Genomic DNA, 72,089 nt, shown 5'->3' with positions numbered 1-72,089 from the left:
CAGTGTTAACTCAATAAGCTTACCATTATCACATCTGGTTGAATCTGCTACACATTTCATACAGGTGATGGTATGGCAGACCTTACATCCCATTACTAGCGGCTGATTCTCATGTTTTGTACATATATCTGGCAGATGGGGGCTTTCTTTTGATAAATACTGAGCCATAGGAATTGTATGATGGTCTTCTAAGGCACCATCGTGTAGCTGAAATAAAGCCAAACATGGTATGGCTAAATACCAGGCTATAGACACTGGCGTGATAGTCATCAATTAACCAATCGAGTTGCTAGAATAAAGAAATATGTGGTTGCCATAGAATTCCTATCATTGTAAATTGTCAGGCAAATAAAAATATTCAATATATCGGTGACAGGCCTTTATCAATATAAATTAACATCTGAGGGAATTGAAGGATAATTTTGGATTCTCTGGGAAAAGTAGAGAAACAGTTGCGACTCAGATAAGACAATGTGATATCTATTTGTAAACTATAATAAAGCATATTCACTATTCATAGCTTTGATATCTACATGTATAATATCCACTTTTGTATCAATGAATAACGGGAGGTTGTTGAGCACGTATATACACAAACAATTGTGCATAATTTGTATTGCAGCTAAACTTACACAAGATTACAAACATAATATTATCACCTCTAGTATACCAACTGCTTATTATAATCATGTTTAAATGGAATGGCAGAACAAGCGCTAACTAGTGATTTATTTTGCTCTGCTATCAGGATAACCATTAGGAGTAACTTTGATTCATATAATAACAACAAGTAAAAATGCTCTTTCATAGTAAACCTCTAGCGATTAACTATATAACTTAGTTGAAACTGCATAGCCTAAGTGCAAAGTTTCTCCTACTAAATAATAAGCGTATAGCAGGACACCCCCTTATAATCTAATGCTGTATATGAGCTGATGGCTAGAGTAAATATTTACAGAGAGAGATATTGCAGCTGGTTAGTACAAGTAAACAACTGGACCATTCCATTTCTATCTAATGAATAACAAAGCTAACAACAGCAATTATGCTGCCATGTAAAATGACCTTCATGTGACCAGCTGAAATCTGAAGGTATGAATGGTAATGACAAATAACCTAATATACTACAAGTGCATATGTTACATACCTCAAGGTGCTTCGGGCAAAACTTTCTGGAGCAATCTGTGCAATATGACACAGCCTGACGCTTGTTTTGACCCTTCTTGACACAACTGTCACAGAATAGCACGTCATCAAAATCTGGGAGCATTTCAGGGGACATCTTATACACTTTGCTAAAAATCAGAGATGTCATAAGACAGAACATTCAAAAAATAATGTAATAAAATAACATTATTAACACTGTTACAACAATATATTATGTTATCCTATAAGTTTATTAGGTACTTGCTCCAATAGACATGCTATCATAATAAAACTATAATGGGGAGCTAATTTCTTTTAAATTTAGATCAATTTGCTAATGAAATACTCTCAATTATCTATAATATTATTAACCATCTTTCATCCATCTGTTGACTATTACTGTCACAAATCAATATTTATTCCTTGATTGGTACTATTATTTAAGGATTTGGTAGGCAGTTGATTAGCTCAGTTGGTTAGAGTGTCAGCCTGATAATCAGCATTTCAGGTACTCAAGATCCATGTTGACCAACATTTTAGTCATCTCATAACTTGTGTGTACATAATTTCGAGATTGACTAAAAGTTGGCATATTCAAAGCTGCTGCAAAACAAAATAAAAAACAAATTTCTAAAAGAGCTGATTTCAGATTGAAGTTACAATGGAAATTGTAGTCTGTCCAGAAAGATTATTGAAAAAAACTCATTTTGACAAATCTAATTTGCATAAATTTCTCAATTGTCCAATAATAAACTAATACGAAACTAAATACTGGCGAAATATAAGTGTCCTAGGGTATTTAAAACTGCTGCAAAACAAAAAAAAAAACAAATTTCTAAAAGAGCCAATTTCAGATTAAAGTTACAATGGAAATTGTAGTATGTCCAGAAAAATTATCAAAAAAAAAACTCAATTTGACAAATCAAATTTTTTATAAATCCTTCTCATTTGTCCAATAAAAAGGTGTACAAATGAAAAGCATGATAGCTATCTTTGGCTTGCGTTTATTAATTGTCAACTCATCACGTTTGTCTCTATTGTCAGTTGTTCAGGCCTATTCAAACCAAGTAAATGCTGATTCACCAAAACAATGTAAAGTAGCAGTCAACCTGTTCTACCAATCAATGTCCCTGAAGAGTACAATGATGAGAGGCAAAACTTCAACAACAATCACTATTTGAAGTGTTAACTGGACCAACAGATGAATATTTATCTTTTACAGTTCACTCTAACATGTTAAATATTTTTAATGTTAAGTTGGCAGTATTGTTGAATATTACTTACCCGCAAAGTTGCAGACCACACCAGAAAATGTCATTCTCTTTGTAGTGTGACGTAAGGCATGGCATGCAGTTTATGTGCCCACATGGCAGCTTCTTCGGATCAACTATTTTATCATTTCTTAGACCGCAAAACTCGCATTCGATGTCCTCTGATGCAGAAGCCATTGCTACAATGAAATACCAAGAATACAATATAATTTAAAAGTTCAAATATTTATAATTTCTACTTCTTAAAATTATATCTTCAGCGTTGTATTATAAAATTGCTATGCACACAAATGAGAGCATTGTATTTAGGCAGAAAACTGGCACACATCAATGCTATAGTCTAAATGCATTAGAAAGCTTTTGCTTATTGTGATGGAAAACTATCAAAAGTTCTACTGAAAAATGCCAGAATTGAAACAGTTCATACCAGTTTTCTGATGATTAAATAATAGTATTTTAATATTATTTGTATTTACAATAACAATAAAAACTTTTCATTTTTATCAATAAAATCAGATGTTTTAAAATTGAAAATACAGCTTTGAAGACTAGTGAGGGAACCTCGCACCTTTGACAATAGAAGGCAACTCCCAAGGTGAAACAAAGATGTATAAATTACCAATAAGAATGTCGTAGACTGGGTAACATCTAAATGCGAGACAAATTTGTGATGTTTGTTACTTGTAATACATTAAAAATTTATATTAAAACCTCAGAAAATGCACAAAGTCATAAAGATTCACAGTAAAAATAGGATTGCTACTAGTAGTACAAACTGTGCCAGTCTCGACTAGTCAGTCTATAGTTAGGATGTTGGTGATTGATTCACCAAAGGAGTGATTGACATTTATTGACCTCAGTTTTATGCAATGGCATGACATGAAGACACAACTTGCTCAAAAAGTACAGAACTTCTGGAAAAGCTTGTGTCATCTAGAATATTCTATAAAAAAAGTTGCACTCATGTCTTTAGAACGATGTTGATGAACAACTCCAAATTTACTGTTCACGCTCTCTTATGTACTGCGCTAATATACGCCTAGGCAGCGTCAGTGGTTTGTCAGTAAAGCCAAACTTTGTTCCTTAACGTGAATTAGCTAGCGGTGCATTTATTTTAACACATCAACAAGGCTGCAACAAAACATTCAGTTCTTTCAATATTACAATGCATTCTTGGCAACTGGCAATGCTATCCGCATGGTCTGTGAGCAAAATCGATACACGCACTTTACAAATTTTCGGCCATCTGTCAAAATAGACCAACATCACGTGAAGATGTAAGGAGATAAGCTGAGAAACTATGATCTATTGTGGCAACGACCTAGATTGACTAATTATATTTAACTTATGTGACATAACAACGTAATCAAATGTAATACTCACTGATACAACCTTTAACTCGAGATAATTGCAACGAAAACGTAACTGCACTTGAACGAGGAAGTCACCGGTAGGCGTATCCCTTTGTGGGCGCATTCCAATCCGCACTAGCAAATTGCGACCATTTATTTCAACAATGCTTCATAAGGGAAAGGAAGAGTGACAAATACGTAACTAGTAGTTTCGATAGTTACGCCAGTACGTATTCCGATGTTCTATAGCTATTGGGTAGGAGCAAACAACTACAACATTTATAGGCTTTCCGTTTCTATACATCGCGTGTGCAGACTGGAGATTATATAAGATCGTTAGGTAGCATTAATTATTTCACTGAATGGAGAGTGTAAGGATTTCAGTGAGGCGTGAATTTTCACGTCATGTTAGCGTTGTCATGTTAGTGCCATCTTAAATGTTAACATTCAACAGAATTCACATTGCAGCTATTTGGTATCACAAGATTAACCATGTCTTACCCTGCTGTGTTGTAAGTTCATAATACGTGAAAATGTGATTACAAGCTCTTAAAAGCTCAAAAACGAACATTTAATCACAGACATCACAAAAATGTCGTAGTTTGGAATTTCTTGATTTCGATGATGTTATCACACAATGTAGTTGTTGTTTTGACATGAGAGGTTATCAGATGAAATTTTAGGCTAATAAAAGGCTCAATATAAAACATCTTGTAGCACTAGTTTATGAAAAACACTTCGGGTTCTACCGGAAAGCCCTATCACATATAGATGCAGTTTACAGTTTCATTTCAGCCTGATCTGACGGTCTATTCGTAATCTGATCATGTGACCCCTGCATTCTGCCATATAGCGCGAACCATTTTTTTACTATAACAGATGCCCAGCAGGCTGCTCACGTTTATCAGAAAATGATATACACTCCTTCAAGCTAAGGTTAAAAAGTTGAATTAACTTTTACAGTAGGTTTTGATATATTTGTGCTCAAAGTGACAGCATTGCAATGATGATGAAGAAGAGGCATTTGGACAATAGACATTGCTCTATTGAATGCGTGAAGTATATTTGTAAAACTATTTCGACAAATGAGGTGGCATGAAAGCGTAAACAGAAACCATTGTGTTCCGCTAGGCCCCATTTGAGCAGCTTTGGAAGGGATTTCCAATATACAGCGTTTTCGCGATGGCTGCAATTAACTGTTTGTTTTTGAGCTTTTAAGACCTTGTAGGGACACTCCCACATATGTTGCACCTACAACATAGCAAAGTAAGACATAGTGATTATGTTGATGCCAAATGACTGTAATGTGAATTTTGTTGAAAATCAACCTGTAAATGAGTCCCGTTTCTTGCCGTTTAGTAAAAACCTACCTGAATTTATTCTTGCCACCCTCAGGGCTGTATTCCCTGGTTGCAAGTTGGGGCGGCAAGTGTTGGACGACTATGTTATAAACATCTGGGGGATTGGCGGCGGTGTTAGCCTCAACGAGGTTCGGTGCAGCACCACCAAGCTCTGGACATTTCAAGCATCAACAACTCTCAAAGTATACATAAATGCAATTCATTGTAAGCATCAAAATCTACATTAATATATTGTTTATGGTTCATGGAAAGCAAAACCTTTTCTTTATTCAACGAACGATAATAAAATTATTACATAAAACTCATGCCCCTACAGATTTTTGCAAGGGAAATTGACAGCACAGGAGATATTAATTTTTTGTTGGAATAGCTCATGTTCTGTCAATGTGTCCATGGGGGAAATCTTTCACAACTGATTCTGTATCTATTTCAACATCTTTATATATGTGAAATATTAGAAAATTATTTATACGAGCCTCCCCTAGTGCTCCTCATCGATATTTTGATTTGGTTATGTTATAATAAGGAAAATGCAAGTTTGGGGGTCTTCTTAACACCCCCCCACCATAAACAATAAAGTTCAGTTTCCACGTCTTAACAGAGTCTCACAAGATCACTCATTTGGCGAGATCACCACAGAGACAATATATACCGCTAGTTGCTCATAAATTAATTGTGGGGAATTCCAGGTGAGTAAGCTTAGACTTCAATTTTTAGTACTTAACCAGCAAAAATCACTAGATGGTTAGGGCGGCTCAGCCAACAAGCCACCCTAGGGAATATGGCCCTGGTCACTCTTTCCAGTATAATTTTTTAACAATTTTTAAGGTAATTAGCAGTATGGCTGGCATACCAAACAATTAGTAGCAACTTAAAAATGTTGGTAATAGTAATTTTTCGTTCTGGTTTTATTATTTTTTAATTATATTTCAAAACTTCTGTTACGATTTTGCGCATTAAGACCTGCAGTAGTGATAAATTAGACATTTGGAGATTTTGTTTGCAGATTTGGAAAAAAGGCTTGTGAAGTTATAATGTCACTTAGTGAAATATTCATCATATATATTTAGGCATTTTTTTAGGTTTTTTTAATGAGAAAAAGACAATAATGCAACATGAATTAGATAAGAAAAACAATTTCCTAAATTGTTTTAACCAATAGCGTTTGTCTGTGTTAATTTTTATTTGTATGTAAAACTAAACATATACTCTAAAATTCTATTTCTAGGGTTTAGATGAGGTTTAGGTTTATAGATACTGTTGAGAAAAAATAACTGGTACTTTTATGTAAAAAAAACTCACAAGGAGAGTTAAAGTTGTGTATATCTTATTCTTAGATAGAGCAAAAAATTATGAAAGCTGGCAATTAATTTGAGTTTGTGTTATATGACAACAATCAAAGAAATGCTATTGAATTTTAATCAAAAAATAAATAATAAAATAGTTGTATTTTACCAGTTCTGTTTTTTGTGTGCGGTAGGACTTTGAACCGAGTCTCCCATAAAACAAATAAATGTTTTGAACTCTCCAAGTGGCTTCTTTTACCAAGCGAAAAAATATTTTTCCAGGTTGTAATACTGTTAATTTATTCCAAGCATTTGTGTAAGTAAGATCCATTAAATATCTCTAATTTTGACAAAAGTTGTCTTCTCCTGTTTATATGAACACTCAACTCTCAGTTTAGTAGTTGTCTTGCCTCGCTTCGTCACTAAGGTTCGTTTTTCAATAGTATGAAGAGAAGTTTCCGTTTTGCCATGCCTAGTTCCTAGCCTTTCTTGGACATCAATGACGACAGTTGTGTGCAATCTTGAATATTGTTGTTATACTGTCAATTTATTTTAGGAATTTCTGTGAGATCCAGTAAAAATCTTGCACACTAGTTCCGACACTAGTTGTCTTCTCTTGTTTATATGAACGCTCAACTCTCAGTTTAGTAGCTGTCTTGCCTCGCTTGGTCACTGAAGTTCGCTCTTCAGAAGTATGAGGAGAAGTTTGCCTTTTTTCATGCCTAGTTCCTAGCCTTTCTTGAACATCAATGATGACTTTTGTGTGCAATCTTGAATATGTTTGTTGTATCAACAGCAGATTGGCCTACTTCAAGCTTCGTTATAATGGATATTCAACTGTAATAATTATAATAATCCTTAATTGTGAACCAAATTATTTAAAAAAATGGTCCAAACAGTTTGTAGCATATAATGAGCATCTTAATAATATGATCGCAATTAGAAATGCTTCAAAAATATATTAAAATTAGTGTAGTATTTATACTCGACCACTTGGACTGTTTGGTCTGCTCTCTCCTCATTTCATCTCAATTATTCACTTTAAGATGTTCATTTTATTCAAGCTATTTTGGAATAATTTGTTGAAGAATAATCTACTTCAATTGACTTTTTGTCAGCATTGTGCAAGCTATTTACAAATGCTGACCAAGCATACTGCAGCCCTTTTGCTGCGGTTGAGCACATTACCTTTTTTAGGGAAGACCATGATGTTTTGAAAACAGTCATTTTACCGAGTGTATAAATTATATAAATGGCTCTATTTCTTTTGTTGTTAGTGTTTAAGATCTAGAAAAAATTTCTAGAGTATATATTTTACTCAATACTTTCTGCTTCATGAAGGTCATACCTAAAAAAAATTAAACAGGGAAAAATTGGTAATACTTATTTTTCCGAGGCTTCGCTTACTTCTAGAAGCCAGCAATTTGAGAACATCCGTGTCTAAATGAAATGTCATGGAAACTTAGTTAACAGGTCTGGTTATGTGTGCTTTATCGTTTATGAGGACCACCTTTACATGGCTAGTTCAAAATACTAATGTAATGTGCTTAAAATGCAAAACTTAAATTTCACCCAAAGTGGAAAGACAAAAATTATCATAAGATACAAATGCTAAAATTTAAGCTCAAGCAATGCAAATCTTATTTGTATGATGTTTGTCATGCGAATAAGATTTGCCATGCTCTAACACAGATGCTAGAGCAGCAGTCTCCTAAACCAAACTTTGCAAGTTCAAATCCCCTGCAAGGTAGTTATTTTAACATCAGTATCAGAAAATATTGCAACTGTCAAGTTTTCCAACAGTGCGTCAGAGGTGCATCTATTTACAATAATGTGAGCCAACAGCTTTTCGTAACGTTTTGCTATGAACCGTGTTGTACGCAATGTCGTTGGGTATTTGCTGTCGTATAATGACTTATATCAGCAAGCTAGCAACTCAATCTTGCTGGCCTAATGGGTATGGGGTTGGACTAGTGAACCACGGGTCCTAGATTGAATCTTTTTTGGTATGGAATCTTTATGCCGAGATTTTAAGATCTATAGCCGGAACGACAGATATTCGACATACTCTAAGAAATATATATAGATGTAAGTATTTTAGTGAGATACAGTGATCTGTAGTTTTCCTGCTCAGTACACACCTCAAATCAGTTGGTTGGTCTGATGTAAACAATGTGATGTTTCAAAGATGAATAGGTAATTAAATTTCCTTTACGCAGGCGTTGTCTTCATAGGCCATGGTAGTTTATGGTTTCCATGCCAAAATATGCTTTGTTTTTTCAGAACTGACATCTGACGTGTGTCTCAAAGGTTGATGTGTGCTTCTATTATTCTTCAGCTTTGTGATGGGCTCTGCCTTTTGTCCTCTACTGATCACCATGTTATACACAGACCCGCCAGTGATGACTTAGTTAGCTGACTAATTGTTACTGAGCCTTGCTGACCTTTTGCTGTTCTTTTTGGCAGCCTTCCATTACAATATTGCATATAAAAATGCATCCACACCAGCTGATTTGCCAACATAAGTTTTGGTGTCAATACCTGAACAATTTTATGGAAGTTATCGGTCCATTTTTTCCGTTCAAACTGAGGCGAGTTTGGACCCATGGACAACTTTACCATTTTCTTGCAGGATCGGATAACTTAAACTAATACATTTTTAGTGAGTCAAGATTTCCATTTTGTCATAATAACATCGACATAATATCTGAAGCTGATGCTATAACCACTGGTTATAAATAACCCATCGAAAATATGGTTATGATAACCCATCGAAAACAGAACTGACAGGTAATAGTCAAAAGCTGACTAGGGTCAGAATCAAGTGTGGCATCTATCAAAGTGTCACCCTATCCTTGCTCTTCTGCATATACTTAAACCCTTTAAGTAATATGCTGGTGGAGACCCAATATGGCTGCCAGTTTAAAGATAAACTTACACACAATTTTAGTATATTTTAACAAAAAATATCAGTATTTTTCTACCATTTAAGATTATTTTTGATGTTTGAAGTGACCTGACGTCAACGATGCTTCAAAATTAAGATTGACAAAACTTGCTTGCAGTTAAAATGTTCAGATACTTTGAAAGTGTCAGTATAATGTCTATAGTAGTAAATAGATCAACAACATAGAAACATGTAGTACCACAACTTCAATGCAAAAGCCGATATCAACTGTGTCAACAATAGCAATTAGTGATGTCATTTAGAATGTATTTATCTTCTGATTATTTTAACTGCGATCAAGATTTTTCGATATTAATTTTGAAACATTTTTGAAGTCAGGGTTCTTCAAGAGTAAAATATTATCGCAAATGAGAAAAAATACAGAAAGTTTACAATAAAACCTAGTAAAATTTAATGGAAGTTCACCTTTGAGAGCATCGTTGACCTAATCTACTTGACTGGACATGCATGAGCCGAATGACAAGGAAACTTCTAATACTGAAGACATACCTAGTTGCAGAGAGTAATTTAGGTTAAGTTAACCATTGTGTTACCAGTAGTGGCCTTTTATGACATCACAATCTGTAGTTCAAAGGTCAGGCCTTTTAGACCATGGCTGCTATCTATTGGAACGTACCTGCATAATTTGGTGATTTAGCCTGTGATTGTATGTTCACATTTAGGCTTGCTAAACTAGGACTATATAAAGAGTATTAACTATAGTTTTAGCTATTGAAACCACAAATGTTGCAACAAGATAACATAAAATATAGCACTGTATGCAAAATATAGGTCTGTATGTTTTATTGCTACAATAGACACTAACCTTTCCTTACTGCCAACCAAACTACCTGTTACCATCATCAACTGACATTCATAACAGTTTTTCTGGTTTAAAAGTGATAAATATACAATATCTTCATTAGCCAATCATCAGAATTGGCTACTCATATGTTTACACAGCATTTAGAGAAAAACAATGTCACAAGTTCTACCCAATTTATGGTTAAATTATTTGAGACATAAACAACAATGTATCTGACGCTATAATCAAAGTTTTATTCTAAAAATCATGAACAAGTACAACAAGTATATGTCAATAGAAACGCATGACACTGCAAACTTACACACAGCAACAGCTGAAGTCAATATCAAGAGGAAAAGAACAGTAAAAATCCTCTCTACCCAATAGTGACAAGAAACTGTACAATGACATCACTGGTACATAGTGGAGACTTAATTGCAGAGGCAGAATTAAATATCTACTAAACTGCTTTCTTAATATATCCAAGAGAGCTCCAGTTTAATAATAGCAAACATGGGAACTGTTTATCATGTTTACTATAATAAGAGTCGTGTCTGTTCATTTGTAGCCAAGCTAAGAGCTTTATTACAAAAAAGATTGCACAGCTGGGAATCAAACTTGGAGGTTCAGACTACTACCATCTGAACCACTCGACCACATTTCAACATTTATGAATACTTGTGCACCTAATTATTACACATGACAATCTCTTACAGCTCATGAACATAAGTACATTTGTACGTAATGAATCACCTTTTATCTGCTACTAAATCTCTAAGTAGATTTAACATCCTTATGACCATCTTCTGTTAGCAATGCGTAAACCAGCACATATAATATACAGTAATTAATGAGACAAGTAATGTAAACAAGGGAAACAAATGCAACTTTTGTTCATACTAGAAGGGTGATTACCATGAAGTATGATATTTTGGGAGTTGTCTTCAAAATCAGAATCATGCATGAAGTGATGATCACAAACTGGTACACCGGCAGTCCCGTGCACCATGAGAGGTTGTCATGTGTAATACATATACACACAATTATTCATAAATGCAGCTAAGGGGTCAGGTGACACAGATGACAGCAAGCTTAGTTGGGAAGCCGGATATCTGGTTTCCAATGCCGTGTGAGAAATTCTTTGTACTAATGCTTTCAGCATGGCTTCAGACAGACAGAGACAACTTCTATTATAGTAAAAATGAAATTGTTTACAATATTAAACAGTTCTAGTCTCAATCACTTTACTCACTGGTATATAAACACCACACATTCACTGCTTATATTTCCCCATGATCTTAGGTTATCCCTGCACAGTCCTACCACTAGTGACAACTGACAAGTATCAACAGGTACATATATTGTAGTAATAACTGTAGGTGGGCTGGCCTCCTCACACGCGGCTTTGATCTACAAACAAAAAACACTAAAGAATTTCTGACGATGTTTGATTTAACGGGAGTTGTCAGCTCGTGCTTTAGATATAGAAAACAGACATTTTCATTAGTGATAAAAATCAGAAATGAACTTGGACAAAATTTTAATGGTTTTCATTTAAAAGCAATAGCATTGTTCTATCATTTGAATTGTTTTTGATGTTTTAAGTGATCTGACTGCCAGGATATTTCATGATTAAAACTGACAAAATTTGATCGCGGTTAAAATGTGCATGGCTCATTTTTTATGTTTATATGGCAGCCGCTAGCTTGTCCTGTATCAGTAGATGCAATCACACTCAATCTGCTCCAATTGGTTGTCTCAATCAGACAATCATCTGCAAGTTGAGAAAATTCAAACTGCATTTCACCTCTTTTTGAACATTTTCAATTAGCCGAAAATAGTTTTTCGATATTTATTGACAAGTCAAGATTAAGGTTAACTTTTTTTGATAATCGGTTGGGTAAAAACAAAACTTCTTTTGGCAGCAAATTATTATTAGAATGAAATCTTCTTGGTCTACTTTTGAAATACTTAAATATATAAACTAGTAAATGTTACTGTTAATAATTAGTGAGTATTAGTGAAGAGCTGGTAAATTAGAATAAATAATAAACCATTATAAAAGGAAACTAGCTGAGGTTATCTCAATGGTGAATATTGTGGGCAAAATCTTACAATGTTATCAGACACTGCGTGTCACTCTTTACTTCCTGTTTTTTAATAAAATAAGTAGCTAATATTTTATATTATTAATTGTTACTCCTTGTGTCTAAATACAGTAAGTTGATAATTTAAGTTCTACAAGAGTTCTCAGCCAACAAAGAGATAAGGACAGCGAGCAAAAGCTTTAAAAGATATGCACAAAATAAATCTATGGGCATCCATTAGCGAGGAGACAACTCCAGCTAATCATACCCTCATTATTTTACATATGGTTGGGATATGTTTTGGGAATACCATGATGTACTTAGTGGTAACTACAATAACTTTAGACTTAATCTTCTCAACATTTCATGGATTATTATTACATAACTTAGTAAATCATCTAATTATCATATCTTGTGTTGACCCTGCCCAACTGTCAAAATTGGAAAGTCAAGGTGGCCCACTGGTTCAAAAGCTTTACCAACCGTTGCACTGAAGAATCATATTTTTGAGACTGAGGCCACTCATTCCTGCTGGTAAAATATATCTACATGAATATGTATTTCATAATCTTTGCTATAATAGGAGCCCGGTTCACTTGTGTGTCTGTATGTCTGAAGTTATGCTGGCTTGTTACAGCAAAGAAATGCTTTCAACAGGATTTGAACTCACACCCTTCAGCATGGCTGCCCAGTGCTCAATTATCTGCACTATTGACCTTGTTGGAAAACTAGTTATTAATAAAATTAGCCTTAATGATCCCATATGACAACCAGTAGTCACATTGTTATGATGGTTTACGGTTCTAGTACAGACAGGTTTGATGGTAAAAGATGGTTAGTAAAAAGAGTGACCTTCTGTGGCTGGTTTTAAATTGATTTGCATAGATGTGCGCGTTGTAGAAATCATACTAAAATGTCAACCCGTGGACAGCTTGTTAAAGTGGAAAAGGATTTTCAAATGCAAGAAAAATTTAAATAAATAAAATATATTAATAATAAAGAGCTTAAATAACTTACCACTTCATTAAATTTTCAAATTAATTTTTATAACATATTTTTATAAGAAAGCTCTGAATGCAATAAAAGGACTAATATAGCTTATAAAGACAATTACTAGAAAATAAAAACTAAAGCCTTTGTTCAGAATTTAGAACCTTAAAAAGACCTTTGAAGCTAATTTGTTATAACAAAGTGAATAAAGTCTCAGCTGTTAACTTGCTATGATAACATGAATACATAAAACACCTATATATAATATGAATATGTATTAGTATATACTAGTAAATATTTGTATTCAAGGATTTATAAGATATTCTAGAATATCTTGGAAATCTAGAGTGTGGTAACAGATCATACAGTATTATGATGGAGCACAGAGAAAGAGGGTAAATTGATGCAGGTAATACAGTGTCTGCATACTAAACTGAATGTCACGGGTTCAAATCCTGTGCAGCACAATATTTTATCTTAATCTCTGACCCTGGCTTCAGACATACCCTGCACTTATTATAGTAAAGATTTTTTAATTAACTCTTTCGCTACTAAACTTAATTATTTATTTTTTGATACCGATTTAAACACAAATGTGTGGCGGAATGAGCTCTAACCTTTTTCAGCTATTTTTTCACAATTTCCGTGAGCATGTCCGATATGATAATATATGAATTATCAATATCGTTATAGCTCAAGGCATCATTTTTATTGCTAAAAATAATCAATCTCAGTAATAGTAATGTTCAATAGAGACCCCATAGATAACATAGATACAACATAAAAAGCCCATAGATATAGAATTAGTGAAACATCTCTAACTGTAATGTGTCTGACACAGCTGGGCAACGTTAAGAAGAAATTGTTATAAAGAATTAATTCTTTACCAAGAGAAACTGAAAGCAGGATGGATTGTAAACATATTTTCTATTGGCTCAACACATGTAGATAATAGTTTCCATTTGTTTAATTACAGACACAATATGCTAATTAATTAACCAACTACTCACTAATCAGAATCAGTTTACACAGAGTCTACTAAAGCCGTACCATGTGACTCTTTGCCATATACAAAAGGTGTAGCGAGCCTCACTATACGGTGCGTGGTCTTCCCAAAGAGTTGATAGTTGTTTGCTTGATAAAGTGAAAGTTAATTTTAACCTATAGACAATGCATATAGCCTCCTAATCTATCTCATGGAGTTGTAGCGGTTAGCTGGTTAATAAAACCAGTTGTTATGACAATCAAGTAGTAACAGGGTCAATGTAGATGCACAGACAGGAAATGTCAGTTTCGCTTAAAATAATCTGTTCTCATTCTTTCAGCATCCTGAACTTAGCAAAACTTGATAGAGTTCTGGGGGAGATGAACTCCAACACCACTGTTGTTGCTGCTGCCCCTTCCAGTCAGCGGATCACAACGTTGTCCTTTTACGGTGTAAGTTCACATTAGTCTGCTGGGTAGGAACAAGCAGCCTCGCAATCACGCTTGTTTCTGAAATACACAACAAATAAAATGTAAATGAAGTAAATCATTATCATAAATGAAGCAATAAAACTTAAAAAGATTTCACAGCTAAAATACATTTATTTATCTAGTCAGAGTCTGATCATGCGACCCATATTTCATGCCAGACGTCGCGAACAATTTCTGCAGAATTTTCCGACTATCAAAGGTGACCAACAGGCTCCTCATGTTTATCAGAGTTTGATATGCACTCCTCTGATGTAAAGTTAAAAATTTAAACTAATTTTATCGGTAGGTTTTGAGATATAGGTGCTAAAAGTGACAACATTAAAATGATGAAATAACGCGTAAGGGCAATACACATGGTTTTATTGAATTTGTTAGGTATATTTGTCAAAAAATTTTGATGACTGAGGTTGCATGAATGTTTCAACAGAAGCCATTATTTTCAACTATGTCCCATTTGAGCCGTTTTGGAAAGCGATTCCAATATACGGCGTTCTCATGATGGCTGCGATTAACTATTCGTTTTGTAGTTTTTAAAAGCTTGTAATCACATTTCCACATATTTTGCACCTACAACACATCAGAGTAAGACATGTTGAGTCTTTTGATACCAAATAACTGTAATGTGAATTTTGTTGCAAGTCAACCTTTAAAGCATGGTCTCCCGAGCCAAAGGGTGCGAGTTCAAACCCCTCACAATGTAATACTTTTTTCTTACACAAATATTGGGAAAGTTTGCAGCTACTATTACTACTATTCAATAAAAAATCCTTAAAAATCACTTGAACTACAATTTGCAAGGCCTCAAAATGAAACTCAGCTCCGCATGAGCTGTAAACACGTTGCCTATTGGCTCAATGCAGAAATATGATTGATTCATTCCGATTAAGTACTAGTGTTGGGCCGGTATACAATTTAGTGCCGGATAGGATATCCTTAAACTTTTTTATCGGTTTTCCCGGTGTCGGTATCCTCGGTATTTACAATCTTTGGTATCCTTTGCAAATTAAGAGAGTTTGGTATTGTGGGTATTGTGGTTCGGTACGTACATGTATATGGTTTTCAGTGTGTGTTTAACTTCAGCTTACCTACTGACTATTTTCATATAACACAGGTTGGGGATAAATCAATATATAAAACGTATAAATATATCAAACGTATCAAATATCAAATGGAGGGTTTTATCAAGTATAAAATGTAATTTGACAATTATAAATTTTGTAATTATATTTGACAAAATTAAAAACGTAAATTACATTTTATCAATGTAAGACGTAATATAATACTAGATACCTATAGGTAAGCAATGGAAATGTTCGTTAAAGAAAGAGTTATACTATAATTCGCATGTGTTGTGTTTTTAGAGTGTCTGAGAAAAAAAAATTTGTGATTGCCAATGTGCACGATCAATTCCAATTGCCAATTGCCAATTGCCAATGTGTACCGATCATGTCAAACCGGCTGCGGATAACTAGCTGTCATCAAAAATGATTGGTTTTCTCGGATACCGAGAATCCCTTGGTGTCGGCAAGAGTGGATAACCAAATACTGGCCCAACACTATTAAGTACAGAAATGATTGGCTATTTAACTAAATACTAACTAATCAGAAACAAATTTGCATGACGCCTACTAAAGTCTGGTTCACACTACATCACTGTATGTCAGGTTTTTCCTCTCACTGATTATTCATCAACTGTGTGCAGAGTAAACCAATGGAATAGTCAAAGCACCGCGGATACATCTATTGCATTTGATATAATTGATGGTGGAAAGTTGCAACATTGACTGATCTTTGGCTGTCTTTTCATTAATCCTACCAAGCCCATTAAGTACCTCAGTCTACGTGAGCAAGCAAACAATTTATCAAAGCCTTATTATTATATACTAGACTACAAGTACTCTGGTAGTCAAGTTCACTGATAAAGCACAGAGAATAAAGTGCGAAGAATAACTATCTGTATCCTTATTCTAAGCTGCAAGAGGGTGCTTGCTTGTTGCAGGTGATAGAACATCGGTCTCTTGCGTCAAAGGTTGTGAGTTCGAATCCCCTACAATACATTCCTTTTACATCTGTAACAAAAAAGATTTTAGCTGTAAAATTTCCCATTATGCTTCAGAGGTGCATATGTTAAAGCGTTGGTCTAATAAGCCAAAGGTGGCAAGTTCAAAACCCTTACAATGTAATCTTTTTTTCAATCAACTTTAAGGAAAATAGCGTCTGTCAAGCTTTCCCAATAGTGGGCTGAGCATCATGGGAAAACATGCAATGAGCACCACTTCGGCGATGGTGATTGGTTGTGATGGATTGTTTTATCTAAATTTAGTTTCATGGTAGTGGCTGCAGGACTAGTATTACATAATTTACTACATTTGATAATGAGAATTCTATGCTGTGGACCACTCGCTGATGTAAGCATAGATGCCTTATATAGATGCCTTATATAGATGCCTTATATAGATGCCTTATATAGATGCCTTATATAGATGCCTTATATAGATGCCTTATAAGCTTAGCAATACATGACCATGTCGGTATGGCATTAACATTGATACAAATCAACACGTCGATATATCATGCAGCTATATTAATGCGCTGACAGAATCCGTTATCATTTCCTCCACAACTACCTAAAATAAATCTGGCACAGCTCCTTTTTGACCATCCAACAAAAGTATGCCAGGTACACTCCTGTCTCAGCTTACAGGTGTCAACAGGTTCTCGTCAAGCTATAAGTAAAGGTGGTGTAGTTGAATTGGAGTGACAAGTTCTCTCACACTCCTAGTAATTCCTGTTAATGAAATTTATGAATAGTTATTTGATTCACATACAAAATTGAGAATTGATATGACTGTAACTTCACCTTAACTAAAGTAAATGCAAAAAAATGATATTCTCTGGCAAACTTTACAATTTACTTAAAATTTTAACAAGTTGAGAAGTTTTTTTACTATAATACGAACCATAGGTTAATGCTGAGAAAAAATACTATATTGAAGAGAATTTGAACTCTCAACTTTCTGCACAGCAAGCCTAGCTTGCTGCTTTAACACTTGCATCAATCAAACACCTTCTATCAACTAAGATTAAGGGAACAAACAGTTATTATCTATGCTTTATTGACACATCTCACTACCAGAGTACTAGCATATACTTATGAGAAGGCATTGATAGCTTATATTCATGCTCACTTAGCCTGAAATATTGGAAATTTGACTTGCAGCTCAAAAACTCAGCTCAGCGTGACATGTAAACACACTTTTTATTGGCTCAATGCAGGCCTATGATTGTTTCATTTCAATGAAACTAGTCTACTAAAGTCTGGTTTACATTACATCACTGTGTGTCAGGCTTTTAAGGTTTGGTGCGGGTGTGAGACCATTAGTCTTCGAGCAAAAATTTGTAAGTTTGAATCCCCCTTCTATGTAATATTTTTGCACCACTATCAACAATAATTGCTGCAGTCAAACGTTCCCAATATTGTATCAGAGGAGCAGCTGGTAAAGCATTGATCTAATGAGCCAAAGTCTGCGTGTTCAAAACCCCTACGGTGTAATCTTTTTTGTTAACTATCAGGAAAGTTAACATCTGTCATACTTTCCCGATTGTGTTGCGAGCATCCACGACAACATCTGTAATGTTCACCAGTCCTGCGATAGTGATTGGCCAGCACAGATTGCTTGATATATATTTTTTCATGGCAGTGACTGCAGGACTAGCATTTCATCATTTCTGACCCCATTATATAATCAGAAGCTATACTGAGAACAATTCACTGATGTAAACACAGATAAGTTTGTAATAGTGTGACAGTTACCGATGTTATCTTTTGAGGTGATAGAACTGCTAAATCACTTGAGGTTAGTAGCTTAGGAACGCAAAGCATGCTATTAGTTTGCTACTAGTAGTTTGCATTACTAAGCAATCTGGAGGGTTATGACGTTTTGTTCCAATTATCCAATCACAGTCTGTGAAATTCCTTGTCACAACGGCAACAGTGATCGACTTGTTTATTACGCCTCCGCCATTTGATGAGTATGTAATTTAAACATGAAAGTATATAAGCAACGACATTACAGAGTGCAACGTGCAAACAAGCAATGTATAAATATTGAAGATTCTTTTGCATGCATCATAATGCATAAGTTGAGTAAAGTAATAACAACTCACAATTGAGCTACTCTGCTCCTAGACTAAATATGGCTCGTGGTATGCGAGGGATGAAATGAAGGCACGAAGTCCAAATTAACACATACCTAACTTTATAATAAAGTATCAGTATTATATACATGAGTAGACAGTAATTACTAGAGAAGTTGTCTACACTATATAATCATAGTGACAGCTGATGAATAAATGAATTAATTATAATATAATATTAATTATTGATGAATAAGTCAATTTCTAATCAACAGTAAACAAACAGCCTATTGGTGGCAGTCATGTCTTGGTTATACCTATTCTGTTGAATCCTGGAACTACTACTAAGTTTTATAGTTTGATCTAGTTTAACAGGATTCTGTCCAACACTACATGTCTTATTGATTTGGGGCTCACATGACCCTTGCAAAACTAACCAGCATTGAAAAATAAGGTTGAACAAAAATTAAAACTTTGAAACTTCAAATTTTAAACTTTAACATGATTGCACTATGTAATCAGAATAATATTGTCAATCGTCATGGAACAGAGAAAAGAAATCGAATTGAAATGTAGAAATGGCTAAAGTGTTTATTTGCAGGTTTTCTCAACAAAACATGTTGAGCATCTTTAATATTAAAACTATTAAACCGTCAATCGTTGTTTGTACACAGACCACAAATGAACCAAAATTTGTGAACAAAATATTACAAGGTTGGCTCGCTAATAATTTGTTAAGCTAATTGAAACCGTTTCGACGAAGATCTCAGTGTGCACCGGCATATGGTGTGTTTATATCGGCATGTACAACCTTGACAATTCTGTAAATTTCAGACAAAAATTTTTGTGATTTAGATTCTGTTCGCGATTCCAATTAAAACCATAAAAAAATCTGCATATGTGGTCGTACCTTTATAGTTTTTTTTCCAGTGCCCTTAGACAGCCAAATTTTCCTACAAAATGTAGCAAATTTCTAAAATATGTGCAAAGAGCTTTCATACCAAATTGTTAAATATATTTAATATTATTTTCTATTTGTTTCATACGAGCCGTTAATAAATACAGTCTCTTATATGTATCGTATCTTGTGCTGACCTGGCCTACCTGTCAAATGTTAAAAGTCAAGGTTGCCCCCGGCCTGAAAAGTGTGATCATCAGTGCCCTAGACTCTCCTATTTTTGAGGCAAAGAGGTCAATCATTCCTTCTGGTAAAATATATCTACATGAATGTGTATTTCATAATATTCACTATAATAAGAGCCATGTCCATTTGTGTGTCTGTATGTCTGAAGCCCTGCTGAAGTGTTACAAAAAAGAAATGCTTTCAACAGGATTTGAATACACAACTGTCAGCTTGACTGCTAAGCGCACTATTACCTGCACTAATTGACTGTGTTGGCATAACTAGTTAATAATAAAATTAGCCTTGATGAATTGATATGACAGCTACTTGTCACATTGTTATGATGGTTTACTGTTCAAGTACTAACAGACCTGATGGTAAAAGTTGATTAGTAAAAGAGTTGCCTTCTGTGGCAAGTTCTCAATTGATTTGCATAGATGTGCACAAAGTAGAAGTAATGTTACACAGTCAAACCTCAGGCAGTTTGTTAAAGTAGAGATTGCCTTTTCATTAGGTTGAAACTTTAGATAAATATGTTAATAATGCAAAACTTATATATAAAACTAATAAATTAATACTTCATACATTTTTTAAAACAACTTTTACAGCACAATTATGATAACAAATCTCTGATTGGAAACTAATTTGCAATATCAAAATGAACAAAAGCCTCAGCTGCTATAATAACTGCTATGATAGAAATACTCTGTGAGTGAGAGACTACTTTTATTAGACTAAAGAATGTGTGGTTACTACAAAGTGCAGATTGGAACATGGCGGTAGTTATTTAAAAACATACTGAGAACATGTGAGAACTTACCACATCATGTGTCTTCAGTTTGTCAAGTGAAAAGGATAATAACTCAAAAGATTTAATAAGAAATGCTTTAGCATTATTTGTTCTTGAGATTTTGTGTTGCCTGATAGTCTTCAAACTCAATTCTCAAAGCTGATTACCAACGGTTGCCATATGGAGCAAGTTGCACTGCCTGTAAGAACATATATTCTAAACTAAACCAAGTGTCAAATTAACTTAAAGCGCATCAGTTATATCAGTACTGTTTCAGCTTATTCAGGTTCTTCAATATCTTGGCTTTCAAATGAGCCATTGTTTGACATGGTGAAACAGACATTGGTTGGTGTTTATAGGATTTCCCCAGAGCTCTACTGCAGAAATGCTCAATGTTATAGGTCGTAAATTATTACGTCACAATTTTCATATTCGGTGTTGTGTGCTCTTACCACTTATTTATCAACTACCATAATGACGCTAGAGGCAGGCAAAGGTAGGACAACTCAAGAGAACCGATGAAGATGACAAAGGGATCAGTGTCATCAGCTCTCCATGTACAGATTATTTTTTTGATAGATAGCTCAATTTCCAAGCGACATATTATGTTTTTTTGATGATATTGTGCACTAGCCATATATTTTTATTGTGATGTTGAGGGGCACAACTGAGACTAATTAATTTAAAGCATTGTGTGATCTCGCGAGAATGCAAATTACATATAGTCCTAGGGCCACGCCACTGCAGGTTGACAGTTTATCAATGAGAGTATATTTATTGAAGCATAATCATATTTAGAAAGCAACATGGAAAGCAATATGAATTCTTCAGATAATAATACTACTACAACAGCAACTACTTTCACAAGAGCCCACACCTGAAGTTGACAAAAGGTGGGTATGAATGATGAAAGGGATGAATGATAATGATGACGTCACATTTTGAGAACCGCAACCAAGTGTTTTTTTGCAGGACATACTTTTGGCACCCTGTCTTTCATAGTTCTATTATTCTTTGTGTATTGAAAATAGGCTCATTCGAAAGTCAGGACTCTGATGTATTGAAATACATAATAAAAAAATTATGTAATTTATGTGCCTTAAAAATAGTATGCAGCAGACCTTGTCCACTGTAGACCTGTGCTGTTGTAACATGCAATGTGTGCTGTTGATGATTCAACAGAACACAACATAACAGTGTTTATTTACAACATTTCTAACTGTGCAGTTACTAAGCAAACACAAGGCCGCTGCTGAGAAGCATGCTATCTCGCATAATTGAATATTTATACATACAAATTTTTATCAAATGTTTCATGATTGCACAAGATAGAAACACCAAATGCGGACGATGCAAGAAAAATCGCCGTGCAAGCTATTCCATTTTAAACATTTTCCATATTTCAGTCATTTCTATTTGAAAGCTGGCTGCTGAATGAGACACTAGTAGCTGTATGAGCCTCTGGTGTAGAACTCTTTATCTTGTATAACAAAGCGCTGATGTTAATCTGCATGTCCATTGTAACACTTATCTCAAGGTAGCTACAAGTGCGCACAATTTCAAATCCGCGTCATCACGATGATAGAAACAGTGATAGTGAAGCTGGGTGAACAGGCTAACCAGGCTAATCCATTTCATTACATTCTAGTCAGGACAGCATGACAAGACTGCTAGTAGCGCTACTAGTCACACTGAAAGCAGCGAGAGGATTAAGACAGCCTTATTCCTGTTACTCCTGTGAGTGGAACCAGGTCGAAGGCTGCAAAACAAAGGTCAAACTCAACAAAAATTACTTGATGGATAAATGTGCAGCGTGCTATAAGAGTGTGAAGCCATATGAAGAGGGCTTGGCAGCGGCTGGCGGTGAGTTTGGTAGTTAAAACTGCTTTAAATTTGATTCACAATTTTTGAAAAATATTAGTTTTAAACTGAAAGCCTGGTTAAAGTCATAAACTTAGGAGTTATCCACACAATTAGTTCAACGATAAGATATCGACACTGTAATTATCAGAGTAGGAGCCTTAGACAAACCAAAAACAGTAATACCTTAATGGCTTAAGAAAATGCAATCCGGAACCAAGCTCATATGATAATTTATTCGCATCTCAAATCGATTTTTCCTATCTAAAATAACTTAGTACAAATTAATGTTCCCACCCTCTGAAAACTAACTAAAGAATGGTATTTTGGGTACTACGATGAAAAAATGATGGAAAGGATATTATGATGAAAAATGTGATTTTAATGATTGTAATTCACTACCTATACTCACAGTAACAAATACTTATCTAGTATTGATGATCTACAATAAAATGTAACATTATGTTATTTATGTACCATATTCTATAGAGTTCAACCTCTGATCATTGCACTGCTACTGTATAGATCATAAATGTAACGCAGGGACCAAGGCAGTGGCTGACTTTACCCTGCTAACTCTGATCAGCTCAGCTGCACTCTTGTGTCTCAGAGTCACATAAGGGAGTCTGAAACCACGGCAGCTTTTATATTCAAATTTAGATAAACTGATCATGACAGCTGCATTCTAGTTTACACCGAAGAACAACAAAACAAAAAGTATATATTTTACCACATACTATAAAGGTTTCTATTATTTGTATGACATAATTTCCGCGATCTCGATCAGTTCCATTTTATACAAGACACTTGTTTCAATGATTCCTTTGTTTCATGTCAAATAAAAAAGTATTCATGCGTGGGTAAGCAATCCCTCAAAGATCAAGTGTGATATCTGCTTAGCTTACTGCAAACAGAGGCTGTGCGTACTTGTAAAAGTATTATTGTACAAACAATGTCTCTGAGATCTCGACTGGACATGTCTGAGTCTAGTGTAAAGGGAACCTCAATGACTGGAGACATGCCCATGGTAGAGTAATTTAAGATTAGATGATATTCCTGTCACCTTCAGTGGCCTTTTTAGGAATTGAACCCTAATCTGTGTTTGGTACCAGGAGTTTTAAACCATTTGGCTGCCTTTAAACAATACTATAAGAAACAGGGTTTGAACAGATTTAACTTACAAAATCAGTATTTAAAATGTTTCGTATGCAGTTTCATTTTATGCTAGTGGTTTCCGTTTATCTGTTACAATGGAAAGCATCTCTCCACATATAACTATTTTAGTAAAACTCTATTGTCACCTAAAGCCTGGTTCCCATATCGGTTGCGATACTCCAGCGGTAACTTGCGCAGCAAAACGTTTGCGAAGTTAGGCTCGACGGCATCTGTTCACATATAAGCTGCATTGCTAAACATAATCGTGTAATCAAATAAAATGTTCACTCGCCATGCCGTTTCTATAACGGTGACCTTCACCCGTACAGTGCATTTCGGGAAAGTTTTGCCTGCGGCCTTTTCCGAAATTTGAACAGCGCTAAACTATTGGAATGCCGCCGGCAACTACCGGCGGTCCAAGGCGCGTAGGTTCCCAATTCACTACTAATAGCCTGTGGTGCTGTCGCCAGTGCTTAGCAACGTATATGGGAACCAGGTTTTAGTTGGAGAGCTCACACCTGAAGTTGACAACAGGCGAGTAGAAATTCCTGTCATATACAAAGCAATCTTATCAATAGCTTCATAACTTGAATATTATCCTTAGTTTTGCCATCCTCTTTCCAAAGACAAGAAATGATATAAACTAATGCTAACAAGAGTACAAACAGCATGCTGAAAGGATGCCTACTTGACAGGTTGTACATGTGACGGTTTGGTAATGGTGTAGCACACAGTTGTTAAGCAGTGTTATTGTTTTCAAGGGTCAAACTCCAGCAGCAACAAAGAAAAAGACGACTACCAAGAATAAGACTGACACCAACAAGGAGGCTTCAAACCAGACAACTGCTAAGCGGAAAATAATTGATGTTTTAGTTTCCTGTTGTATTTTATTTATGTTTTTAAAGTTAGAAGATAAAAACAGCTATGTGATGAATTTATTTATAGGGCAATCAGTATATGCCCAACAGTTTCAATCTATTCATGATATTCACTATAAAGTAACTTATTATCAGTGTTAGGAAATTTTAAATGGACATAGTGATACGTGCAAGCTGGAAGCTGATGTCTCTCATTTTTTCAAAGTCCAGGATATTGCCAGAACACCAGGTTTTGATAGCCAAAGAACCTCCACTTTAGCCCTTGTTCCACTGGTTCCCCAGTAAGAACATATTTGTCATCTAGAAATAAAATATAATTAGTAATATATAAATTTCGATAGCCAAAGAACCTCTGTCTTACTCCTGGTTCTACTGGTTCACCTGTAAGAGCATATTGTCATCTAAAAATAAAATATAATTAGTAATAAATGTGCTTATAAACTGTTTATATAATCACTGCTATTATATCAAATCACAGGAGACGAGAGGCAACAAGTGTGATAACTACTTACCATGATATACCAGGTATTGGTTCCTATACATTTCTAGAGGTGCTTCCCGTAGTAGTTGTTCCGCCCCGGGTTCATTGTTATGCAACTAAAGTGAGAAAACAACAACACATGCCAATCCCCGAATACAAGAGTCACAGTACAGCCAGGGTATAGCCAATAGCAAGCATTATGTTCCAATACCAGTGATAACCATTGAATTGGCACTAACCTGTTTCTAGTCACAATCTTCCCTGATGTCGCTGCATTTTCTTGACAGCATACATTCTGGGCTCCGGTGGGCATCAACGCACAATGTCTACAGTGGCACCATCTTCTTACATCTTGATATTCCTCAATCACCTAAGATCAATAAATGATGGTTAGTAATTATATTGATTAGAGGGTGAACAGTCATGGGTAGTTAACAACCAGGTATGTTGTTAGTAGTAATTTCTGTTTTTTTTCATTTTGTTGTAGAAGTCAATTGAATTAAATCAATCGTTGGGGTTGACTCACGGCACTCCAGGATTGTTCAAAATAGAGAAGCCTACTGTAAATAACTTGATTTGCCTATAAGCTAGTATCATACACAAAATGATTAATTTCACTGTCCAATACACCTGTATTCTATTTTCCATATAATTTATTCAAATATTTAATAATATAATATAAATATTTAAACTTTAATATTTATGTTTAATCACTAATTAGTATTTAATCGCGTTCACTTACTCATTGTCTCTCTTCAGCAACCTCTTGCACCAAGGGCAGGACGGGGTCGATTTCCTTGACATTTCTGTATGGAACAAACAATGCCATCATATAAAACGATGGGATAATAATTACTATGTTTAAAATGAGCAAAAGAATGAAAAAGGCAAACTCTAACAATCACCCGAAATCTATTAACTCAGAACATGTGTTTGTATTGGTCGGGCGTTAGCACGATCCCCAGGCATTGTTGATTATCTAAAATGCTAGTTTATTATTAGCGCTCTCTGGGTTTAAGAGCACCGATGGTCACAGAAAAGCGCAGTCTCAATGGCAACGAAAGGGATCGATGACCTAAGTCTAAATGATAATGATGACGTCACAATTTGAGAACCGCAACCAAGTGTTTTTTTTGCAGGACATATTTTTGACACTCTGTTTTTCATAGTTCTATTATTCTTTGTGTATTGAAAACAGGCTCATTCGAAGGCCAAGACATGGATGTATTGAAATATATAATAACAAAATTATGTAATTTATGTGCTTTAAAAGTAGTTTGCAGCAGACCTTGTCCACTGTAGACCACCGGTTCTGTTGATGATTGAACAAAGCACAAAATAGCAGTTTTTATTTATAACATTTCGAACTGCGCAGTTACTAAACAGACATAGTGCTGTAGCAGAGAAACATGCTATTTGCTATAATTGATTTTTGTTACACAAATCTTTATCAAATGTTCCAAGCTTGCAAAAGATGGAAACGGCAAATGTGGACGATGTAAAAGAAATCACCGTGCAAGCTATTCCATTTTAAACATTTTCCATAATTCAGTCATTCCTATTTGAAAGCTGGCTGCTAAATGAGATATGACTGGCTGCTATGACCCTCTGGTGTAGAATTTTTTATCCTTTTTGACAAAACGCTGATGTTAATCTGCATGTCCATTGTACCACTTATCTCAAGGTAGCTCCAAGTGCGCACAATTTCAAATCCGCGTCATCATGACAATAGAAACAGTGATAGTTAAGCTGGGTGAACAGGCTAAACAGGCTAATCCATTTCATTACATTCCAGTCAGGACAGCATGGCAAGACTGCTAGTAGTGCTACTAGTCACACTGAAAGCAGCGAGAGGATTAAGACAGCCTATATCCTGTCACTCCTGTGAGTGGAACCAAGTCAAAGGCTGCAAAACAAAGGTCAAACTCAACAAAAATTGTTTGTTGAATTACTGTGCAGCGTGCTATAAGAGTGTGGAGCCATACAAAGAGTTTGGTAGTTAAAACTGCTCTAAATTCGATTTACAATTTGTGAAAAATATCATTTTTAAATTGAAAGCCTGATAAAAGACATAAACTTGGGAGTTATCCACACAATGAGTTCAATTGAGTAATTATTAGAGTGAGTCTTGAACGAACCGAATACAGTAATACCTTAAGATGATGTGATCAGGGACCAAGCTCATATGTCAATTCATTCGCATCTCAAATCGACTTTTACTACATAAAATAACATAACATAACATGTACAAATTATTCTGTCCCCACCCTCTGTAAACTACCCAAAAAAGAATTATTTTGGGTATGACGATGGAAAGAAATTTACAATGGAAAAACATGCTTTTAATTGTAATTCAAATAAAAAAACAAATATCTATCTAGTAGTTATGATACAGTTACTATGTACAGTACTGTATAGAGTTCCTACCTCTGAGACATCACCATTGAATTGCCCCTAATGATAACATATTTGATAAGCAACATACACTATGTTTCAATTGTGACGATTAGGAGAATTTGGGATTGTGCGCGCATGCAAGTTACCGCGCGATGAGCATTTCAGTGGGATGCTCGCTCGATGTGGATGAACTCAAGCCCCTTGATAAAAAAATACAGAATTCTACACCAGAGGTCATAGCTGTACACTTCTGTCTCGTACTTTTAAAACAAGAATGACTGATTTATGCATGACATTTTCTTGAGCACCACTCACCGGCGTCATTCCTATTTTTCACTAGCATGGAACAATTTGAGAGTAACGAAACTCGCTTGACTTGTGGACTTTTACCGGTTCTATCTCTTGAATGACGCAAAATTGCAAATTAACCGCTTCGTGGAAACAGTGATAGAAGTTAGTTCACAAAATGACAACTTTTGATAGGATTGAGGAGGTGCCTGAAGGAAGAGGACCTGTCTACAGCCATCGGATACACAGGCAAGGAAGAATGCTGGATGATTGATGGATCATTGCACTGCTACTGTATGGATCATAAATGTAACGCAGGGATCCAAGCAGTGGCTGACTTTACCCTGCTAACTCTGACCAGCTCAGCAGCCCTCTTGTATTTCAGAGTTACGTAAGGGAGTCTGAACCCACGACACATTTTATATTCCAATTTACATAAACTGATCATGACAGCTGCATTCTAGTTCATACTGAAAAACAACAAAACAAAAATTATATATTTTTACCACATATTTAAAAGGTTTCTATTATTTGTATGACAGAATTTCCACAATGTCGATAAGTTCCAATTTATACAAGACACTTGTTTCAACGATTCCTTTGTTTTATGTCAAATAAAAAAGATGGAGTGTGATATCTGTTTAGCTTACTGCAAACAGAGGCTGTACGTGCTTGTAAAAGCATTATTGTACAAACAATGTCTCTGTCATCTTGCCTGGACATGTCTGAGTCTAGTGTCAAGGGAACCGCAATGACTGGAGACATGCCCATGTAGAGAGTGTCAGCGAAATTACGCTGTCGTATAAAAATCAGGCTTACTCTTTCGTACGGGAGACCGATTTCTTCGGAACAAAGCCCTTCGCGGGAATTGTGAGATAGGTTGAAAAGGTCGAGCGGTGTAGTGTGGGATACATAATCGCACGCACCCATCGCAAGGATCCATTCTGTTGGATACTTGCGATCAGCCTACGCAAGTCGCGCGACCGTCGTGCGTTGACGTTTCCATATCACAACTGGCCGACGCACAACGTCTTGCGGGCCTTGCACTGTCATATGGAAACCAGGCTTTAGGGTCCGTGTATATGCACATGTGTGGTGATGAAATATTACATCTTAGAAATATTATATTGTTTTTAAAGAACAACAGACAACGCATGCCTTATGCCAAAGGCGTAGGGTGTATGCTGCAACGTTAGATTTATGCATAAGCCATTGATAAGAGTAAATGAAATGCCTGTAGTACATCACTAAGATAGGGTCCCTTTATATGCGCTAGTGTGGTGATGGAGTATATAATCTTAGAAATATTTTATGGTCTTTAAAGGTTGACTTGCAACAAAATTCACATTACCGTTATTTGGTATCATGAGATTCACCATGTCTTACTACATTGTATGTTGTGTTGTAAGGACAAAATATATGGGAATGTGATTACAAGCTCTTAAAAGCTCGGAAACGAACAGTTAATGCAGCCACACGAGACCGCCGTAGTTTGGATTCTCTTTCCAAAACGGCTCAAATGTGACGTAGGTGTGTTAGATGTTTTTTGTTTACACTTTCATGCAACCTTATTAGTTAAAATATTCATAAATATAATTCACGCATTCAATAAAACCATGTCTATTGTTCTTACGGGCCCATTTTATCATCATTTTAATGCTGTCATTTTTAGCAGTGATATCTTATAACTTACCGCAAAAAATTAGTTTAATTTTTTTAGCCTTAGCTTGAAGGAGTACATATCATTGTCTGATAATCAATACAAGCCTGTTGGTCATTTGTGATATTCGAAAAATGCTGCAAAAACTATTTGCGAAGTATTGAGTCACATGATCAGATTACGATTTGACGATTAGACCAAACTGAAACAAAACTGTAAAGTAGCGAGCATCTGTATTTGATACGGGGTCTTCGGTTAAACCCGAAGTAATTGTCATAAACTAGTGCTATGATAAGTTTTATGCTGAGCTTTTTATTGGCCATTCAATTCACGGGAGAACATCACGTGACAAGACGATAACCAAATTTCATGGCTACGTCAGCGAAATAAAGAGATTCCAATCTACAGCGGCTTTTCGTTTTTGCGCTTTTAAGAGCTTGTAATCACATTTTTACATATGCGGCACCTACAACACAACAGAGTAAGACATGGTGAACTTTCTGATACCAAATAACTGTAATGTGAATTTTGTTGCAAGCCATCCTTTAAAGTACAACAGTCAACACATGCCTTATGACAAAAGCGTAGGGTGTATGCTGCAACGTTGGATTCACGCATAAACCCTTGATAGAGTAATTAAAATACCCTGTCGCACATCACTAAGATATGGCAAGTGGAGGGCCACTCCAAGTATATGGATATGCTACCCAATTCCACAATAAAGAGTTTTTGAAACAGTAAACCCTGTATGATAAACATAGCAACCTGAATGTAGCCTTATGGAATCGCCAGGACAGATCAGCGGCAGGACTCCGCTGCCAGTGACAGTAAGTCTATAAAAGTAGTTCCAGTTATTCCACTTTCAACCCTCTTCCTAACGGAGATAAAAAACCTCAGGCAAACAGAGGAAAGACAACTTACAGCATCCTTTGAAGATTTCCCACTCACCTTCATTTCTCTCAGTCTTTTCTCCTGCTTTTCATAATCCTTTATCTGTTCCTTCCGCTTCTGTTTGAACATCTTCTTGAATGACGCTACACAACCAAAAATATCCTAATAATAATGCTAAACAACCAAATATATCTTAATAATAATGCTGAACAACCACATATATCCTAATAATAATGCTAAACAACCAAATATATCCTAATAATATTGTTAAACAACCAAATATATTCTAATAACAATGCTACGTGTTTTAATGCGGCTAAATCGCAAGTATATTGTAAGTATATATATTAAGTATCTTGTATCAGCCCGACCATGCCGCGCATAACAGGAAGTCCCCTATGTCCTTGACCCGACAGCCTACTAACAAGTGGTATTGTAACATCCCCCTCGGACCCCCACAGGTATATGAAGCTTAGTCAAACTATTATGCATACTACCAAATAAGCAATGACAAGCAAAATAAAACAAATGAGCGTTAACTACTAATATGTATATACCAAGTATTGTTATGTAAGTAGAGTATGTGTAATCCACTGTTCAAGTGTCCAACTTATGAATGTCCGTGTATTGATATCCTGGCAGTCTACTCATAATTACTTAAAGATGTAGTTGCGTCAAAAATGAAATTAGGACCCATAAAAGGCTAAAACATCAGCTACAATTTGATGCCATTTTTGTCTTTGTAGACCAACCCTGTCCAGAGATATATGCGTTTGAATGAGGCCCTCTGTTAAAAAGCTCACGTTCCAGCGGGTGCCAATTTCGTGACGTCACAAGCTTGTTATCTGAAACGAAACCACGAGCGATAAAAATGAGGTCGATTCGTTAGCCAATCATGCGTGCGAAATTTTTATATAGGCCGTAATAAATGTTATCACTCGTAAAACACGTTGTCTGTGATCTCGAAGATTCTCATCGTTAGAGAATTCATTATCATCGTTACTGATTCAACGCGTTTCAACAATTACTAAGTTATACATAGTTTTAAAATGGCTTCAAGTTCGAGCGACCGCTACTCAGAGTTTTCTGAGCAACTTTTAGTAAAATATTAGAGTAGACAGCCTATGGCCAAAGCTGACAGGCGTCAGCAGCGTTTTGCTGCAGAAGAAAACAGAATAGAGGTAAATTAACTTAGAGTCTTCTATACTTTAGTAAATGTAATATTTTTTTTATAGTCATAAATACATATACTAATTAATAAAATGATAATTCTTTGCTATCTCCAATCATCGTTTCATAGCTTATCTGCCATTTTACCTAGCTATAATATTTTTTTCGAATTTTCTTTGGTAAATTAGAGTCATGATTACAAATTATTTTCACTCGTAGGAAGTGGGTAAAATCGATTGATCATTGCAAATCTTTAATTCCCAGAACCAAAGCTTCGAATCGTTGGCTTGGCGTACTTGTGCCTTTATTAAATGTTTATTCGGTTTTAAAATTACACTCGCAATCTATTTAACTCCCAATTTGGAAGCTGTCAATAGATACGCTTTAGAATGACATATCTATGAATGACATATTTATTGCATCTACTTTGTTTACATTTACTTGTTTTACTGATTACAGAATGTTTATGTCGTCCCACCAGCCGAAGAAGCTTTGTCAGTGTGGAAACTGCTATAAAGGAGAAAGCAAGACTTGAATGCGTGCTGGATGATGCTTTGTTTGAGTTTGTTGCAGTAGATGAATTTGTCTTATTGTATCAGCTAATACTATGTGAGTGGCCACGACTTGATGAATATTTTTAATAAAAGCTTTATGCCGAGATGAAAATATTTTTGCTTGTAAAAATTATATAATAAAATAATATTGTTGAAGATAATGCAAAACATGATTTGCAGAATATTGTAGTGAATCGGATATGGTATATGGGTGTCCGCAGAACTGGAGAATGTGAGTTCAAATCCAGTTTGCAGCAGACTTCTCAGCCTTAAAACTCTATCCCTGTCTATATTCTTTTCAAAGAGGGGCTTGCTTATTTCACTTATTTAGTATTCGGTAAGAATACTACTAGCAATGATATACAGCAATGTATACAGCTGTATATCATTGCTACTAGTAAGAAACTAGTACGTAGGCAATAGGTAATAGGCGACATAATGTGGGCGGGGCTTATGGGAGGCTGTATATTGTTTGTATGGGTAGCTGCAGAACTGCTGATACAAAGACCGCGTTCTAAATAAGTGACTTGACAGAATTACCGTAGACCGGTAGAATTGGTAGTCGGTACCCAAATGTTTACACAACATTTGGAGAAAGTGAGTAGAAAAAATTTTCAATTTTCGTTATTTGAGGCCTTTTAAACATTCATAATAATGCATCTGTAGCAGGATTTAAAATTTTATTCTAGCCAACATGAGCAAATACAAAATAAGATATATGCCAATAGAGCCGCGTAAGACTAGACTTTTATCGCAAATACCCGATGTGAATGCGAGAGATAGAGACAGGTTGCCAAACGCGTGACATCATTTTGGGCAAGTCTGGGCACGTTTTGGTGGCCTGAGCGTTTTTACGGCGATCAGATTTTTTCGGTTTTAATCTTCAAATATCTTGGCAATGCGATCGCGTAACACAACAAACAACATATCAACTGATAGAGAAAAAAATGCTTTCTTTTAAGATCAACTTAAAATTTGACGCAACTACATCTTTAAGTGTCGTGGCATTCTGCTAACTCTTCCACTACGAGTCTTAGTTGGTACGTTGTTTGTTGAAGCTGAATGAGAAGGGTCCGGAGGCTCAGCAACAAATATCCCCACATCTGCTCTCTCGCTTCTCTCACAAACCCTTGTCTGAGTCGGGAGTTCAGCAACAGATATCCCTTCATCTGCTCTCTCACTCCTCACACAATTCTGATGATTAACAGGTATTTGAACTTGTGTCGGGGGTTCTGCAGCAGATAACTGATCATCCCTTTCACCCCTCACACAACTAGGGCTCTCTTTGGTGGCTGCAGGCCTCAAATAACGTCGATTTCGTCTTAGCATTTTGCCTCCAGTTTCGACTATGTATGAACGGTCAGAGCATATGCCTATCTCTTTACCACCATTCCAGTTTCCCTTGGTATACTTTCTCAAATCTTGAACATATACTGGTTGTCCTACATGAAGGACAGGTAAGTCTTTGGCTCCCACATTATAGTTCTGCTGTGCTTTGAAATTACCCCACTTCTTTCTATCCACTACCTGTGTCCTACTTAGGATCTGGGGTATTAGAGACTGTATTGGTTGTGGAACCATGGCCCTAGTGCGCCTGCTGAACAATTTCTGTACTAGACTGCTCTCTGTAACGTACGAAGGAGTATTCCGCCACTCCAGTAGTGCTGCATATATGTTGTCAGCCTTGTCCAGCATGTTTTTCGCTATTTTAACAGCCGACTCTGCCTTCCCGTTAGACTGTGCATGATACGGTGAAGATATGGTGTGCTGAAACCCCCAGTCACGTGCAAATCTGGCAAACATATCTGACGTAAACTGTGGTCCACCATCAGAGTGTACGACCTCCGGTATACCATGTCTCGCGAACTGCTCTTTCATAACTGTTATCACAGCTCCTGCCTCAAGATTAGGTAATTTGTTTATCTCGAAGTAGTCTGAAAAATAGTCCACCATAATCACATAATTTTCCTGTTTTCTTGTTTGAAACAAATCCATACTCAGCTTAACCCAGGGCCTGTTGGGTATCGAGTGAGACCTCAGTGATTCTTTTGCCTGACTCCCTCTGTTGTCCTGACAGCCCTGGCACTCTCCAATTGTCTGTTTTATATCTGCTGTGATGCCGGGCCAATAAACACTATCTCTCGCTCGTCTCGGAGTTGCCTCAATACCCTGATGGCGGCTGTGAAGACTATTCAGCACCTCCTTTCTCATGCTTTTTGGCAAAATTATTCGCTCTGCCTTATACAAAATGCCATTTAAGCTAGCAATCTCATCTCTAAAATTCCAATAGCTCCTCACTTTCGCATCCACCTCATCCTTGTTGTCTGGCCATCCCTGCTTCACCACCTGGCCCAATATCACCAGCTCTGCATCTCCACTGGTTGCTTCTCTCACCCTCTCTAATTTCCTATCACCTACTTGTGAACACTGTTCTGGATTAACAGTTTCAATCTCTAATGCTCGAACTTCCCATTTTTTTTAGCTGAAACACCTGTTCTTGTCCCACATCTACTAAACTGTCACCCTTTAAAGGTGCTCTGGAAAGCATATCTGCTATCACCTGCTTGGACCCTGGGCAATAGGTCACCTTGACATCATATCGCTGCAACATCAATCTCATCCTCTGTAGTCTCTTAGGTGTCTGTAGCAATGACTTTCGCATTATGGACTCTAAAGGTTGGTGATCTGAGTTAACTGTCACATCTGGGTGGCCATAAATGTATTGGTCAACCATAGACCATGGCTAAGCACTCTAATTCAAGGGGTGCGTAGTTCTTTTCACATTTGGTCAATGAGCGAGAAGCATAAGCAATGGGTTTTTCGTCCTGTAATAGTACTGCCCCAAGCCCAACAGTGCTGGCATCACACTGCAAAACAATAGGTTTGGTATGATCAAAATAACCAAGGGTTTCACCACTCAGCGCCAACTGTTTCACTTCTCGGAATGCTTTCTCCAGTCTTTGCTCCCACTTGAAGTCGGCCCCTTTGCCTAACAGTGCTCTCAGCGGCTCTGTAACCGTGGCTAGATTAGGCATAAACCTGCTAAGATAATTTGCAAAGCCTAAAAACCTCCGAAGCTCCTCTACTGTCTTTGGAGTTTGCATATCAACTATATCCCTTTGTTTGTTGGGATCTGCTTTCACTCCGCTTTCACATAAGATATGTCCTATGTATGGTATTTCTCTCAATCTTAATCTCAGTTTCTCTTTATTCAGCTTTAGCCCTGTCTCACGGGCCCTCTGAAGTAAAGTTACAAAGGTTTTATCGTGATCTCTCATTGCCTCATCTATATTCTGTCCTCGGCCCACTATCAACACATCATCTGCCACAACTGCTAATCCCTCAATGCCTTCTAGCGCTACATTTAAACGTCTCTGAAACTCTTCTGGACTGCTACTCAAGCCAAAGGGCATTCTTTTCCATCGATATCTGCCTTTAGGTGTCCAAAACGTAGTAAGGAAACCACTCCTTTCACTCAGCTCAATCTGCAGGAAACCATCCTTAGCGTCCACCAACGAAAACACCTTGGCATTCTTCAATGTTGGTAACACATCTTCCAAAGTTGGTAATGGGTAATGATTTCTTTGTATTGCCTTGTTGAGATCAGTTGGATCTAAACAAACTCGAATAGACCCTGACGGTTTCCTCATTGCCAGAAGGTTTGAAATCCACGGAGTGGGTTTGTCCACTTTAGCTATAATCTCCTGTTTTTCTAAAGCATCCAACTTTTTGGCTAGATCTGCCCTAAGCGCAAAATGTATTCTTCTTGGCCTATTCTGAACAGGTCTGACAGATTCATCAGCTTCAATATCGTACTCCCCTACTAATTTACCCAGGCCGGTGAAAACATCTTTGTATTGTTCTAAAGCCCATGCTATAGTGTCCGATTCCTTTCCTTCTACCAAGTCAACACATTCATTCACTGTTAGCAACTGCAACAATAGGCATGAGTCCAAGGATAACAATGTAAGATTGTTGCAATCTATCACCTCAAACCTCAAAATCACTGGCTTTTCACTGTTCATAACAGTTAAAGCACATCTACCCAATGATAGTTCCACTGTGCCATTGTACATGCTAAGCTTCGTCGAACTCTTTTGCAATGGCGGTTTGCCTAACTGCTCATAGGCTTGAAAGCTCAAAATATTACATGTAGCTGCTGTGTCCAGCTGAGTCTTTAGCCATTCTGGAGCCCTAATTCTCTCAGCTTTGACTTGTAGGTTAGTTACCAGTTTACGGCCTTCGCGCTGAACCCTGATTAGCCATGCATCCTCTGACCCCGAAGACATGTCTCCTTCCTTCATCACCATGTTCACCTGATCTTCTCTTAGTTCATCGACTAGTTTCACGCTTGCTTCATTTTTCTTTCGACAGACTATTGAGAAATGATTCATTGTGCCACAAGCATTGCATGCTTTTCCAAATGCTGGACACTGCCGAGGAGAGTGTGATGTGCCACAGTACTTACAATTACCTCTCGCTTGTGGTTCCTTCTTTATGACTACTGTGCTATCAACCGGTCGCGATGGACGCTTATACACCGCATGTGCTTCCTCATTCAGCTTAAGCCCTGCCATTTCTTTTTGTGTATCCTCTACTGTTCTGCAGATCTTTATAGCCTTTTCCAGATCAAGGTCTTCTTTTTCAAAGAGCCTTTTTCTCGTCCCCTCATCCGATAAACCCAAAGTGAGCGCATGCAAAATCCAATCCTCGGCTGCTTCTTTAAAGTCACAATACTCTCTTGCTTGCTTACGTAATGCTGTCAAGAATTGATCAACAGTCTGCTCACCTTGCTTCATTGTCAGAAATTTGTGTCTCGCTGCAAACAAATTCACTCTAGGCTAGCAATAATCACCAAATGCTTTAACAACTGTTGCACAATTTTTGCGCTCTTCATCTGTCAGAGTGAAATTGTCGTATATGTCAATACCTCTTGGCCCCACTGTGCGCAAGAGTATAGCCAGCTTAATTTCATCTTTAGCTTTTGCCTTATCGTTAGCTGCTATAAACCAATCAAACTGTCTCTTGAATCTGGTCCACTGTGTCGCTAAAGTAGACGCCTCAGTTGTTTCTGACAACGGTTCTGGAAGCAATGATTCCATAATAATGAGTACTATGAATCACCGTAAATAGATGAAAGCGAACAACCACTATACTAAATAACCTACACAAAAAAATTCAGGTCAAGGACTAAAAAAATTATATATATATATCTATCTATATAATCTTCTTAATTATAAGAATGATACACGCAGTAGATGCTGTTGCTTATAAAAACGACACAGTCTACTATTTGTGCCTCTAGTAATACTGTGAGCGTCTGCGTAGGTATATCTAATAAGCTAGTAGTGATGTAGTCAATCAATAGCAACAATAACGAGTGCACGAACGAATGCTATGGGATGTATGTCTTTATGTATATATATCACCATAATCACTCTTCTACCCCAAATAGCGCTACTGTAATTGCATGTTGTTATAGATCGTTGACTTCGTTATGCTCCTACGTAGGTTTGTTGACGAGATGACGAGTCGAGTCGTGGTTGTCGAAGTAGCAGTAGATTAGTAGTCCATTCATTAGCTCCTTCAGCTCGTTGAACCCGCACTATTATTTATCGTTATGTACTGTCTATTGGTCGTGAGTGTTAGTGAGACTGGTAATTATTGTTGCTCATCCTCTCCTGACACCATGATTTAATGCGGCTAAATCGCAAGTATATTGTAAGTATATATATTAAGTATCTTGTATCAGCCCGACCATGCCGCGCATAACAGGAAGTCCCCTATGTCCTTGACCCGACAGCCTACTAACAAGTGGTATTGTAACACTACGCAACCACATATATCCTAATAATAATGCTATACAACCAAATATATACATGTACTCATAATAATGCTGAACAACCACATATATCCTAACAATAATGCTAAACAACCAAATAGATCCTAATAATAATGCTAAACAACCAAATATATCCTAATAATAATGCTACACAGGCAAATATATCCTAATAATAATGCTGAACAACCAAAAATATCCTAATAATAATGCTAAACAACCAAATAGATCCCAATAATAATGCTAAACAACCAAATATATCCTAACAATAATGCTAAACAGCCAAATATATCCTAATAATAATGCTGAACAACCACATATATTCTAATAATAATGCTAAACAACCAAATATATCCTAATAATAATGCTAAACAATCAAATATATCCTACTGATATTGTTAAATAACCACATATATCCTAATAATAATGCTAAACAACCACAAATATCCTAATAATAATAATAATGTTAAACAACAAAATATACCCTAATAATAGTGCTAAACAACCAAATATATCCTAATAATAGTGCTAAACAACCAAATATATCCTAAAAATAATGCTACACAACCAAATATATCCTAATAATAATGCTAAACAACCACATATATCCTAATAATAATGCTAAACAACCACAAATATCCTAATAATAATGCTAAACAACAAAATATACCCTAACAATAGTGCTAAACAACCAAATATATCCTAATAATAGTGCTAAACAACCAAATATATCCTAAAAATAATGCTAGACAACCAAATACATCATAATGACGCTAAAAACCACATATATCCTAATAATTGTGCTACATAACCACAACTATCATAATAATAATGCTAAACAACCACATGTATCCTACTAATAATGCTAAACAACTAAATATATCCTTTTAATAATGCTACACAACCAAATATATCTTAATAATAGCGCTAAACGACTACATATATCCTAATAATAAGTGCTACACAACAAAATATATCCTAATAATAATGCTAAACAACCAGATATATTCTAATAATAGTGCTAAACAACCAAATATATCCTAATAATAATGCTAAGCAACCACATATATTGTGAAGCGAACCACATACATCCATACAAATCCATCGATGAACCGAACTACGCCAAGCACGCGACATCAATTAAGCAAATTCTACCAACCATAAACACTGTTTAACAAAAATTACCCCTAAGAAACATGAATATAGCCTAAGTTCCTAGTATAATGCAGGTACCCACCATAGTTGCCCTTGTAGGAAAAGAGCTTTTGCATGTCCAGGTGAATAATGTCAGTGCAGACGTTGTCAAGGAAAGACAAGTCGTGGGAAACGATAAGGAGGGTCTTTTTCCAATTCTGCAGGTAATTGTCTAGCCATATGACAGCATTGAGATCGAGGTGATTGGTCGGTTCATCGAGCAGCAAGAAGGTTGGCTCAAGGAACAAGGCTCTGAAAAAAGTGTAATTTTTATTCTATACAACATTTTAATGCAGATTTCAAAGTATTTTATTTGGAATCAACAATTGTTGGTGATGCAATCTATGGCAAGTATTTTGTCTTTTTCTAAAAACAAATCAGTTTCAGTTGCTTACTGGCTGTGTATTACTTAGCTCTGTGTTTTGTCTAAACCATCATCAAAGGGGGTATTTTAGTGAGTTCTACACTTTATCACGGTGGCAGTTCCGCAATAACTAATCAATGAAGTTTTGTCATACTTTGATCAGCTGCTTCAAAAATTTTCCACCTAATATCCATTCTCTTAGCAGAAAAAAACATTTTAAACACTATTTGTCAAACTATTTATTCGATTTTAGAGGCTAACTGTTGCCCTTTTTCTTTTATATTGCTGTATGGAATAATTTAAAAAAAAATTTTCAATTGAACTGAAATGATTGCCAATAAATTAACACACATATATATATATATATATATATATCTATATATTACTCAGCTAGCCATAATTCTAATAAAAAGCAGAACAAAAAATCTATATATATAACATAACATGACTCTAACGTTTGCAAATTAATTTTTTAGTAAAATGTAATTTCTAAAAGCCGTGTCCATCTATTCGTCCAAAGCCACACTTTGAGATTAGAAAAAAGATCGCTTTAAAGAGGATTCGAACTCACACCTTTTAAGTTCATAGATTGTCACTCCTCCACCTGTGCCAATTGACTGCTTTCCACACTATGGAATAATTGTGCAATTAGTTATTACACGTTACAATTTCTCACAGCCTCCCGTATTGCCAAGGTATTAGTAAATATAAAAGTACAAATGAATAAATAAATAGTTATCCTACGATATAATTACGAGGTGACAAACTTACCAAGCATGCACCACAATAGACCAATATTCTTACTTCTATAGACCTAGAGGACAGACCTGGCAAGAGAAACTCTCATTCTCCAGCCATCAGAGAAATGTTTGGTTGGTCTCTCCTGCATCTCCTTGGTGAAACCGAGACCGGCTAAGATACGCCTAGCCTTAGGTTCCACTGAATCTACTCCGATAGCTTTTATTTCCCCGTATACCTAACAAATACAATTAGATGTAGTTGTGGTCTCTATCTTAAGTCACAATATTTTAACACAATCATATAACACCTTATAGTACACACAAGGAGAAATAGTTTGTCAACCTCAAACTTTTTTAATGAACTCGAGATAAAACCAAAAGATAGAGCATTTATTTACAAATATAAATATATATTTATAGATATATATTTATTTACAAATATGTTTATATATTTAAATATAAATTTAAATATATAAATACATATATATTTATACACAAATATGTTTATATATATTTATATACAAATAAATATTTAAATACAAATATATCTTTATATATAAATATATTTATATATAATTATACATTTAGAAAAAACTTAAATATATCTTTTTATATATCTTTATATATAAAAATTTAGCATCAAAAATTATCAGTGTTGTTTTATCATTTGCCATTTTTTTTGACGCTGGAAGAAATTTGACTACTAAGGTGTTTCAAGATTAAAATCAAGTAAACTTGATCATGGTTAAAATGTCAAGGAGGAAAATACATGCTGAAATGACATCACTAGTTGCTCAGCTGACCTGTCTCTCCCTTTATTAATATCAGCTACTGTGTTAAAGTTAGCTCTATTCTGTCTCTTAGCAACTATAGATGCCATAATCACACTTTCTCGAATCTGAGTGTTTTAATTGTGATCAGGTTATGAAGATTTTAATCTTGAAACATCCTAGCAGTCAGATCACCTCAAACATCATAAACTATTACAAATGATAGAGGATACTGATATTCTCTGAAAAGTACTACTAGAATTTTGTGTCAGTTTATCTTTAACTGTAATGAAACAACCCCAAGTTTTGAAGAGAAGGCAACTCGATCTTGAACAGAAAATCGAATACACACTGTCAGGAAGTAGAAGATTCTGAGATAAGCAACAAAACGCAATAAAGCTAATCAAGTTAACAATGATACTTGGTCACAGTAGTTTAGTTATCTTCTATGAAAACTAGAGCTGTCAATCAATGCAATCAGATCTATTAGTAAGCATAGATGTATCTATACATATTTCATGCCTATGATTTTACACATAAATATTAAAATGCCCCCAAAAGTGCCTATATCATTCATTCTCCCAGCCTCAGGAACAGTTGAGGGTATTCCGCACCTCCTTAAGACGGGTGCCCGCGTCAGCCTGCCCGTTTTCAAAGTCAGCAGACAACTTCTTCACTAGGACATTTAGGACAGCGAGTATAGCGAATGTATCGTCTGCATTTACCTCTACCAACAGTTTAAGTACGGTGTGAGACAAAATTGTTGCGACGCGCAACCCTCAAATAAATTAAGAAACAAACTAAAACAGCTATAAAAGTGTTCAAGTGTAAATGTGAAATAATTAGAAAGTGACAGCTAAACTGAGTCTGTTTTCCAGCAGAGGCTATCCATCAAAACTTTGAATATGATGATACTGGTACCTCTCGATGCTAGTAAAATGTAAAAATGAGATATCGTACTGTCTTTGTTTGACTGAACAGAGAGATAATGTAGAGGCTATTCCTACTCGAGATAATAACTTCATTAGTTTAGCAATTGAACCTTACGAAAAAGCGAAAATATAAGTTCACGAAAACGCATCGTGTTTCATAGTTAATAGAGTTTCAATTAATACGATATTCAGCGTGTGAAATCGGAACAAGTATGTATACAGTATATAGTAAAAGCAGTCAATAGTAAAAGCAGTCAATAGTAAAGGCTGTCAATAGTAAAGGCTGTCAATAGTAAAAGCTGTCAATAGTAAAAGCTGTCAATAGTAAAAGCTGTCAATAGTAAAAGCTGTCAATAGTAAAAGCTGTCAATAGTAAAAGCTGTCAATAGTAAAAGCTGACAATAGTAAAAGCTGTCAATAGTAAAAGCTGTCAATAGTAAAAGCTGTCAATAGTAAAAGCTGTCAATAGTAAAAGCTGTCAATAGTAAAGGCTGTCAATAGTAAAAGCAGTCAATAGTAAAAGCTGTCAATAGTAAAAGCTGTCAATAGTAAAAGCTGTCAATAGTAAAAGCTGTCAATAGTAAAAGCTGTCAATAGTAAAAGCTGTCAATAGTAAAAGCTGTCAATAGTAAAAGCTGTCAATAGTAAAAGCTGTCAATAGTAAAAGCTGTCAATAGTAAAAGCTGTCAATAGTAAAAGCTGTTAATAGTAAAAGATGTCAATAGTAAAAGCTGTCAATAGTAAAAGCTGTCAATAGTAAAAGCTGTCAATAGTAAAAGATGTCAATAGTAAAAGCTGTCAATAGTAAAAGCTGTCAATAGTAAAAGATGTCAATAGTAAAAGCTGTCAATAGTAAAAGCTGTCAATAGTAAAAGCTGTCAATAGTTAAAGCTGTCAATAGTAAAAGCTGTCAATAGTAAAAGCTGTTAATAGTAAAAGCTGTCAATAGTAAAAGCTGTCAATAGTAAAAGCTGTCAATAGTAAAAGCTGTCAATAGTAAAAGCTGTCAATAGTAAAAGCTGTCAATAGTAAAAGCTGTCAATAGTAAAAGCTGTCAATAGTAAAAGCTGTCAATAGTAAAAGCTGTTAATAGTAAAAGCTGTCAATAGTAAAAGCTGTCAATAGTAAAAGCTGTCAATAGTAAAAGCTGTCAATAGTAAAAGCTGTCAATAGTAAAAACTGTCAATAGTAAAAGCTGTCAATAGTAAAAGCTGTCAATAGTAAAAGCTGTTAATAGTAAAAGCTGTCAATAGTAAAAGCTGTTAATAGTAAAAGCTGACAATAGTAAAAGCTGACAATAGTAAAACCTGTCAATAGTAAAAGCTGTCAATAGTAAAAGCTGTCAATAGTAAAAGCTGTCAATAGTAAAAGCTGTCAATAGTAAAAGCTGTCAATAGTAAAAGCTGTCAATTGTAAAAGCTGTCAATAGTAAAAGCTGTCAATAGTAAAAGCTGTCAATAGTAAAAGCTGTCAATAGTAAAAGCTGTCAATAGTAAAAGCTGTCAATAGTAAAAGCTGTCAATAGTAAAAGCTGTCAATAGTAAAAGCTGTCAATAGTAAAAGCTGTCAATAGTAAAAGCTGTCAATAGTAAAAGCTGTCAATAGTAAAAGCTGTCAATAGTAAAAACTGTCAATAGTAAAAGCTGTCAATAGTAAAAGCTGTCAATAGTAAAAGCTGTCAATAGTAAAAGCTGTCAATAGTAAAAGCTGTCAATAGTAAAAGCTGTCAATAGTAAAAGCTGTCAATAGTAAAAGCTGTCAATAGTAAAAACTGTCAATAGTAAAAGCTGTCAATAGTAAAAGCTGTCAATAGTAAAAGCTGTTAATAGTAAAAGCTGTCAATAGTAAAAGCTGTTAATAGTAAAAGCTGACAATAGTAAAAGCTGACAATAGTAAAACCTGTCAATAGTAAAAGCTGTCAATAGTAAAAGCTGTCAATAGTAAAAGCTGTCAATAGTAAAAGCTGTCAATAGTAAAAGCTGTCAATAGTAAAAGCTGTCAATTGTAAAAGCTGTCAATAGTAAAAGCTGTCAATAGTAAAAGCTGTCAATAGTAAAAGCTGTCAATAGTAAAAGCTGTCAATAGTAAAAGCTGTCAATAGTAAAAGCTGTCAATAGTAAAAGCTGTCAATAGTAAAAGCTGTCAATAGTAAAAGCTGTCAATAGTAAAAGCTGTCAATAGTAAAAGCTGTCAATAGTAAAAGCTGTCAATAGTAAAAGCTGTCAATAGTAAAAGCTGTCAATAGTAAAAGCTGTCAATAGTAAAAGCTGTCAATAGTAAAATATTTCAATAGTAAAAGCTGTCAATAGTAAAAGCTGTCAATAGTAAAAGCTGTCAATAGTAAAAGCTGTCAATAGTAAAAGCTGTCAATAGTAAAAACTGTCAATAGTAAAAGCTGTCAATAGTAAAAGCTGTCAATAGTAAAAGCTGTCAATAGTAAAAGCTGTCAATAGTAAAAGCTGTCAATAGTAAAAGCTGTCAATAGTAAAAGCTGTCAATAGTAAAAGCTGTCAATAGTAAAAGCTGTCAATAGTAAAATATGTCAATAGTAAAAGCTGTCAAAAGTAAAAGCTGTCAATAGTAAAAGCTGTCAATAGCAAAAGCTGTCAATCGTAAAAGCTGTCAATCGTAAAAGCTGTCAATAGTAAAAGCTGTTAATAGTAAAAGCTGTCAATAGTAAAAGCTGTCAATAGTAAAAGCTGTCAATAGTAAAAGCTGTCAATAGCAAAAGCTGTCAATAGTAAAAGCTGTCAATAGTAAAAGCTGTCAATAGTAAAAGCTGTCAATAGTAAAAGCTGTCAATAGTAAAAGCTGTCAATAGTAAAAGCTGTCAATAGTAAAAGCTGTCAATAGTAAAATATTTCAATAGTAAAATATTTCAATAGTAAAAGCTGTCAATAGTAAAAGCTGTCAATAGTAAAAGCTGTCAATAGTAAAAACTGTCAATAGTAAAAGCTGTCAATAGTAAAAGCTGTCAATAGTAAAAGCTGTCAATAGTAAAAGCTGTCAATAGTAAAAACTGTCAATAGTAAAAGCTGTCAATAGTAAAAGCTGTCAATAGTAAAAGCTGTCAATAGTAAAAGCTGTCAATAGTAAAAGCTGTCAATAGCAAAAGCTGTCAATAGTAAAATATGTCAATAGTAAAAGCTGTCAAAAGTAAAAGCTGTCAATAGTAAAAGCTGTCAATAGCAAAAGCTGTCAATCGTAAAAGCTGTCAATAGTAAAATCTGTCAATAGTAAAAGCTGTTAATAGTAAAAGCTGTCAATAGTAAAAGCTGTCAATAGTAAAAGCTGTCAATAGCAAAAGCTGTCAATAGTAAAAGCTGTCAATAGTAAAAGCTGTCAATAGTAAAAGCTGTCAATAGTAAAAGCTGTCAATAGTAAAAGCTGTCAATAGTAAAAGCTGTCAATAGTAAAAGCTGTCAATAGTAAAAGCTGTCAATAGTAAAAGCTGTCAATAGCAAAAGCTGTTAATAGTAAAAGCTGTCAATAGTAAAAGCTGTCAATAGTAAAAGCTGTCAATAGTAAAAGCTGTCAATAGCAAAAGCTGTCAATCGTAAAAGCTGTCAATAGTAAAAGCTGTCAATATTAAAAGCTGTCAATAGTAAAAGCTGTCAATAGTAAAAGCTGTCAAAAGCAAAAGCTGTCAATAGTAAAAGCTGTCAATAGTAAAAGCTGTTAATAGTAAAAGCTGTCAATAGTAAAAGCTGTCAATAGCAAAAGCTGTCAATCGTAAAAGCTGTCATTAGTAAAAGCTGTCAATAGTAAAAGCTGTCAATAGTAAAAGCTGTTAATAGTAAAAGCTGTCAATAGTAAAAGCTGTCAATAGCAAAAGCTGTCAATAGCAAAAGCTGTCAATCGTAAAAGCTGTCAATAGTAAAAGCTGTCAATAGTAAAAGCTGTCAATAGTAAAAGCTGTCAATAGTAAAAGCTGTCAATAGTAAAAGCTGTCAAAAGCAAAAGCTGTCAATAGTAAAAGCTGTCAATAGTAAAAGCTGTTAATAGTAAAAGCTGTCAATAGTAAAAGCTGTCAATAGCAAAAGCTGTCAATCGTAAAAGCTGTCAATAGTAAAAGCTGTCAATAGTAAAAGCTGTCAATAGTAAAAGCTGTTAATAGTAAAAGCTGTCAATAGTAAAAGCTGTCAATAGTAAAATCTGTCAATAGCAAAAGCTGTTAATAGTAAAAGCTGTTAATAGTAAAAGCCTTCGTAGACTCGTGGTTAGACAACTGGATTACAAACCTGTGGTTGTAATATTTGTGAGTTCAAATCCCAAACGAAGCGAGATTTATACTTAAGATTTTAATAGCCATAGCTGGACATACTGAAAGACATACAGACAGACACAAACTTTGAGACTTATATATGCAGATTGTTAAATACAGGGCACCTTCAGAATACTACTGTGATCTGTTCCAGGGTTGGCATCGTTGGGTGAAAAAATTGCATATAGTTTACTGCATGCTACAGTAACTTTCAATGCATTTGGTGTATTTAGTGGTTATGATATGTATAGTAATTATATAATGCAAACATCCCCTGCTTAAAACTGTCAAACTTTTTATAAGTACTGTACATATTAAAAATTGGTAACAAAGTAGTGTGTTAACCTTAGTAACTATAGTTACCTACAGTAACTTCAATGTATTTTGTGTACAGTTATATGGTCGGTAATCAAATTTGAAGGGATCGCAACTTCAACGTTGCTATTGATTTTAAATGAAAAATATTATTGTTTTACTCACTGGAGTTGCTGAACTGAGAGAAATTGGTCATCGTGTCTCTTTCACGTGTTGTGAAAATACTTTCGGCAAACAGCGCAGCATTTCGACATCTTTCTTATTTTGACGTACGTAATAAGCATACCGACTGCCAAATTTGAACTCGAGCAAAAATTTTGTTTAATCTCTACCTAAATTTATTAACAACTTTGAAGAAACTGATGATGCGGAATTTTATTGCCCGCGTTATTCCTAGCTAGTGAATAGCCTAAGTATGTTTAGGCACATGCCATCGATATCTCCGCGGTCCTAATAATGCACAGGATAAAATCGCCTAGTATTTTTGCGCCTTAAATATGCCTGACAAGATTGCTCTGTTATGAAACAAGCGAGAAATCCTAAACAAAAAGGAAAAACTGGATTCAGCATTCTAACACAAGCAATTCTAACATGAAATTTTAAATTTGTTTTTATTGACTGAGTTTTTTAGTTTGTGAGTGACTGAATGTCATCACAGTATAGAGAGCTGCCTTGTGCTAGTAGGTCTAGTCATCTAGAACTCCTGACCTACAACAACAGGTTAGGGTTCATATCCCAGAAAGGTCATGGGTGGTGTCAGAATGACACCCAACCTTAATCTGCTCTCTGTAACCGGGCATGTTTTCAATAACTCCTCTGCCACCAGACAAAGACATGTCCAGCCAAAATCAAAGAGCCTAAGTTTGTGCAACAGTCTTTTTAAATCCAAAAACAAGCTTTTTAAAAAGTGACACAGTTATGACCTTGCAATAAAGACGAGTTTATTCTTTACTGCTTTCAATTTACTGTTCTGAAGAAAAACAGTTAACCAAAACTAACCTTGTTCACAGAGCAAGATATCAATGTTAGGTGGAATATTCAGTTTACGCTGAGCCATGTGGTTGAGTAGAGTTGTCTTCCCATGCCCATTGAGCCCAACGAGACCATACCTTCTTTGGTTGGCTATGGTGAGAGACGCATTCACAAACAAGTCTTTTCCACGAGCGCTTATTGAATAGTTCTCTACCTGCAATATTCCCTGTCTGTCATAAAATTATGTGAGGGACATACAGCCACAACTTTCACTTGACACATCTAACAGCTGTTGACAATCCATTACATCATTGGCGAATCATTTAGCAGACATTAACAACAGTCTAAAAGGCTTTTACTATCACTTGCCAGCTATTGACAACCACCTGACAGCCAATGTCAATCACTGTCGCCAGGAAATAATCGACAACCACTTGAAATCTCCCAAAAATCGTCACATTTTCATCAAACATAGTTGAAACTTCACTGAAAGGGTTGTCACTGCATCCCAAGAATTTGTCAACTTTTAACAAGAACACAGAGAATTCTGATTAGCTTTTTCTTAATTATAATTGTGATGAAAGAACAGAGTGAACAATTATTCATGTTAAAAAAGTAATAAAACTCAATAGTTAGCCAAAATACTAATAATTATTAATAAATACTAATTAATATATATTAATTATATTAATCAAAATAAAGAAACTTATTTGGATTGTTTGCTGATAATTTTTTAGTATATGTATCACAGTTGCCTAATAAAGAACTAGTGATAATAGAATTAGCGAAACTGAATTCTGAGTGATTACTCTCGTGTCACCACCATCCTACAAACTCGAACTGAGCACATACTTGGATTGAAGGCTTGCAGCCGGGCATACAGTGGTGATCATAACTACAGGGCTACCTGTAGTTATGATCACCACTTAGACTTAGACTAGTATTTTTCATTCCTACTATCGTAATAACTTTCTTTATTATCTCGAACCATACATACTACTCCACTGGCAGTCGAGTGTGCCATGACAGATCATCAGGTGTAATAAATATGCACACAATTATTCTAACTTGTTGCAAGTTGATGGAGCAGTGCAGTTAGTAGTGTGCCTGCCTGCAGAGTCAAATATTCAAGTTAAATTTCAGTTGTGATGCTTTTTACCCTAAGGCCTGGATCCCATATCGAGAGCGAGACCCTGGCAGTAATCTCATGCAGCGAGACACTTGTGGTGCTAGGCTCAGTGGCTTCTGTTCACATAAAGCTGCATCGCAAATAATTGCATAAAAATGTACGTTCGCCATGCAATTTCGAAGATGCTGACCTTAACCTTTGCAGTGCATTTCGTGAAGGTTTTGCCCGCAACTCTTAGCGAAAGTTGAACAGCGCGCAGGTTCACATTTCACAGCTAATAGCCGGGCAGTGATGTCGCCGGCGTTTGTGGCGTACACAAGAACCGGGCTTTACCTCTTAGCTGATCTTTAGACAGAAAAATGGACACAATTCGTACTATAGTAAAGATTTGAAAAACAAGTTTTGCAGCCACTCTGTATGTCACTCAATATTCTGAAACAATTTAATGTAATGTAATTTTAAAATGTAATTTATTTATTGAGCACACATATCCTTTATCATGTATCCTTTCCTGTGATTAATAATAAAGGCTTAACAACTAAGACACTACTCCTACCCAGAGGCCACCAGTTTACTCTTATATAGCTGTGTATTTATGCATGCTCAACAACCATGCTAACATTTAGCCAATTTTTTGGATAAATATAAACTTATTTTTAATGAATTTGTAGTAATGCACAGATACTGCCAAGTTACACCAAAACCAGGCTAAGGAGGCAAATATCAGTTGATATTTAATAAGACTACCACTCTGGTGGTCTCGTGAGCTGTGAGAGATTGTCATGTGTAATAACTATGTGCACAAGTATTCTTAGATGCTGCAAGGGAGTTGATAGATGTGAGTGGCAGCGCCCTCGGCTGTTAATCCGAATGTCTTACTGTGAATCTTGAGCGATAGAATTTTATTTCAACATCCAACCATGTCTTTGGACAAACCTAGTTGGGTCTTATTATAACAAAGATTCATATGTGGAACATTCTTAAATTTCCATTTAGGCACATAATGACATAATTCATCTAATAAATATTTATCAAACTATGAATTAATAACAAATAACATGTTTACTATAAGAGGTTCCAGAATGACGATCACCACTGTGGTTAAATGTGACTGAGGAGTGATGGAGTCTAACCTTAATGTCAAAGGCGTTGTTAAGGAGATTAGATGACTTGCTCGACTTATTAGCCTGTAAGAGGATGAACTGGTCCTCAGCCTTCAGAGCATCCAACTGCTCCTCAAATAGCTTCTGTTTCTTCATTTTCTTTAGCTCTTTGTGGGTGAGCTTAGCTGTTGGCTCCTTCTTCTGTAACAGGAGGAATCAAGGCTACCATATAGCAGCCTGAACAGTGCAAAGTAAACCTATCTTTATAGTTGAGGCAAACCTCTGCAAACTTGCAAACATACGACAGAGAATTTGCGCAAAAATTTGACATGAAACTCAAATTTCTAACTTTTAAGGTTTAAAATCTCTAGAAAAAAATTGTTTTTAAAAATTAAAAATCAAAGATAAAAACCAATAAAGAGTATGTAAGCTATGTTAGTTAAAACATTCCCTAATAAAAATGAGACTATAGGGGTGCGATTTTAGCTTGCTGCTGTCCAATGCATCGACAGCGAGCTACTGGTCGATTGCGAGACATGATCTAGTCGATCACAGAGCCATTCGCTCCATATCCATTGAACCTATCAACGTCAAATGTTGTACTTGCCCCCCTTTTAAAATCTCTGAGGCCATGATAAAACTGATGCATCTGTGATTGGCTGAAATAGGCAAGCATGACAACCTCAGTCCAATTTTATTAACTTTCAACTCAAGCTATTTGCGACTATGATTGACTTTTGAGTGATGAAGACAACAAAGCTTCTTTCAGATGGTTACTTATAAATATTGACAAATATAATCTTACTAGCCACATAAAGATGAAAGCCATGAGGATAAAGAGAAATGGTTCATCAAGCGTTCAAGACAATTGTTTCTAATACGTAAGAAGACAAGATAAGGTCAGCTTGGCACACTTTGACCTTTGATACAAAGGCGATAGTTTGATGACCTTTGACCATTGACCTACTTGTGTTTCTACTTAACGCCTATTGACTTTTTAGTCCTCTCAAATTAGCAACACGAGGTCAAGCTATTTCAGTGAAAATCCTCTATCGTCTTGTATAATAACTGATTGAAAACGAACCATTTCAACAACGCTGTCATTGGTCACCTCTCTCTCCTCAGGGTCGAGATACGGGTTATAATCATCATTCACTTTTTCCTCATCATACTTCACCTTAGGAGCTTTCTTTAGTGACTCAAGATCTAGAGAAAGTGGATGTGATACAAAATGAAATAAGCACATGGAATAATACAACAATTGAACATGGTTACTACCATATAAGGCATGGGGAAGGAGACAGGGGCAGGTCAGCAGAGATGGTCTGATAGGCAACATTGTCTTGAAGACTAGTGTCCTGCCACTCACGCTGTTGGACATCAGTGAGAACCATGAATTACTATATTATAATAGAGCTTTCAATACTACTATAACACAATCTTCACTATTACTATTGCCCAGCGCCTCGACTAGCTGCAGTGCTACTGCGCATGCGTGCTTCATAATGCCTTAAAGATGTGGTTGTGTCAAAAAGGTCGACTTAATGGAATTAAGACTAACAAAAGACTAAAACATCAGCTACAATTTGATGTCAGTTTTGTATTTGTAGTCTAACCCTGTCCAGAAATATATGCGTTTGAATGAGGCCATCTTTTAAAAAGCTCAGATTCCAGTGGATGCTTCACTCATAACGTAACAAGTGATACATGTGAAACGAGTCAAAGAGCGATAAATATAAGATCTCTTTTTAGCCAATCATCAGTTAGTCTATGATTTCGAAGATCCTCGTTGTATAGGGAGATTACTCTATTACTAGTTAGTTACGCGCATCGACTACTAGCAGATTCTAGTAGCTACACGCATTGACATATTTATTTTACATTGATCATCAGACAAACAGACCGGCTATGGTTAGAGCTGACAGGCGTCAGCAGCGTTATGCTGCAGAGGAAGATAGGAGAATGGAGGTAAATTTATCTTCAACTTTGAGTATCCTATACATATATTCTAAACTAACGGTAATAATTTTAGTACTCATGATTACATCTACTAATAAAAAAATTATTATAACTTTTTGCTATTACGAATCATCGTTGCATAAATTTTCAATTGTTTCACAGCTATTTATCATTTCACCTAGCTATAGCTTTTTCTTTGGCTTTTTTAGCTAGTAAATTAGATTTATGATTAGAATTTATGTTCAGTGTGTAATTCGAATTGTTGGCTTGGCATATTTATGCTTTTGTTAAACATTTATTCGTTTTGAAAATTACACTCGAAATCTATCCAACTCTCAATTTGAAAGCTTTCAGTAGATTACATTTATATTTGTAGTTATTACATTTGTTTTAATGTTACAGGATGTTTGGGTGGTGCACAAGGGGAGCAATCGTGTCCGTCTAGAAACTGCCATAAATGGGAAAGAGAGACAAAAATGTGTGATGCACAAACCATAATATGTTTTGTTTGAGTTTGCTGCAGTAGATTAATTTGTCCTATTATATGAACTGAAAATATGGGAATGGCCAGGACTTGAATAGATGTTTTTAATAAAAACTTTATGCTGAGATGAAAATTTTTTGGCATGCGAAAATTATATAATAAAATAATATTGTTGAAGACAATGCGAAACATGATTTGTAAAACATATTGAACAAATCATAGCCATGTTGCAATCTGCGCTGAAGTCTTTTCTGATAGTTGGACTTCTGAAGTGTAATCAGAGCTGTATTGGCAGGTACCTCTGCATAGCTCGACTCAATTCCAATGAACAAAATGTTGGGTTCAAAAGATTTTATGCTCCACATAACTAAGTGAAAACAGGTGAGTCCACAAACCGCTTACCAGGTGCAAGAATGGCTTTAGTAATCCTTTGCCAGAATCGGTGGGTTAAAGATGCAATTGAGTCAAATTTGAGTTGATTTTAAAAGAAAGTATTTTTCTTTGTCTATCAGTTGATATGTTGTTTGTTGTGTTAGGCGATTTCAATGTCAAAATATTTCGAAAATAAAACAAAAAAAATTCGATCACGCTAAAAACGCTTAAGCCAAAAAACATGCCCAGACTTGCCCAAAATGATGTAACGCGTGATACAACCTGTTTCTATCTCTCGTATTCACATCGGCTATTGCGATTAAAGTCTAGTCCTACGCGGCTCTATTGGCATATATTTTAATAACACACACAACACATATAACACACCTAACGCAACAAACAACATATCAACTGACAGATCAAAGAAAATGTTTTCTTTTAAAATCAACTAAAGATTGACGCAACCGCATCTTTAAGTCAGACTACCTAATAGATGGTTAGCAGCATACCAAAATATACTACAGACAGCAGCTAAGTTACATGCTAATCCTACACTATGGTTACACAACCAACTTACTGAAATTTGTTACCATTTCTTCGACAACCACCAAAGGAAATCTCAAAAGATTGCATCTCTGCTCCACCAACTAAGAAAGATGCCTTTGCATGAAACTGTCGCTAGTGGCAGTTGACAACAGGTGCTCCTGTTGTTGTAGGAAAGCATACTCTCTCACAATGACTTTTGGTTCTGCAACAAATCATATATTATTAACAATGTCGTTTGCAAGTTGCGATTAACTGAAATCATTGGGATGTTTGTCACTATGTTTCAATCATGCGTATAATGCAGATTTGGAATTGTGTTCCCATGTGATAAATATTTCAATGAACACTCGCATGCTGTAGATTATCAATAAAAATTGAGCGACAGAAGTGTGGAAAATGTTTATAATTAAATAGTTTATCCAGCAGTTTCCTCCACGTCAGTCGCAGAAACCAATTTCCGCTGTCATGAGCGTGAAACATTTGACAATTATCGGAAGTTACATAACACACCTGACCTGCCGAAATTTTCTGGTTCCATCTTGTGGATGGAGATAAATTCTCTGTTTCAAGAAAAGTAATCTTAAAAACTTCGTAAGAAAAATCTTTCTCTAAAAAAGTTCATTTGGATGCTGGAGTCGAATAGCACAGCAGTGAAAAAATATTTAAGGATAGAAGGCAGTGTAGAAGAATTTGAGAAACAAATGAAGCTGAAATGTCAAACTGGAAGCAGCAGTCAGACCACAACTGGTAGCTGATGTCATGAGCTGGTCAATGCCAAATAACTTTTCTAGTTCTTTTATTATTGTTTCTGTAAAATATTATGAATGTTTCTGTTTATGTCTCATGTTTTGACTATTTCTCACTTTGACTAGTCAAGGTGGCCTCCGGGCTGAAAGATGTGCAAAATTTGATGGATTATTATATACAGTCAAACATGGATAACTCGAACTTCAAGGAACCGAGCAAAAGTGTTCGAATTATCAGAGCATTCAAGTTATCAGAGCACTGTCACAAGTCCATATATTTACTTATTTATTAGTAGATACATGTACATATACAAACTATAATATAAATCAAAAGCACAAATGGCTTGTTTCAAATTAAATGCTTCTAATGTAAAGTTTAAAACGTTTTCATGAAAAAGTATAGAGATTTTTCTATCACTTGTGATTGGTTTGTTGTTTGAGGTGATGTTATTGCCAGGACGTTTTTCAGATTGACATTGGCAAAACTTGATCGTTGTTGAAATGCTCAAAAGAAAAGACATTTTTTTTCTTTTGGGGTTTTACCCACGATCAATTTTGCCGTTTTTTCTTGAAGTTTATGCAGATTACCTTACTTTACCTGGGATTCGTTAAGAGCAACACTCCGAGGCAGTTCAATTAGAAGTTTTACGAGGTTTTACGGTACATTCTATATCACTCACGCTTTTTTAATAGATACTTATTGAATGTACAAACGTATTCTGTGTTTAGGTCAAACGATGAATAGTTTTTTTGTAGCTCAGACAACGTATACGTTCAATTACAACATTTTTAAGACGTTTTAAACATTCAACATTCCGACGTTGATTCAACACGGAATCAACGTCGGAAAACTATTCATCACGGGCTAGCCGAGTCACGCACTCAAGGATTTTCGCCATGCACATACAAAACAACATGCGATTTTTGTTTTGTATGTGCGTGGCGAAAATTCTTGCGCGCGTGACCCGGCTAGCCCGTGCTATTCATCGTATCGCAGTATAAATCAAATTTCACCAAACTTTTAGAAAAGTCGTTGACAAAAATATTTTGCCGATGGTGGTAATAACGACGCTTATGAATAACGAAAAGATGAAGTTTACCTCTATGGCTTTGAATAAAGTGATTTTCTAAAGCGAAAACAACCGTTTCGGTAGCTGTTGGGCAAAAAAACAGTTCGAATTAACAGTGTTGAGTTCGAGTTATCTATAGCAATTTATCATTACGTGGGAACGGACCAAAGAAAATGTTCGAATTAACCATGTGTTCGAGCTATCCGTGGACGAGTTATCCATGTTTGACTGTACCTACAAATTTCCAGATATATGACATACCATTACATAACACAATGGATCAAGGTACGGCCACACAAGTCGATTTCCTCGTTAGTTCTGACTGAAATCACGAAATGAATGCCAAACACAAAAATATTTGACCAAAATTCTCAGAATTGTCACAGCTGTGCATGCACACCGGCATTGTTGACGAACCACTATTAATCGGTTGACCAAATTAGCAGCGGGTGTGAGTTTAGCAGTTTCCAAGATTGGTATAGTCTAAGACACATATTACGACACAATAAAAGTACGAGCGCAATACAACATAGTAAATACGATGCAACTGCTTAGATTGTGTTAATGTTGGTTCTTTATCGTTTGGACACCATGGCTATGAATCGTTACTATTCTAATAATAATTGTTTTACCCGCAAAATTTCCGCTGTGGAAAAAGTTGCCATCTCTAGCGCAATCGAGCCAGTTGCTTCGTAATTACTTTTAATATTGCGTTAGTATCTTTCTTGCGTGTCGCGTTATGCGTCTTGATCTATGTAAATAGCAAAAGGTGCTAGAATTGTGCTCGCTAATAAACTGTTTAGCTAATTAAAAACGTTTAGTCGTCGATTTCGGTGTTATACAGCTCTGACAATTCTGAGAATTTCTGTTGAATTATTTTGTGTTTTCATTCATTTCGTGTTTTCGATTGAAACCAGTGAAAAAATCGGCACATATGATCATACCTGTATAGTTCTTCTATTGCACCTAAACAGCCATATTTTGCTACAAATGTCGCAAAATCAAAAATATGTGCAAAGAGCTTTTACAACATTTTTAAATATATTAAATATACTTTTCTATTTGTTTGATATGAACGAATAACCAATAGTTTTTATATATATCGTATCTTGTGCTGACCTAGCCCACCTGTCAAATATTAAAAGTCAATGTGGCCCCCGGGGAGAAAAGTGCGCCCATCAGTGACCTAGACTCTAAACGCTGCCCTAGATGATCCTATTTTTGAGGCAGAGGCGACTCATTCCTGCTGGTGAAATATATCTACATACATACATACATGTATTTCATAATATTTAATATGATACAAGTAATTTTACAGAAAAAAATGCTTTCAACAGGAACTCGCAACTTTCAAATTGGTTGCCCAGCACACTATTACCTGCACCAACTGACTGCCTTAGCATAACTAGTTATTAATAGAATTAGCAGTGATGAACCCATATGACAGCCACTACTTACATTGCTATCAGGGTGCCAATTTTCTAGTATCAACCGGCCTGGTGGTAAAAGTTTGTTAGTAAAAGGAATTGCCTTCTGTCGCAGGTTTTAAACTGATTTACATAGATGTGCACACTGTAGAAGTCATATTAAACAGCCAACCCTTGGACAGTTTGTTAAAGTAGAAATTGCCTTTTCATTGAGTTAAAAATTTAAATTAAATATAATAATGATAAATAACAAAGAGCTTAAATAACTTAGTACTCGATTAAAATTTTAAATAAACTTTATGGCACATTTGTGATAACACAACTCCGATTGGAATAAGAATAATCACTATAACTTTACACAATTATTGAAATGAAAGAATTAAACGCTTGCTCATAGTCTGGAATCTAAAAACAACACTGGAAACTAATTTGCAATAACAAAATAAACAAGAGCCTCAGCTGCTATAATAACTGCTATGATAGAAATACTCTGTAAGTGACTACTTTTGTTAGACTAAATAATGGGAGATTAACACAAAGTGCAGATTGGAAAAGGATGGTGGTTATTTACAGACATACGATATGTGAGAACTTACATTATCATCATGTGTCTTCAGTTTTCCAAGTGAAAGGGATGACCACTTTAGGCGTTTCATAAGAAATGTCTGAACTACCTTTGTTCTCTAGAGTTGTGTTGTCTGCTAGTCTTCCAAACTCCATTCTCAAAGTTGGTTAGCAACGGTTGCCGTATGGCGCAGGTTGCGCTGCCTGTAAGAACAGAATTTCTAAACTATTATTGTTACAAACAATTATCTATTATTATCAATTATTATCAAAACAATTGTGTAAAATTAACTTCATAAAACAATCAACGAAAATGTTTTTATCATTGCTATACAGTAGATGCTCCTATAACATATACCTCCTATAATTACAATTTCAGATAACGAAAAAAATTTCTGTGAAATCTTTGCTTCTTGCTACACAAAATATTCCATATACTGTAAAGTGTCAAGTCGGGTGAGTCTTCAAAATTGATTTGAATGTTAGTTTATTTTGTCGCACTTGCAAAAGAAAAACCATGTGCGTGTAGCGTTATGTCTTTCCCAACATTCCTGTTCATTGTAAAAAATTGTCTAATGTGTCCACAAAACAGAGAATAGGATAACTGTGCAATTGTTCATAACTACATAAAGGCGATCGATTGGTGCAGGTGTTACAGCGTCAGTCTACCAATCAGAATATCACGAGTTGACGTACCGTCAAAACTTATTTTTTATCCTAACCTTGACCCCTGCATACAAATAGACGACAAACAAGTAGAATAAGTTTTGTTTTACTTTCAACAAACAAAATTTGTTATTAGTTTTACTTTGCAGAATAGACTTTGCTGCTTAGAAAAAATAAGCAAATTGTTGTCAATGAATGTTGAAAATGTGCAGTTTCCATCAACTTGTTGTAAAATTACCCCAATCATGGTCCATAAAACCAGTGAGATTGATCATAAAAAAGAGAAAAGTTGCTGATGCAAACCAATAATACTGCAGTTACGGTACAGCCAACAAATTAAAAGAGTTACGTCAAGCTTCAGATTTTGGCATGGCCAAAGGGGTGAGTTTGGAGAGATCTTGGAACGAATTAGGCGATTAACATGCACGTTACTGTTCCTTATAACATAAACGTTTCTAAAACGATCTATTTACATTGTAGAATCACCTGGTGTACTTTTAAAAAATTCGACAATAAGTGAATGTTTGGCAATGAGCTGGTTGAGTGTAAAGTGAGTGAGTGATATTCAGAATTTTTGTTTTGTTTTCTCAGTTTTTATAAATTGTATCATTACCGAATCATCTCTTATTGTAATCGTAGCAAAACAGACTCAATTTAGCTATTACTTGCTAATTATTTCACATTTACATCTAAACCCTTTTATAGTCGTTTTATTATTTTTAATTTATTAGACCTGCGCGAAACATTTTTCTCATGATATGAAGTTTAAAAGTTAGAATGGCAAATGTTGTTATATGTTAAATAAAAATCAATTTTTTGATCAAAAGAATTTTTTATTATCCGGGCAACGCCGGGTAGTACAGCTAGTCTTTACTAGAATAGGAGTCATGTCCACTTTGGTGCCTGTATGTCCGAAACCAGGCTAAAATGTTACTGAAAAGAAATGCTTTCAGCAGGATTTAAACTCACAACTTTCGGCTTAACTGCCCAACACACTATTACCTGCACTAATTGACTGCCTTAGTATAACTAGTTATTAATAAAATTAGCTTTGATATGACAACATAGCCCATATGATAGCCCATATGACAACCACTAGTAACATTCTTATGATGGTTTACTATTCTAGTACCAACAGACTTGATGGTAAAAGTTGATTAGTAAAAGGAGTTGCCTTCTAGTGCAGATTTTAAAATGATTTGCATAAATGTGCACACTGTAGAAGTCACAATAAACAGCCAGACCCTTCAGCAGTTTGTTCAAGTAATGTAGAAATTGCTTTTTCATTGAACGGAAAATTTAAATCAAATACAGTGACACTCGGATAACTCAAACTTCAAGGGACCGAGCGAAAGTGTTTGAATTATCAGAGCGTTCAAGTTATCAGAGCACTGTCACAAGTCCATGTATTTACTTATTTATTAGTAGATACATGTACATATACAATCTATAATATAAATCAAAAGCACAAATGGCTTGTTTTAAATTAAATGCTTCTAATGTAAAGTTTAAAACGTTTTTATCAAAAAGTATAGAGATTTTTCTATCACTTGAGATTGGTTTGTTGTTTGAGGTGATGTTATTGCCAGGAAGTTTTTTAGATTGACATTGGCAAAACTTAGTCGTTGTTGAAATGCTCAAAAGAAAAGACATCAGTACATTTACAAACTATAATGTAAAGCAAAAGAACAAATGGCTTGTTTCAAATTAAATGCTTCTAATGTAAAGTTTAAAAAGTTTTTATCAAAAAGTATGGAGATTTTTCTATCACTTGAGATTGGTTCGTTGTTTGAGGTGATGTTATTGCCAGGACGTTTTTTAGATAGACATTGGCAAAACTTGATCGTTGTTGAAATGCTCAAAAGAAAAGAGATATTTTTCTTTTGAGCGTTTTACCCACAATCAATTTTGCCGATTTTTCTTGAAGTTTATGCAAAGATTACCTCACTTTACCTCGCTTCCAAAGGGCGATCGCTACGCGGATGTTTGGTATAAATCAAATTTCACCAAACCTCTAGAAAAGTCGTTGACAAAAATATTTTGCTGATGGTGGTAATAACGACGCTTATGAATTACGAAAAGTTGAGGTTTACCTCTATGGCTTGGAATAAAGTTATTTTCTAAAGCGATAGCAACAGTTTCGGTAGCGGTTGGGCAAAAAACAGTTCGAATTAACAGTGTTGATTTCGAGTTATATAGAGCCATTTATCATTACGTGGGAACGGACCAAGCGAATCCATTCGAGTTAACCATGTGTTCGATATATCCGAGGGCGAGTTATCCATGTTTCACTGTATATATATCATATACAGTAGACACCCGTATAATATATATATATATCATATACAGTAGACACTCCTATAATTTATATATCATATACAGGTGACACTCCTATAATGTATATATCATTTACAGTAGACACACCTATAACGTAAATTCCAGATAACGTAGAAATTTCATTTAGTTTCCACTTCATACTATTTAAAAATGTTCGTATAACGTAAAGTGTCAAGTCGGTCGAGTTTTCATATTCAATTAGAATGTTAGTTTATCTCACCGCACTTGCGGAGGAAAAAACAACATGCATATAGCGTAATATTGTTATATATGTGCGTGTAGCGTGATATTTATTATATATATATACAGTGAAACTCGGATAACTCAACCTTCAAGGGACCGAGCAAAAGTGTTCGAATTATCAGAGTGTTCAAGTTATCAGAGCACTGTCACAAGTCCATGTATTCACTTATTTATTAGTAGATACATGAACATATACAAACTATAATATAAATCAAAAGCACAAATGGCTTGTTTCAAATTAAATGCTTCTAATGTAAAGATTAAAACGTTTTTATCAAAAAGTATAGAGATTTTTCTATCACTTGAGATTGGTTTGTTGTTTGAGGTGATGTTATTGCCAGGACGTTTTTTAGATTGACATTGGCAAAACTTGATCGTTGCTGAAATGCTCAAAGAAAAGACATCTTTTTCTTTTGAGCATTTTACCCACGATCAATTTTGCCGATATTTCTTGAAGTTTATGGAAAGATTACCTTACTTTACCTGGGATTCGTTAAGAGCAACACTCCGAGGCAGTTCAATTAAAAGTTTTACCAGGTTTAACAGTACATTGTATATCACTCACGCTTTTTGAATGGATACTTATTGAATGTACACACGTATTCTGTGTTTAGGTCAAACGATGAATAGTTTTTTTAGCTAAGAAAACGTATACGTTTAATAAAAACAAATTTTAAGACGTTTTAAACATTCAACATTCCGACGTTGATTCAACACGGAATCAACTTCGGAAAAATATTCGTCACGGGCTAGCCGGGTCACGCACTCAAGGATTTTCGCCACGCACATACAAAACAACATGCGATTTTTGTTTTGTATGTGCGTGGCGAAAATCCTTGCGCCCGTGGCCGGGCCAGTCCGCGCTATTCATCGTATAGCAGTATAAATCAAATTTCACTAAACCTTTAGAACAGTCGTTGACAAAAATATTTTGCCGATGGAGGTAATAACGACGCTTATGAATTACGAAAAGTTGAGGTTTACCTCTATGGCTTGGAATAAAGTGATTTTCTAAAGCGATAGCAACCGTTTCGGTAGCCGTTGGGCAAAAAACAGTTCGTTATAACAGTGTTGAATTCGAGTTATATAGAGCCATTTATCATTGCGTGGGAACGGACCAAGCAAATCCAGTCGAGTTAACCATGTGTTCGCTATATCCGAGGGCGAGTTATCCATGTTTCACTGTATATCTTTCGCGACATACTAATTTGTTGGGATAGATCGTCAAATGTGTCGATAAAACCGAGAATAGGTTACCTGAGCAAATTGCTCATAAACACTTGAAGGCAGTTGATTGGTGCAGGTGTTAAAGCGACGGTTTACTAATCTGAATGTCAAGAGTTGAAGTATCGTCGAAAGTTATCTTTTATTATAACCTTGACCCCTCTATGCAAGGGTCTAGTTTATAATAAACATCAAGATTTTGTTGATTTGCCTTATTGTAGAACCAATAACAAAATGTGTCATTAGTTTTACTTTGCATAATAGATCATACTGATTGGAACAAATAAGCAAAATGTTGTAAATCAATGCAGAAAATGTGTAGTTCTCATCACCTCGTTGTAAAATTACTACAATTATGGTCCATATAACCAGTGATATTGATCATAAAAGGGAGAAAAATTGTTGATGCAAACCGCTTATATGGCAGTTACTATACAGCCCACAAAATAAAAAAGTTGAGTTAAGTTTTTCCTTTTCGCATGGCTAAAGAGGTGAGTTTGGAAAGATCTTGGACCGAATCAGGCAATTAACATGTACTTCACTGTTCTTATAGGAACGAAAGAACTTTCTGTTGTAGGAACGCTTAAGGTACTTAAAAAAAAAAGAAAAGTAAAGATTTGGCAATGCCAATGTTGAGCGTAGAGTGAGTGAAACATGGCATAACTTGCTCTAACTAGCAAGGAGATGGAATATACTATAAACCAAGTAAATCAGTAAATTCTAAAGTTCTACCGCCTGTTCATAACACCAGTGGACTTTATCATGCCAATATTGGTTATTTCGATGCAATATTTAATTTTTGCTATGCAAATGAATAGATCAGCTTAAAAAACTTTTTCAACATCTTCAAAATAGTGCTGTAATTATAAGAGTTAATAATAAAAACTGACAGCACTTGATGAAATAGGGAATTGAAGAGATCAAGTACGCACATATAAAACATGACAGATCAACCATAATAAGCTAATGACAGACAACGAATGAGGATAGCTTGGTCATGAAATAGTTAAAGTGAAGATAAATTTAGGAGTTATCTAACCTTTTTTATGAAGCTTCTAACCAAACAAAATATACACAGATTTACTATTCACACAATGGTTCCATCATGACATCTAAATAACACAAAATAATCCACAGCTTACCAATAGCTGGTCAGCTAGTGAGTAGCAGAGACCCAGACCTGACAATCAAAGGCTCTTAGAAGAATAGAACAGGAGTGGAGACACGTACAGTGTAGATGGTACTAGAGAGGAATAGAAGACAATATACAGCTCAACAGGAAGAACATCTCTGGAGATGGAAGATGTACAAGTGCTTGAACTGTCAACAGGATCATATAACTATGAGAGGATTGATTGATAACTATGGAGATATACAGCATTCTCTAATCACTATTTAGACTGTCATGTTTGTAAGCGATGAGATAGTAATATTTATATATATATGAATCTCAAAAGTTTGTCATCTGTTCGGATGTTTGCCTGTCCAGCTATAGCTATTAAAACTTAGAATGAAGAATCCGTATCGCAGATGATTTGATATCGTAACCTCCCATTTCCCAGATGATATGCTAAACAATTGAATTACATAGCAGCATCTAGAAAAACAATAGAAGACGAGGAATATTGGAAAACTAATAATACTAGTATCATAGGTTGAAAGCGGCATTAAGATGATTTGAGATGAAGGACAACTAAAGATTACCCATAGGATAAGGTACGCCCAACAGCCATATATCTGTGAGATCTGATGATTCGTTGTATTTAAGCTCTAAAGAGCTGAGAGAATAGACAGCTTGCACTGATGGAAATCCTCCCCTCTCATGGCATCGCAAATATTCAGCTGCAATGAACATATCGTGTATGATATTAGCAAATAGAGGTTTTGCTTAACCTTTTAAATAAGTAAAGTAGAATCATAAGTTAAAGGTTAACATGATGCTTAGAACCAGATATACAAAAACCTTATCTTCAAAATAACAAAACAATAACCAGAAACAAGCATCATAAAAATAAAAAGTGAGTACACTTATATATAAAGGTTGGTAATTATCCTGCAAAATGATTATACAGCGTGGCATATTTATTTGTCCCATGACCAACTGCGCATGAAATTCACATTGAATTTTATAATTCGCCAAACATGCTTAAGCATTTGGCCAACAATTCACGAAACATGTACCCTTAAAACCTCTAACCAATTGCTAGTCACTTAAAAAAAACTTTGAATAAAAGTAATGGTTTTATAGGTAAACTAGCACCAAAATAAATTTTGAAAGCAAACGAAAGATATAAGTTTTGCACAAAAATTCCACGCAATGCAAATTTCGTACGACTCCTGAAAAAATATTGATGCGGACCCTACAATCGTATCCAATTACACAGCAAATATAATAAATAGTTAAACAAAACATGCATACGCATTTGGATAACAATTTACGAAGCATGTACCCAGTAAATGTCTAATCAATTGTAAATGAACCACGATAAAATACAACAGCGTATACCCAAGAAGAAAAGGTTAGGAAGTCTATGAGAATAGACCGACTTACTTTTTTATCCGTTACTCTTTCCAAATCACGATTGGCATTCAATGTTATTAACGCAAACTAGCTTATTTCTTTACAAAATTTGCATGTATTAATTTGTGAGGTTCACAGCGAATTCCAAGAAAGAGAGCAGCGCTTTTTGTAAGCAGATGACCGGCCAACGGATGTCCACGGGTTTGAAAAAGGTACCTCCTAGTAACGGTCAGGTATAATTGCAGTGGCTCAAAACCTGGTCAGTTTCTGGGTCGTTTTGTAGAGGTGGAGCTTAATCCGGAAATACAAATGTTTTGTCGGCACTAAGCGACGAGGTTTTAAGCAAGTGCCAATGTTTAGTCGGTTAGAAATTGAGTCTGTAATCTTTTTATTTTTGTAACAAAATAAAGCATAAACATCGTTTTAGACAAATCTTTAATCAAAAATATGAGATCTTTCATCAAACTAGCATAACGTATTCACATAGTTGTTTATCGTAGTTTTGTCGTGTTAAGACGAAATAGTAACATGCTCACGAAACGGAAAAATCTTCTCAAAAATACATCATTAATTATTCTGTATTCGTTTATACAGTGTGTATGAAAAATATCTTACATACGTTGTAATATGATTGCACTTACATGTATGTAACGCAGTATTACATAAGTTATTGAATATTTGTGAATATGTTCTAACCAAATAAAATGCACATTGAAACAATTGTCTACTTTGCTACCATTCTGAGAGCTAAAGAAGATTCTATTTCATTTTAGTGTAACTATTTATGTTAGTGTATTGTAAGACAAAGATTGTAAAAAGGCAACAGAAGACATTAGTCTATCTTATCTTTACTGCAAACACCGACTTCTCCAACAACTAACTTTATTTAGATTTTGAACATGACCGCACTCTGTAGGTATTCATTTGTCAATTTGCTTATATATTTATTATTTATGTACAGCATTGTGTGACCACAAAGATTTTCTCGATTTGTTGGGCAAAAAATATTTTCTTACTGTTGGCATGATGATGTATTTTCTTGCTCCAATATAAATAATGCATGTGGCAATTGTTGTGCATCATTGTTAGCAGCTTTCTCGTTACCTCCACAAGCACAATGTAGCCAATTCTGGAAAATCAGAGGGCAGCACACACAAAACCTTAAGCATGATGTATGTCTATCGGCATTGCTGACGTTGTACAACATGTACATTGTTTGAAAAGTCGATGCGCAATGAAAAAATGTCTGGTGATGGACCACTGGAACAATGATGGGAAGTAGGTTGTTTCAGTTATCGGACGAATCTATCATGATAAATTGTAAAGTTTAATAATTTTACTTTATTTGATATAAAAAGAAAATGTTGCACATAACCTAATTACTACCACATCAGCACCAAAGCCATAAAAGGCCTTTAACAAGCACAAATGAGAACAGAATAACACAGTACAAAAGGGCTACATATACTACATGTAGATATGTGAAAATAAGTGAATATAAGTCTGGGTTATTTAAAAAAAAATCAATGTCGAAAATCCTGAATGTTTTATGTATGCAGGTATGTTTTAATTTGATCAATATATTCACTCAAAATTGAGCACAGTACAAGCTGAAACAGTTCGTGTTTTTGCATATAAAAGTATTCCTATCTAGAACAAGTTTGTTCTCTATGGCTGCAGATGAATTGGCAATGAGGTGGAGGGGACGCCAGATCCCCTCTGGCGTGCCCTCCCTTCATTGCCAGTTCACCCACAGCTATAGGGAACAAACTTGTTCTATGCCTATCTAGATATTGCATGTATTAGAAAGCCTCAGGAAGTATTTATGCTCTGTCATTTCTTACTCCCTGCAAACTCCTCTTGGAGATCCTTGATCTAAAATAAAAACAATCATAGCATGTGTATTTACATCTCCTTGAACTTGTAAAGTACTGTGAATGCAGTATTCAAGTGGTATTATTTGCGATGATTTTTGACTTTGACAGGAATATTATTTGTTAATTTAATGAAGTAGATTGGAAAGTTACATTGGACATTGTGATTAGCTGGAAGTTAATTTGGCGATCTCAAAGAACCGGGCAAATCTGCTTTTGCTAGTTCCTGACTTTATTACTGTTTTTACAGTAGTTTTATTTCACAATTAGTTCCTGGCTTCATATATCTTCTCCGATCCTACATTGCTCAACCGACTTAGCCCATAGAGTTAACTTGTAGAAAACAACAGCGACATTAGTCCAAGTACTCAGTCTAAGAATCGGATGGTGTCGTGGCACCTTGTTATCAACTTCTCAAAGAGTTGATAACAACTTTAGAGATGCTCCCAAATCCTGATTAGAGATTTGCAAATCACATTAAATCACCAATCATGAGATTGGCATCAAAGCACCATAAAAATGGATTACCCAGCTTGTAAATTAAATCAAAACCATCAATTACATAGTGGATGATGGTTTTAATTTCATTTTATTTGAAAGCTGAGCAGTCACCCTTCTAAGTGATTTGATTTGGAGCAAAACGCATGCCAGCGATTTGATATGCTTTACAAATCTGGAATCAAAGATTTGGGAACATCGCTGCACAACTCTCTCCAATTCAGACACTGAGCACTTACACTAAAGTGACACGAAAGCATCATGCAACAGGGTTCTAATTTTAAAACTGAGTTGCTGAATATTACCACTCACCGGACTGTTAGGTATGAAAGTAACATCAGGTGTCTGAGTTACAGCTATAATGCTGTCGTTTGTGGCGTTTTGTAGATGCTCCCCACATCTATGGAAGCTCGCATAGCCTCTGCTCTTACTCCTACCCGTCCTGAGCAAGCACTGCGTTTCCTCCTTATCTTGAGCTATAAATCAGAATGCTCGAGGCATTGAACGTTTGGCTGGGTGTGAACAGGCAACTTAACAAATATTGCAGTTGGCAGCAAATAATTTGTTTCTAAAACCTAATCCTGCCTACACAAGGGGTTCTTCTGCATTATCTTACTTACTAGCTACTAATCTAGGGCTATAAATGGCTTGAAGATCCGCCTACCAATGAAATTCCACATTTAACCATAATTAATATTGCACGATTTGCCTAAAATTTTATTGCTGGTTATGTGAGTGAGTACCTCCGTGTTACTATCAGATGTATTGTCTTGAGGACGCGGTCTCTTTGTTGGATTCTGTGACTAAAAATGTAAACAATACGTAAATTATGTATATCGACACCATGTGACAACATATATGAATTTATGCACATGCATAGCATATTTATATTTCTGGGCACAATCTAACTAAATTCAAATTGGCAAAAGAGTCCAAACAAAGGCCTTGTTGCCAGAGCTCCAAAATAGGCATTCATTTTATCTTGCTTTTAATGATTGTTTTTGCAAATTTTAGGTGTGAAATATTAAATGTAAAATAAAATATTACGTCCAAGTTTAACCAAAGGTATGAACTGCGATATAATACTATCTGGCGCATGTGTGAGGCCTCGGGATGAGAAATTCTCAAGAAAAATGAGACAGATTGCCGTAAACTTCACTGGCTATTGGGTCAAGGATATGGTATCTGAGCATTCCAATCAAGTCCTTGTTTCTTTGCAATTCTACCAAATTTCTATGAGAGTGTAGATGAATTAAAATAAGAGAAAATGTTTTTGAACTTTGATGTACTGTGAGACCGAAAGCAAAGTATCGAATACAGCTTAGACATGTCGCAACCCTCACAGTAGTGTAGACTTAGATTTACTACATTCTCTGATTTCAGGCTTACAAGAATATAAATGTGCACGCGTGCTTTTGTTACAAGATAGCTATTTCAGAAATGAGACAAATTAAAATCCATAAAAGTAATAAATATTATTTATCATCTCTATGTAAAATCCACACTATACTATCTGTGCATTTGCAAAGACATGGAAGGATAGCCCTGTCTAAATATATTGGACATACAATGACCGAGTTTTGCTGTCCAAAAATATCCCTTATAATAGGCTGAGTAAAATATTCTTGGTGTACCGGTAACTTACCCTCCGCTGTTCTTTGTACTTTTCCTTCTGGGTCTGCTGTCTTTCAGGGCCGTACATGCAACCATACTCTTTTTCTTCGCCATACTCTTTTTCTTCGCCATACATACATAAACAGCCTTGACTGTCATGAATGACGGTCTTACCTCTCCAAATACCTTCACCTTGCTAAATTAGAGCAGATAAAATTTTAAAATTAAGAAACATGGTACAGATTTTTTAGATTCATTGGCTGAAGACGTTGTAGGTTTTTAGCCTTACTTGATTGCTAACATTCAATTGAGAACTAACTGCTGCATGTATATGATGCTTGATACATTTATTGCTTGCTTAATTGTAGTTATTAATATATACAATGATTTTTAATGTCATTTCAATTGCATGCCAATGCTTGTACATTGAAACCCATGTATATCTTCGAATCAAGGCTGCACTATAACCTTGATTGTAATCCACTGCATGTCTGTATATACACGAATATCCATTTCGTTAAATTAAGCTTAAGAGTTGAGTGTCTATAGAGAGTAATCCTTTATTGTTGAGAGGTAGGTGGTGTGTATCCAGTGTGAGTTGCTAGTGAACTGATGAAAATTGTGTCAACTCTGCTTCAAGTAGGGCCTGTGACGTCATAGATCACATGATACAAAAACAAACCAAAAAGGGCTTCATAAAACTGCAGAATAAAAACATATAAGCTACTATTGACATGTACTTCTATTGCACAACAACCAAGCATAGGCCTACATTTTACAATCAAGGTTACACTTCACAATCAAGGTTACACTAAAATATCCGAGGTATAAACTGTTCATTTTCAACACAACATCACAAATTAGGCAGTAGAGAAAAAGTGCGAGATTACCTTCAAAAAGTCTTTCATGCTTGTTGAATATGCCGTCCTTATGGTATGTGTAAAACTTGTTGCCATATTCGATTTCATGGGCTTTGATGGCTTGCTCAGCCTCGTCTAACGATGAGGCAAGAACAAGTGGCATAATGCTTGAATGCACTGCAATTAAAAAATATATTTGGTAGGCCCTCAGGCTCTTTGTAGAAATTGACTGTCGTCAGCAATCATGTCATTCAGCTATCAAGGCTTCGATAATCTACCGACACGATTACCGACTACAGGCACGGGAGGCCTGTAGGTAGGCCTATATAGAAGATGAAATGATGAATACAAGAAGTCAGTTATGAATACATGATGACCCACTGAGGTCTTCTTTTAGGGTTGAAGCAATATGAATATGTAGCGCATTTCAATTAATTTTTTTAAGACAAATTGCAAGCAGTGACAGACTCTGACTACTGAGGACTACTGATCACAGGCAGGCTGTTTAGTCCAAAAATATAACTGCCCTGCATTGCAGAAGACTACAAAAATTTGCTTTACCTTGCCTCCTCTCCTACATTTCTTGTGAACCAAACAGATGAGATACAGCCTAGGCCTGGCAGTGCTACTTACAACGCACCATTGTAGAAACAAGTTCAAATAAAATTTGAGATACACAATTAAATGGTTGTTCCTTAGGTAACTACATACTGTCGTTGTTTCAAAAGGTCCTACAGTTGAGACTTAGGAGTAATACAAAGTTAGTTGTTAAAGTGTGTGCTTGCAGCAAATACAGTAAAGATAAGAAACTGTTGTCTTCTGTTGCCTTCATTTTTACAATCAATGCCTAACGAGATGCTAATATTAATATTTACAGTGAAATTAAATAGAATCATTTTAGGCTCTCAGAATGGTAACGAAGTGGACAATCGTTTTAATGTGTATTTTATTTGTTCGGAACATAATCGTAACTTTTCAATATTTCATGTAATACCGCTTTACAAAAATGTATTTATATTAAAAAAACAACTATTTTTTCAAATATAAACGAATACAGAATAATTAATGGTGCATTTTTGAGAAAAAATTTCCCGTTTCGTGAGCATGTCACCATTTATCTTTAACAAGAAAAAACTACGATAAACAGCTATGTAAATACTTTATATTAATTAGCTAAAATAACTCATATTTGTAATTAAAAGTTTGCTTGAAAAATATGCTTACGTGATATTTTGTTAAACAAAAAGATAACTACATGTACTCGATTTCTCAACAACTAAACGTTTGCAGTGGCTGAAAACGACTAACTGTGGCTCAGTACGACTAACTTTAAAGCTTTTGTATTTCCGGATTAAGCTCCACCCCTACGAAACGACCCAGAAACTGACCAGGTTTTGAGCCACTGCAATTATACCTGACCCCTAGTAACAGATTGCTCGAACAGTCGTTTTGCGGTCGTTTACATAACGCAAGAATACAGCTCGCCGTCAAACGTAGTCCTGGTTTCCTAAAACACAAATTATGATCAGACGTCTAACAGGATTAGTTTTTGTTGACGTTTCGTTAGACTAATCAGTATCTCAACAATGAACTTCTTGCACATGCGCAGCAATTTCGTTTAAAGGATTGTCGTAAACGGTATCGAACGCTGTAGGACTTCCGCCTTGTTGCTGGGAAACGCTTGTCCGTAGCATTATTGTTGTAGAAACGTTTACGGAACGTTAGAATTCCTTCGGATTGAAAGCTCTAGCAGTAAGTATAAGCCTTCACCGATGTGTTCAGAACATTTCAACCAATTTACGGTTACAGAATGCAATAAGCTGTACAGGTGTTGACCTTAAATAAGTTTTAGCACTATGTAATCGATATAGTCATCCGCGTGTAATCACCTGATTCGTCTCCGATGTTTGTGGTGGATCTCTAGTAGGGCGATTGACTTTTTTCTATGATTGATTCCTTCACTTTTCAGAATTTTCAATCGGTTTTTGTTAGGATTTTAGTCATTGTATACTATGTTGACTTGGGTGTTTTGTTGTTTGTACATATTGTATGCTTATTTTGTGGTCTGGCTTCCCTCGCCGATTGTCTCGCGTTATGGAGACATTTTCATACCAAAATATTACCGAAAATTATTAAAATTTGGCCAAATACATATATTGCTTTTGTTTGCTAACTATGCTGAAAGCATTGCTGGCTCAAAAGCTTGTATTTTATTATAAAAAACTAAACGTTTTGCAGCAGCCTTGTTATTTAATGTGATAAGATAAGCCGACAACAAACTATTTCACACTGGGGAACAAAACTTGGTTTTACTGACAAACTACTCATCCTGTGTTAGGCGTGTATTCAAGTACTATCTAGAAAAGTGTGAAAAAGAAATTTTGAATTTGTTCATCAACATCATTCTAGAGACATGAGTGCAGCTTTTTATAGAACATTCTAGATGGCACAAGTTTTTTTTAAGAAATTGGTACTTTTTGTGCAATTAATTTCATTCTGTCATGTCAAGATCTGCCAATCACCACTTTGGTAAACCAATCACCAACCTTTTAATTGTAGGCTGATTAGTCATGACAAGCTCAGTTTGTACTACTAGGAGTTATCCTATTTTTACTGTGAATCAATATGATTTTGAGCATTTCTGAGGTTATAATGTGCCTTTTTAATGAATTACATGTAGCAAATACCACTAAAGATTCATCTCACATTCAGATGTTATTTTGTCCACAGGATTTCTATTGGTAATTTATACATCTTTGTTCCACCATAGAAGTTACCTTTTATGGTCACGAAGACAAGATTACCTCGCTAGTCTCCAAAACCGTGTTTTTAGCTATAAAATATCCAGGGTTATACCAAAAATGAAATATTTTTGTTATAAGTACAAATAGTATGAAAACGCTATCAGTTAATCATTACAAAACTGGTAGGAACTGTTTCAACTTCTGCTCCCTTCTGCGGAAAATGGGATGGTTTTCTATAACGATAAGGAAGAGTTTTCTAATACATTTCTGGGGAATGGCATTGATGTGCACTAGTTTTTTTGTTAGGTCCAACACTTATTTGTGTTAATAGCATTTTTATAATGTAACACTTAAAATTTTATTCTAAGGATTAAAAATTTGCATCTTTTGAGCTTTTAAATTATCTTGTATTGTTGTTATTTTTTTGAAGCAATGGCTTGTGCAGCAGAGGACATCGAATGCGAGTTTTGTGGTTTAAAAAATGATAAAATAGTTGATCCGAAGAAGCTGCCATGTGGGCACATAAACTGCATGCCATGCCTTACATCACACTACAAAGAGAATGAGATTTTCTGGTGTGGTTTGCAAAGTTGTGGGTAAGTAATGTTCAACA

The 72,089-nt window shown here is 35.4% G+C and overlaps 2 protein-coding genes and 1 long non-coding RNA gene across 4 annotated transcripts; all 3 read right to left on the bottom strand.

Annotated features, from left to right (window-relative positions):
* Nucleotides 1-24,737: 24,737 nt before the first annotated feature.
* LOC137398868 (uncharacterized) lies at nt 24,738-25,515 on the bottom strand. The gene is made up of 3 exons (XR_010979028.1): nt 25,385-25,515; nt 25,177-25,261; nt 24,738-24,964 (listed from the first exon to the last, which is right to left on the bottom strand). It is a non-coding gene; the product is annotated as an uncharacterized lncRNA (long non-coding RNA).
* A 372-nt stretch (nt 25,516-25,887) lies between these two features.
* LOC137398771 (ATP-binding cassette sub-family F member 1-like) lies at nt 25,888-53,167 on the bottom strand. The gene is made up of 10 exons (XM_068084951.1): nt 53,120-53,167; nt 50,812-50,933; nt 49,758-49,928; nt 47,523-47,709; nt 41,627-41,739; nt 40,330-40,478; nt 39,182-39,390; nt 30,412-30,524; nt 28,546-28,625; nt 25,888-25,951 (listed from the first exon to the last, which is right to left on the bottom strand). Exons 1-10 carry the CDS (start codon nt 53,133-53,135, stop codon nt 25,888-25,890), a joined length of 1,224 nt encoding a protein of 407 aa, XP_067941052.1. The 5' UTR covers nt 53,136-53,167.
* Nucleotides 53,168-65,255: 12,088 nt separating this feature from the next.
* Nucleotides 65,256-70,054, bottom strand: LOC137398627 (uncharacterized). Of its 2 annotated transcripts, XM_068084804.1 has the most exons (6): nt 69,957-70,054; nt 68,763-68,909; nt 67,904-68,068; nt 67,002-67,061; nt 66,571-66,734; nt 65,256-65,761 (listed from the first exon to the last, which is right to left on the bottom strand). In XM_068084804.1, the coding sequence occupies exons 2-5, from the start codon at nt 68,838-68,840 to the stop codon at nt 66,615-66,617; spliced, it is 423 nt and encodes a 140-aa protein (XP_067940905.1). In that variant the 5' UTR covers nt 68,841-68,909; nt 69,957-70,054; the 3' UTR covers nt 65,256-65,761; nt 66,571-66,614. The 2 variants fall into 2 exon arrangements, with proteins under 2 accessions (XP_067940905.1, XP_067940906.1); XM_068084805.1 differs by lacking the exon at nt 69,957-70,054 and having other exon boundaries at nt 68,763-68,918.
* Between the last annotated feature and the right edge of the window lie 2,035 nt (nt 70,055-72,089).

This window comes from Watersipora subatra, chromosome 6 (genome assembly GCF_963576615.1).
Source record: "Watersipora subatra chromosome 6, tzWatSuba1.1, whole genome shotgun sequence".
Classification (NCBI taxonomy): domain Eukaryota; kingdom Metazoa; phylum Bryozoa; class Gymnolaemata; order Cheilostomatida; family Watersiporidae; genus Watersipora; species Watersipora subatra.
The sequence above is the reverse complement of the archived record's forward strand: the minus strand, read 5'-3'. Positions and strand labels throughout refer to the sequence as shown.

What these genes read in the sequence shown, in the direction of transcription:
- LOC137398627 (XM_068084804.1), bottom strand. Translation starts at nt 68,840, where the DNA reads ATGAAATCGAATATGGCAACAAGTTTTACACATACCATAAGGACGGCA. An exon ending in AGTACAAAGAACAGCGGAGG is followed by an intron (nt 67,062 to 67,903) that starts GTAAGTTACCGG and finishes TTACATTTTTAG; the next exon opens with TCACAGAATCCAACAAAGAG. An exon ending in CATCTGATAGTAACACGGAG is followed by an intron (nt 66,735 to 67,001) that starts GTACTCACTCAC and finishes TCTGATTTATAG; the next exon opens with CTCAAGATAAGGAGGAAACG.
- LOC137398771 (XM_068084951.1), bottom strand. An exon ending in ATGAGAGTTTCTCTTGCCAG is followed by an intron (nt 39,391 to 40,329) that starts GTCTGTCCTCTA and finishes CACTTTTTTCAG; the next exon opens with AGCCTTGTTCCTTGAGCCAA. An exon ending in CTAGACTCAGACATGTCCAG is followed by an intron (nt 25,952 to 28,545) that starts GCAAGATGACAG and finishes TGTTCCATACAG; the next exon opens with AAATGTCAAGGAAATCGACC.